Source organism: Triturus cristatus, chromosome 6 (genome assembly GCF_964204655.1).
Source record: "Triturus cristatus chromosome 6, aTriCri1.1, whole genome shotgun sequence".
Taxonomy (NCBI): Eukaryota; Metazoa; Chordata; class Amphibia; order Caudata; family Salamandridae; genus Triturus; species Triturus cristatus.
In genome coordinates, this window is record NC_140589.1 from 1,899,206,084 (window position 1) to 1,899,278,172 (window position 72,089).

Genomic DNA, 72,089 nt, shown 5'->3' on the forward strand with positions numbered 1-72,089 from the left:
GGGCCTCAGCTTTATTGGGAACTCAGGGTAGCCTAGGAAAAGTCTGGAAATCCACCTCTGGCGATGAAAAGACTTCAGCATCCAGCGGGAGCTTCAGCAATGCAGAATGGTCAGTTGCTTCTTTGGTGCCTGCCAAGCAGGGGAGTCACTCCTTGACCCCAAGGGAGATTTCTTCAGTCTTCTAGGCAGGATAGAACTTCGAAGGTCCAGGATATATGTTGCAGAGTTTCGTCCAGGGTAATCTAAAGTCACAAGGACTGGGTTCCCATTCTTATACTCAGTTTGGGGGTTGGACATACTCTAGGGACCCACCAATGGGAGGGTTTGGAAAGAGGGGTGGTTACACCCATTTCCTTTGTCCAGTTTCACGCCAGAGCAGGGGGAGGTAGCCCCTGCAACCGGTTTGAACTGGACTATGCACAGGGACTCCAAGTGTGCCACCAGTGCAGGACTTTAAAGCACCAGAGAGTGCTCCCGCCCAGCCCCAATACACATCTGCCTGTCTGGGGAGGTGGTTATACCTCCCTGGGACAGGAAACCTATTGTCCAGGTCTCCCCTTCTGGAGTTTCGGTCAGAAGCAGGAGGCCAGACCCGTGTCTGTGGCAGAGGCATCCATTTTGTGATGCCAGGACTGTAGAAAGTCCTACCGGGTTAGACCGGTGTGAACATGTCTCTCCCTCTAGAAGGGTGGAATGCTACCCCCACTGCCAGAACTGGTGGGGGGTAGTATTCCAAAGTGTTTGACACCAAACACGACATGTTTCCATGCTGCCTTCCCAAAGTTAGCATTTACCACGAGGTTATAATGCACTTAAGAGTATATGGTCAGGCTGCACCACAAACAGCATGAGAGGAGATACTCCGAACGCTGCAGAGGGGCTTTGCTCATGCAGGAGGTCAGGAAGAGGCTCGGTCTCCTCTTCCATCCCAGCATGTGTTGCCAAGAGCATGCCCACTTGGGACCTCTCCAAGTGGGGCTTCAAGCGGTTGACATGCAGGACCCTCAAGGGGTTCCTGGGAGACCGCAAGTCCACCAAGTCCACTTATCTTGGAGCGCACAGGGCTCTACTGGGGCCATGACCCATACCTTCTGTCCAGGCTGAAGCTCAACCAGAGTGGCATTCGTGTCGTACCACCGCTTCACCTCCTCCTTGCTGGCTTCCAGATTCACCTCAGCAAGTTGTCTGAAACGCCTAGTCTGGTTCCTAAAGGCCAGCATGTAGCTATATACATCCTGGGGAGGTTTCCTGGGAGATTGCTCCCAGCTTTCTTTGACCAGACTTAGAGGTTCTCTCATGGGGTGTCCATAGAGAAGCTCAAAGGGACTGAACCCTAGAGATTTCTGTGGCACCTCACGATAAGCAAAGAGCAGGCATGGTAAGAGGACGTCCCACTTACGCCTCATGGATTCCTCAAGACCCATTAGCATGCCTTTAAGGGTTCGGTTGAATCTCACAACCAACCCGTTTCCTTGGGGGTGGTAAGGAGTGGTGACCTTATAGGTTACACTGCACTCCTGCCACAGGGACTTTATATACTTGGAAATGAAGTTAGTTCCCTGGTCAGATACTACCTCGCGAGGGAATCTCACTCCGGAGAAAATTCCCATCAGTGCTCGTCCCACCACGGGGGCGTCACTGTCCTCAGAGGTATGGCTTCCGGGTACCGGGTGGCATGGTCCACCAAGACCAGGATGAACCTGTTGCCCATGGCTGTCTTGGGGTCCAGTGGCCCCACAATGTCAATACCCACCAGTTCAAAGGGGGTGCAGACTACAGGGAAGGGCTAGAGAGGAGCCTTGCGCTTCCTCCCACTCTTACAACTTGCCTGGCAAGTCTGACATGTCCTGCAGTGAGTGTTATGTTATGTTATGTTACATACATTTGTAATGCGCACTGCTGCCCCAGCAAAGGGGCGTCCAGGCGCACGGCAGGTAAAAATGCAACACCACAAACAACACAACAGAAAAGAGGGAAGAGAATTTATTAAAACAAAAAGGTTTTTAAGGCCTTGCGAAAAGCTAAAAGATCATCCAGCAGGCGCAACTCTACGGGAAGGGAGTTCCAGAGCTCGGCTGCTCTGACCCGGAAAGAACGGCCACCAGCCCGACACAGCCTGTATCGAGGAATCACGGTGAGTGCCTGACCCAAGGATCTCAGGGGCCGAGTAGGCACATACCAGGACAAAAGATCCGCAAGAATAGAAGGGCCTACCCCTCAAAATCTTGAACGCCATGCACAGCACTTTAAACTGAATTCTGGCCCGGATAGGCAGCCAGTGCAGTGATCTCAATGTGCTGGAGGCAGAACAAGAACGGGGTAGGCCAACAATAGCTCTCGCTGCAGAGTTCTGAACACGTTGGAGGCGGGTGACCTCAGCCACATTGGACCCTACCAGAAGAGAGCTGGCATAATCCAGGCGAGATAACACTGTCGCCTGGACAATCAGCTGCCTGGTGCGATGGTCAAAGAACTTCAAAACAGGGCGAAGCGACCGTAAAATACCAAAGCAACAGGCCGCGATTTTCTTCGTGTGGCCAACGTAGCTGAGGGAGGGGTCCATCCATACTCCTAAGTTCTTTAATTCCGTAACCGGAAGGGGGGCCGGCCCCAGCTCCACAGGCCACCACCTGTCCCCCCATACCTCCGATCCCTTCCCTACGATCATGATCTCTGTTTTCTTGGCGTTGAGCTGGAGACAGTTGTTCCTCATCCAGCTCGCCACCGCCCTAAGTCCACTCTGAAACCTGGGGGCATCCCGGTCGGCATCCCCGCTGATCGTAACCGCTAGCTGAGTGTCGTCAGCATATGAGACCATAGTCATGCCCCATTGCTTGACGACCTCAGCCAGCGGTCTCACGTAGAGATTAAACAGCGTGGGGCTCAGCGAGGATCCTTGCGGCACCCCCTGCTTCAAAGGATGGAATTGGGACTGGAACGGTGGAACGGCAACGCTAAAGAAACGATCGTCTAGGAAAGACCGGAACCACTGGAGGGCAGGTCCACCCAGCCCAATCTCCTCCAGGCGATGCAACAGGATAGGATGCGAAACAGTATCAAACGCGGCGCTCAAGTCCAATAAGACGAGCGCTGCTGTCTGTCCCGCATCCATCACCGTGCGAAGATGTTCAGCCATGGAGAGGAGGGCGGTCTCCGTGCTGTGTCCAGCACGGAACCCATTCTGGGTGGGATCCAAGATGTTAGCATGGATAAGGTGGGCAGAAAGAACTTTGTTGACATGGGCCTCCAACACTTTAGTCGGCCACGGAAGTAAGGAGATGGGCCTATAGTTTTCAGGTTTCTCTGGATCCAGGGACGGCTTCTTCAGGATGGGAGAAACCACTGCCCGCTTCCAGCTAGCGGGTACCATGCTTGACTCCAAGGAGATGTTAATCAGGGAGTGAACCACGGCCCGTCCCACAAACGACGGCTCTCTAAAAAGAGTCGCAGTAAGGGGATCAGCGGGGGACCCTGATTTGACCTGCAGAGCCAGGAGGTCAAACCCCTCTGATGTCAGCGGGGGCAGCACGTGCAAAGTGGTACCACCATAGATGTTGATCGGAGGCTCTGCCGGAGGCCCTAAACAGGGGAACGTCCGATAAATGTTTTCGACCTTTTCCAGGAAAAATCGAGCAAGAGCCTCACAGTGAGAGGTGGAACCAGTCGTCGTGCTGCAGGCACGCTTTGCCAAAAGGTCCTTCATCACTTTAAAGATGGTTTTAGAGGGGTTGGAGCTGTTGCCAAATTCAGTAGCATAGTAAGCTGCCCGAGCTTGGCAGACAGCCCGATGGTAAGCTTTGACGGAGGCGAGATAAAAAGCTTTCTTCCCGCTATCGTACGCCTTCCGCCAAGCCCTCTCTGCTCGCCTACACCCACCCTTGAGAGTACGTAAGGCACCATCGTACCACGGACTGGAGTCCCTGGAGCTGACTTTACAAGCGGCAATAGGGATAAGGGCGTCAAGCGCCTTGGAGATCCAGGAGCAGAACTTCTCGTAACCTGAATCAACCAGCATCGCAGGTTCTAAAGGCTCCTCGGCGAGGACACGATGTAGGTCCTCCAGCCGTAATTTACTCCATTGCCGCCTTGTAACCAGCTTTGCCGGGGGGACAATAACCATTCCTGGCAAAGGGGTACAGATGGTGACCAAAGAGTGGTCCGTCCAGCCAAGAGGTGTAACGGCGGAGACAACCGCGTCTGCCAAATTAGTGAAAAAAGGATCTAGAGTGTGGCCGCCTGAATGGGTAGACTGACGAACCATTTGCACCAGTTGAAGGGCCTCCAGGTCGGCCAGAGTACCGCTAACCGAGGGGGAGGTGAGGTTCTCAAGATGTAAGTTGAGGTCACCCAAAATCGAGAAATTAGAACAACCTACCACCAAGGAACTAACCACGTCGGGGAAGGCCGCTCTAAACGCCACATCACTCCCAGGGGGGCGATAAACCACCATCCCCGAGAGTGTAAAATGTGGGGTGACCGAGATCTTAAACACCGCACTTTCACAACCCGGAATGGTCAGACCAGACCAGCTGCCAGTGAGGCCAGGTCGCAAGGCCAGCGCAATACCCCCTCCCCTAGTAGATCGGTTAAGGGTGAAAACCGAAAAATCAGAGGGAAATGCCAGGTTGATAATGGCCACATCGTCATCCTTCAACCACGTCTCGGTGATGGCTACGATGTCCGGAGCCTCTTCCTGTATCAGGTCAAACACGGCCTGATAATGCAGCACCAGAGACCTGGCATTCAGGCTGAAGATGCGAAGGGAATGCTTGGCACGGATCTTACTGGGGGCAACCGTAGAATATTCATGTGCGCTCAGGGTAGGGGAATCTAAAGACCACCTACCACACGCACAATGAAAGGGGCCTACTAGCGGGTGTCTGAACTTCTGCGCATTTGGGGCCAATAAAAATGGGTGGCAAGCCTTTCAAAGGTCTTGTCCCGCCCCAAATGTCCTGCCAATGGAACATCATGAGCCAGCCCCAGTAGGAAGGCTCTGAAGCGCTGGGGTACCACCAGCACACGGGCTGACCCAGGCTCAGCAACCTTAGGCTCTGTATACAGGAGATCATTCTCCCAGTAGATCCAATGTGACCCAGACTGATCACCTGCTGCCTGGTCTGCAGCTTGCTGGCGCAGACCCACAAGAGAAGGGCATTCTTTCTGCTCCTGGCAGAATTCCTCCCTGGAGGTGCCTCCTTCTTGCTGCCAATGGGTCAGCTCAGGCAGGTACCCCAGTTCAGCTACCTGTTCCCCTGTAGGCTCCAGGGCATCCCCATCAGGGTCTGCTCCCTCCTGGACCGTGGGAACTTCAGGGCCCAGTTTCCCGCATCCCCCGCCTCTACTCTTGACGGCAGGTACCTGGGCCTCCCTCTCAGGCTCCAGGTCCTCTTGAGCACCTTTACTCACTGCCATTGACCGGGTGATCACACACGCCCAGTCGGGCAAACCCAACATTTCTAAATGAGCACTCCGCTCCACCTTCACCCAAGGTGAGCTCTCCAAGTCATTCCCTAACAAACAGTCAACAGGCATGGTGGGCCTCACAGCTACCTGAAGAGTACCAGAGACCCCCCCACTCAAAGGGAACCTGAGCCACCTTGCAGTGACTCGCTGTCTTGCCAGCGGCAATAACTGGGTAGAATGCTCCAGGGACAACCTGCTCTTGAGACACCAGGTGACACTTGACAGCTGTCACACTGTCTCCTGTATCTCTAAGAGCCTCCACTCTATGGCCATTGATGGTCACCCACTGCCTGTATTTTTTAGTGTTATCAGGCAGCTGGGTCCTGGGGACCACCTCAAAGTCTACTAATGAGACAAGGGACATCTCTGCGGGACCCCACCCACCTTGGGCACCCATCTCCTCACCTAGCCATCTGCCGGGGGGCTGCACCAGTGGGTGCTGGTTTTCCAAACAGGCGACACTTGGGATCACTGGCACAATGACCCAGTTCTCCACATTTGTAGCATTTGGGGGACCCTCTTTGAACAGGTGGACCTGTCGGGGCCCCTGACAGTTTCTGGGGTGGAGGCTGAGAACCTTTCTCTTGGTTCCCTTGGGGATTACTTTGGGGCATCCTATGGAACTCCCTCTGTTTACCCTTGTCCCCCCACTCTTCTGCTGGGGACCCTGCCCACTCTTGGCTGAGTTTCCCACGTGACCCTTGTGGACCCTGGTACTGACCCAGCAGTCCGCCTCCTCAGCAAGCTTCCTAGGATTACTCAGCCTACTATCAATCAGGTGCTGGCATAGCTCAGGAAAACAGTTATTTGACAAGTGCTCCAATGCAATTAAATCAAGAAGTCCCTGAAAATCATCAACTTTGCTACCCTTCACCCAACCATCCAATGCTCTGCAGAAAAAAGTGACATATTCAACATAGGTACTGTTTGCTATCCTTTTGCAACCCCTGAACCTCTGTCTGTACATCTCAGGGGTCAAACCATATCTAGACATCAATGCATCTTTCATGTGGGGACAGGAATTATAGGCATCAGAAGGCAAGTCTAGCAGTGTGTCCCGCCCCTCACTAAGGAACCGCCCCCACAACCCCGCTCACCAATCCTTCTCAGGGACCCGGTGGGAAGACATGGCTACCTCATAGGCCTTGAACCACTGCCCAATATCATCATTTTTCAAAAATTCCTTCACCACATCCTTAGGGATGTATACTCTAGATTCAACAGGCATTGGCGGTGTGCTGTCACCAGAGGGAGCAATATCTAAGCTCCAACTCCCTCAAAACCTTTTCATGTTCAAACTGTAGCTTCTTCTCTTCTAGGGCTAACTTTCTACTTTGCATTTCAAATTATAACTGCCCACTTAACTTGAGCTTGGTCAGCTCCATTTCGTGCACCCTACACTCTTTTCTATCTGCCAACTCCTCTGGAGATAGACTTTGAACAGAAACACTGCTACCGGCAGGGGAAGGGGTTCTCCTTCCTCTTGGACCCACTGGCCCTTCCAGCTGCTTCTCTGCATTATCATCATCAGTGGCATTTCTTGCTTCTACCCAGGCCCTCAGCGCCTTGTAGAACTCTGGCTTACATTTACATCAAGTAGTGGAAACATTGCATTTCTTGCAGAAGAACTTTAGCTGTTTTACAGGGTAGCTGTCCAGTTTCTCCTCTTCCCACTCCCACTCATTCTCAACACAGATTATGGATGCTGCTTTCTCCACCATGGTTAAGCTTGGCAGTACTCAAAAATAGAAAGTCCCAATATTGGTTGCGTTATGGTCTGCACTCACTAAGTAGTGTTCACCAATCACTGTACATGAGCCACAAATGCAAGTCCGTAATCCTCACCGCTGACCACCAATGTTAGACTTGGGGGTCTGTAGTTGGCACAGGTATGCACTTGTGACAAATAGGGACCCTCGCCTCTAGTCAGGGTAAGGGGGTACACTCCTAAAATAACCCCTGCTCACCCCCTTGGTAGCTTGGCACGAGCAGACAGGCTTACCTCAGAGGCAGTGTGTAAAGCATTTGTGAACACATACACTAACCAAGTGACAACACTACAGATGGACACCACACAGGTTTTATATCAAAAATAAGTATACTTTATATAGATTTACCACAAGACACTTAAACGACAAAAAATACACAATACTGCTACTTTAGATGGTAGAATTTTGCTTAGTTCTCTTTAGTTCTTAAATGCGACACTTTAAGTCAATGTACCTTTTAGATGCGACACGCAGGGCAACGAAAGTGTTGCAACAATATTGATGCGTTGAAGATTTTGGTGCAAAGAAATAAAGACGTGAAGATCTTCCAGATGCGGCACGCTTCTCCGATGTTGCGAGAAGACTCGATTCGATGCTTCAGCTGCAGCGGCGACACACTTTACGCGATGCGACGACAGCGGCCTTGGCAGCGACACTCTTCTTGGACGCTTCCGCTCGATGCGATGCTGCAGCGGCGACACCCCTTAACGCGATGCGACAACAACAGCTCCTATGGCAGCACGCTTCTCCGTGGATGCGAGGCACTTTTCATGATGCGGTGCAATGCGACAACTACGATGGCTGCGATGGCGACATGCTTCTTCCTCGATGCGAGACTCTTCTCTTGATGCGGTGCAATGCGCCAGCTACGATTGCTGCGATGGCGACGAGCTTCTTCGGCGTTGCGAGACACTTCCAGGATGATGCGAGACGATTCCGCTCGGTGCAACAGCTTCAGCGGCGACACACATTACACGATGCGACGACAACAGCTCCGACGGCGGCACGCTTCTCCTTCTTGAGTCGCAATTCCAGCTCCTTGCGACACGCAGTCCCTCAGAAGGCCCAAAAACAGCAGCAGGCACTTCCAAAGAACTCTGGGGAGCTGGGGGTGAAGTCTGTTGTTCCTGAGACTTCAGCAGGAGACAAGCTCTTTTCCAAGCCCTTGGAGATCCTTCACAAGTTGATCAAAAGTACACACACAGTTCCTTTCTCCTCCCTTTGGCAGTAGGCAACCCCTGCAGGCCAATCCCCCAGTTTCAGGGATAGTCTCTCCTCAGTTTCTTCTTGGTTCCTCACCTCAGCAGAGTTTCTTCTTGTTTCCTAAAGTGATCTAAATTCTTGGGATCAGGGTCCCAATACTTATACCCCAAAATCCTCTGTCCTCTGAGGGCAGGGGGGCCTTTGCCTTGTTCAAACCGGTTCTTGTCAGTCATGGAGCACTTTGTTTACCTGACTCCTTCTTTCCTTTTAGAGTGCAGGGCAGAGAGATCAGACGCACCGCAGGAGGTGGAGCCAGCATTTTGGAGGGAAGGCACAGCACTATTCAGGGAACCAGGTGCAACTCCTCCCACCCATCTAGATGCAGATCTCTCAATTCACCACTGGGACACCTCACCCTGTCTCCTGGAATTCCCCCGCCCTTTCACTCAAACTCCAGACAAGGAATACACAGCCAAGCAGAGGCAGGTTTGAATGGTTAGACAAGAAAATGCCTACTTTCTAAAAGTGGCATTTTCAAACACAGAATGGTAAAAACAACTTCACGAAAAGATGTATTTTATCATTCTGAGATCAGGCATACTAAATTCGAATTTCTACCATGTTCCCTGAGTCAGTTAGGATTATAAAATGTAATAACCAAACTGCCCATTCTGGCCCATGGAGAACAAGTAGCCTTGCATTAGTGAAAAACGAAAATGGCTGTAATTCACTATTAGAACATGCCACACACACCAGGGCATGTCCTACCTTATCCTTACAATGAACCCTGCCCTTGGGCCTACCATAGGGGTGTCTGATATGAAGAAAAGTGCACTTGCCCAGTCAGCATGACAGTACCAAACTGCACGCAGGCTCTGCAATGGCAGACCTTAGACACACTTTTACAGGCTGCTTCTGTGGGTGGCACAACCAGTGCTGCAAACCCACCAGCAGCATTTGGATTTACAAGCACTGGGCACTCCTGGTGCACTGTACTAGGGTCTGACAGGTAAACCAAACCAACCAATCATGGAATTACAAATCATACATCAATTTACAATAGGGAGCACTGGCACTGTGGCACTGGACGGCAGTGGCACAGTGCCCTGAGCAACTACCACCAGTAAAAAAACATGAGACAACAGCGAAAAATGGAAGGGAGACCCACGCCAAGGTGCCATGTCTAACAGGTAGGGTCAGGGAAATTGTTACCCCTAGGCCCACCCTCACCTGCTGCCCCACCCACACTGCCTACCCCATCAGAACCACTAGGTCCTGGGAGATCATCCAGCTTCAGTATCTTTATGAGATGCTGGGTGGTTGGGCTTTTGCCTGTCTTCAGCTTCCTAATGACACATAAGGCCCTAAGCTGAGCAAAGGAGAGATCCCCATATCTATAGGGAAGGAGTTCACTGGTTCCTGGTAGGGACCCACTGGTTCCTGGCTGGTTAGACATTACTAATGTGGTGTGGTGTATTGCACTACCTACACTAGTGTGGCCTACTAAACTCTCTTGAGTTGTAGAAAGGGTGTGCTATCCCTTAACACACAACTCTAAGTTCAGTAGAACTTACTGTAGCTAAACTTGATATTATATGTACCTAAGGTACCTTTAGCGGTTTTTAGTTGATCAATTCAATTGAGATTATCTGGTAAAACAATAGCAAGCTGGAATCCCACATTCTGCACACCAATGTGAGAAGGTGGCCTGAAAATATGCTGTCCACTAGTTCTAGTGGGCACCTTGTATCAGTCCAAACAACCCCTTATGGTGATAGGTTAAAGACAACCTTAATTGAAAGCTATCCTAGTGGTAGCTATGGAGAGCAGCCTTCAGGCTAAGTCTTGAAGGAATGTTAAGCAGCTTGTTTTACCAGTCTATAATCTCTTGAATGATCAAATGAAAAGACAACCACACCAGGTATATATTCAAAATATATGTATTTAGGATAAAACACACCCTTCTAGTCTCTTTATGAGACTGAAGTTCGAAGTACTTAGTTTACAAGTCAGCAAGTATCAGTAATAGCACAAATACACGTTTGGGCCCTAGGGGAGTACCAAACCATATACCAAAAAAGTGGTATAAGAGCCACGACTGGAATAGACACTAGGCCTATAGCCTCAAGAATTGCTGGGACCCCAAGGAACCACCCAAGGTAGTGACACAGGGGACCCACGGGGACTGTATGCAGTGTGTAAACACAACTGCGGGTTCCCGTTATCTTCTATGGGCAATGTCGCGGTTGGAAATTTAATGATTAGGGATACTTAGAATCGAGTCAGGACCAAACCCTTTTGGACTTAAGAAGTTCTAGGGCTAGCACCCACGGGAGCACCGGAGTACTCGAGTTACCTCACCCGGGGAAGCCGGGTGCATAGGTGTCTTTTGGTGTCGGGTCGTGTCGTCGATTTCAATGGGAGCCTGCAAAGAACTGCTGCTGCCGTGAAGAGAAGTGTCCGCAGAGATCCAAGCCTGGATCTGGGATGGAAGGAACCTGAAAGCAGAGGGGACAGAGTCTGGGTCACCAATGCCCACAGATGTCGGGTGCTTCAGGTGAGTTGATAGGTGTCTTGACTCTTCAGCCACAAAGTCCAGGAGGCATCGACGAAGTCCACGAGCCAGATTTGAGCTGTGCCATGAAGTCTGTCGAGTTCTGCGGTATCGGCGACCAGAATGGACCCAACAAGCCTTGGCAACGGCAAGTCACTGGAATTCAGAGAAAGGACTGCAGTACAGACCAGCAAGGACTCACCCTGCGAGGAAAAGTCAGGGCACAACTGAAGTAACCAGGAATGCCCAATCAGAAAAGAAGTTGCCTTCATGGGGACCTGCTAGCCAACGGGCTAGTGATCGCGAAGGAGCCTCGAGCGGTCGCACTTGAAGCTGGCCCACGGGTCACTCGTGGAGTGGAGGCCAACAATCTCCGGTGTAAGAGGTGATCAAGGCTGGGGCTACTCGGAGCCCAAAGCACAACTTCGAGGAGGACCACGAAGATAGTGTTGCTGCAAAAGTTCACGGTGTCCAGGGGTCACAGTTCCACGTCACCCACGATAGCCACGGGCCTCAGCTGTGCTGTGGACTCAGGGTAGCCTCGGGGAAGTCTGGAAATCCACCTCTGGTGATGCAAAGACTTCGGCGTCCGGCAGGAGCTTCAGTGATCCAGACCGGTCAGTTGCTTCTTTGGTGCCTGCCAAGCAGGGTAGTCACTCCTTGACTCCAAGAGAGATTTCTTCAGTCTTCTAGTCAGGATAGAACATCGAAGGTCCAGGATATCTGTAGCAGAGTTTCGTCCAGGGTAATCTAAAGTCCTAGGGACTGGATTCCTATACTTATAGTAAGTTTAGGTGATGGACTATCTCTAAGGCCCCACCTATGGGTGGGCCTGGTAAGAGGGGTGGTTACACCCATTTCCTTTGTCCAGTTTTGCGTCAGAGCAGCGGCAGGTAGCCCCTGCAACCGGTTTGAACTGGAGTATGCACAGGGACACCAAGTGTGCGCCCAGTGCAGGACTTCAAAGCACCAGAGAGTGCTCCCGCCCAGCCCCAATACACATCAGCCTGTCTGGGGAGGTGGGGACACCTCCCCTCGACAGGAAACCTATTTGCCAGGCCTCCCCTGCCGGAGTATCCGTCAGCAGCAGGAGGCCAGACCCGTGTTTGTGGCAGAGGCATCCATTTTGTGATGCCAGGGCTCAGGAAAGTCCTGCCGGGTTTGACCAGTGTGAACATGTCTCTCCCTCTAGAAGGGTGGAATGCTACCCCCGTCGCCAGAACTGGCCAGGGGGGTGGGGCGGTAGTATTCCAAAGCGTTTGACACCAAACATGACATGTTTTGATGCAGTCATTCCAAAGTTAGCATTTACTGCGAGGTTCTAATGCACTTAAGAGTATATGGTATGGCTGTAGGCTGGCTACTAATGTCAATCAAAAACCCACGGACAGGAATTCCCTTCTTCACTATCGCTCGTTCCATGCTAGAGCCTTGAGGGATAATCTCCCGGTAGGCCAGTTTTTGCGGTATCGCCGCAATTGCTCCACAACTGGCAAGTTTATTGAGCAATCGGAAGAACTGGTGACTACGTTGAAATAAAGGGAATATCCAATCAAAATCATTAAGCAAGCACGTAAGCGTGCCTTAAATACACCACGCGATGCCTTGTTACAGAGGAATGAAAGGCAGAAAAATGAATGCCTCCCTGTAGTGACAACGTTTGACCCCCTTTCCATGAAAGTGAGACAGATAGTAAGGAAACATTGGTCCCTTCTTGATACAGCCATGAATAAAATGCCACACCCACGGTTTGCTTTCAAAAGAACGCCTAACTTACAGGACAAACTTGTCCATACACGCACCCTGATAACAACATAGTCATCCAATCTTCCATCTGGTCATTTTCCGTGTGGTGGCTGCTCAGTGTGTGCCCTTACACAGGCGACTAGAAGCGTAATGTTGCAAGATGGTAAAACATGGTTTTTGAACAAGTTTAGTAATTGCAACACAACCAACGTCATTTATAGGTTGACGTGTAGTTGTGGGTTGCATTATATTGGTCTTACTTCACAGAAGGTGAAAGTACGTATACAAGAGCATTTAAGCACTCTGAATGCAAAAACATTGACAACACGACTGGTGCAACATTTTAATGAGAAACAACCTGACCCCAGGGATTTGAGATGAACTGTTTTTGAGAGAGTGCTGGGTGAGACACATAATATTGAATGTATTTTGGTAAGGAGAGAAGCAAAATGGATTTTTTCTAAAAAGGCAGATCAGTTGGGACTAAATGACTTTATCGAATGAATTAGGGTGAGTAGATGCTGAAATTCATTTGTATATTCCTTGACTGTGCATATTTCGATATCTTTAAGGCCCCTGTTCTGATCCATCAGGTCCTGATAATAAGTGATATAGTGATATTAGGCACTGCCAGCTGGTAAACATGGGGGTTGTTTGTATTTGAGTCACCCTAATGATTCATTAAGATGAATGTATAAGTGTATGAAGTGGCTCGAGAAGCACACTGGAATATTTTGGATTTCCAGCTTCAAAAATGATGATTAAGAAAAATGAGATTTATTATTAAAACGGAAGATATATTGAGTAGCCCCTTCTCTCCTCTTTTTAATCTTTGATTTCTAATTTTTAATCTTAAAGGAAAGGTGATTGTGTTAACAACCCCCGTTTTTCTATGTACAGTGGTTGAAATGAGCGTGATGCTTTTTGTTTAAAGATGTAGGTTGTATAATCAAAGTTTTGGGTTTTGTGAACCGAAAGTTTGTTTTTATCGTCCGGAAGTTCCCCATACTTGCACTTTGCGTGTAAATAAATGGCATGCAACTCGTTACTAAAGGTAATTCTCGAGCTGGTTCTTCTCCATGCTAAGATGGGTGCCGTTTTTAAAAAGGAAATGCCCATTGACGTTACAGGGAGCCTGTGTGTAATGAGGGCGGGGCCAGTGATGCATTTATGCCGCGCGGGGCTGTGCACCCAGTAACTGAGCTTCAAACACGCCGCGGGACTCGGCAGGGGTAAGATGTATGCTTGCGGGTAAACTGTTAGCTTTCTTCCCCACAGAAATGTTGGTTTGGAGATGAAGAAATGTGCGGAATAGATTTAAGCTAAACGTCTGTACTTGGACTTTCTCCTTCTTTTAAAAAAATGCAGAACGCGTTAAGTTCTTCGGCGCGAGTTTGTATCGCGCCCCGCCCGTTGTGAACTTTCTTGGGTGGTGCAGTATTTGATGCTATGATCGTGTTGAAGAACATACGCTGAATTAGTTTGCGCTTTGAGAATTGGGCTCACAGGAAGTTTTGGGGGCCATGAGTGCAAAAGGCTGATCAGTATGAAAATGGGAGGAGGTTGTCAGAGTCATATTACGATAGGAAGACGCCATTGCTATCGAGGATAAAAGGGAACCAATATATGGTGTAATGTTGTGCTTCATATCCTTGTAGGGAACTAGACATTGGGCAGGTACCCCATGGACACATGATCGGAAGACGCGTGTACCGATTTGAGAGGGCTGCAGGTACGAGGAGACTCCGCAACTAATTGGTAAAGATGGGCTTTATATATTCTGTTCAGAGCAAGCTTTTTGTTAGAGTATGTCTTCATACAAGATAGTTGGCTTTTACATATGGCTTTCTTTGTGTTCTTTGTCATACCATCATAGGTTTTAGGTGAATCTCACGTGAAATTGATATTTGGAACCCCTTCTGCCCTGAAGAAGTTGCATGATGGTTTAGCAACGAAACATGTTGGCTTTAAATAATTGATTATGGTTTGAATTAAACCATTTATAATTGGGGAAGCTTACAGCACCTAATAAAGCTAAGTTGAGCCAGTAAGCGTCACCGGTTTTTAATGGTGAGGATTACTTTTTTATACTCTCACAGGGGTCCAATGGGCACTTATAAGAACACTAGGCACTGATAGTTTACTTACACTTGAGCTTTACTATCTCTTTTTTACTTCACTGGGTTTGAGATTCCTTTGAAAAGAATATACACATATCCCTGTTTTCTACATGGAGAGAGAGTAGCCTCTGATGATAAGCGGGTATGCTGGCGAGCACTAGCCAGAAACCCCTCTTGGTGTTACTACCGTGAGGTGCTTTCTCTCCTTTCCCACACTTTTACTGGTTGTTCCTGGGTGGGATTAGTTATGATGGTTTGAGGATATTCTTAAAATTGATACACCAGGGCATTTCGAGTAGTGGTAGTGAACACACTCTAGGGGATTAAAAAGGATTGGAAACCCCTTTAATGTCCCAGTCCTAGTATTCGGTGTATTGTGGGTCAGGCTAGTTGTTGTTTATAATGTATTGAGTGGGAGCGGCCTGGCCCTCCTTTTTCCCCCTACAGCTCCTATTGCGTAATTGTAGCAACAAATGTGAGCCTTGTGAGGTGTCTCAATGTAAATCCCTCACCGTTGTTGCCCGATGCTGAAAATGTGGAAGTAAAAGAAGATGTGGATCATGATTGTTTGGAGGTGCTTGACTATTGCACCAAGCCGCGTCCCGACATAAAAGATGTGCCTCTGAAAGAAAGTGACTATGTGATGTTTGTGGATGGGTCATGTTTGCGAACAGATGAAGGGATTTTGAGTGCAGCGTACACAGTGTGTACTGTGGCAGCTGTATTGGAAGCGTCTTGTTTGAAGGGAGTGAGATCAGCTCAAGTTGCTGAACTGTTTGCGTTAACAAGAGCGTGCAAACTGGAAAATAATCTGAGAGTCACTGTGATTACCGATAGTCAGTATGGCTTTGGAGTGGTACATGACTTTGGGCAAATATGGTCCCAAAGGGAGTTCTTGACATTGAGTGGGACTTCTTTAAGGAATGCTGAAGTGGTTGGGAAGTTGCTTGAGGCGATACAGCTGCCTAAGCAATTAGCAGTGGTAAAGTGTGCTGCACACTCGAAGACTGCTGACTATGTGTCGGCAGGGAACGAGTTCGCAAATGACATGGCACAATACTGTGCACGCAATCAGAATTCGGTAAACAGAAACAGGGAAATGGAAATGAACTCATGTCCCTTACTTTTTACTAACACCGTAAATACATGGGAAGAAGTGAGACAGTTGCAGGATGGGGCAGGAGATGAGGAAAAGAAACAGTGGATAAAATCAGGATGCACACCCCGAGAGTCGGACAGAATTTGGGTTTATCGGGATGGAAGACCAGTCATGCCCGATAGCATGGTCTCTACCATGGCATGGATGTACCATGGACAAGCACATGTAGGAAGGGATGCTATGATCAGACTTTTCAAACAGACATGGTATAATGCCAAGTTTCGGCTTGTAGTGGGGAGCCTTTGTCAAAGATATCTCACATGTCAGCAATACAATAGAGGAAGAAAGACGGTGGTGAGTTTGGGAACAATAGGACGGGAAGGAGGTTCTTTAACCAGAATGCAGATTGATTTCATTGAAATGCCATGTAATAGGCTAAGATATGTCTTAGTGGTGATTTGTCTGTTTTCACGATGGGTAGAGGCGTACCCAACCAGAAGGAGTGATGGGGTTACAGTAGCCAAACTCCTATTGAGAGAGTTCATTCCTAGATTCGGTTTCCCAGTTACGATCGAGTCAGATAGAGGAAAGCATTTCAAGAATGAAATCATAAAATTGATTTGTGAAGCATTGAATGTGCAACAGAAACTGCATTGTACCTACTGTCCAGAGGCATCTGGAGTGGTGGAACAAATGAATGGCACCATTAAAAACAGATTAGGAAAAATGTGTTTGACCACAGGGTTGAAATGGCCTGATGTCTTGCATCTAGTTCTCATGACTAGTAGATCTATCCCTGATAGTAATACTGGACTGAGTCCTCATGAGATTATTATGGGTAGGGCGATGAGACATGTTTTCATTCCTGTCAACAAACTACTGCCTATAACTGATGACTTTGTGTTGGACTATTGCAAGGGGTTGGCTGATTCCGTTCATTCTGTGTTTCATCAGGTTGGATCGGATGCCACCACCCTTGAAAAGAAGCCAGCTCATGATTTAAGTCCAGGAGACTGTGTAAGGATCAAAGTGCATAGAAGAAGAAATTGTCTGGTCCCACATTGGGGAAAACCGCGTCAAGTGATTTTGACCACAACGACAGCTGTGAAATGTGCCAGGGTAAAGAATAGGATTCATGCGGGTCATACTCTGCGAATCCCTAGTCCAGTGAGTAAACCTGAAAAAGAACATTTTGGAGAATCCGATACCAGTTCCGAGTCGGACTCAGAAGAAACCAGAACAAGACCAACTCCGAGAAGGGAAGAGTTGGAACCAAGTCAAGTTACAGAACCAGAGAATTTGCCATTAAGAAGGCGATTGGAGATTTCTGATACTAGCTCAGAGTCAGATCCTGAACAAGAGAAAATACCAAAAATTGTGAAGGAGAATATCGGAGAGACTGTAAAGGAAATTCTTGAGAAAGATGCTCCAAATGCAAGTACAAGAGAAATTCCACCGGAGGTCACAGAAGCAGAAGGTGAGGAAGTAGATACAGAGAGTGAGGGTAAGATTGTTGCGGAAGACCCCTGAGGAGGTGTAGGGAAACCACACATCCAGGTAGAAGAATGGACAGTTAGTCAGCAGGAAGATTGCGTGGAAGAAACACGAGGAGGGACAAAATTAGATAGGGAACAGAAAGTTGCGGAAGAAAAATCTACAGAAGGTAAAAGTCAAGGTGAGACCGAATCCAAAGACAGTGGAGGAGAAGTACAAGAAGGACGAGTCCTCAGAAAGAGAGCTTGGAAAACCGAAAGAGGTGAAAAGGGAAGTAAGTTGAAAAGGCCAGCAAAGGAGGACATTTGGCCAAATAAAGTAAAAAGACAGAGGTATCGTTTGACACGAGTGAGGTCATCTAGAGCAGAACAAGTGAATGAGGCGTCTAGCCAAGAAAACTCAAAGGACACTGATCAGACACACTTGGACAAGGGAAAAAGAATTAAGAAACCCAACCAGAGGTATAAGTCACCAGAATGGATATATGTGGCACTTCCTGAAGTACAAGAGGAAGCAGACAGCCAAGAAAGTCTAGGGGTGACTGTATCGGAGGTGGCTGGGGAGGAAGAAGATTCGGAAATCCTGAGAGTTATCTTGTCTGATATCGGAGAAGAGACGGATGTTCAGGAAATTCTGAACCAACACTGTGAAAAAAAAGTAAAAGACGATCAAATGCCAGACTGAAGTGACAAGAAGAAGTCGCAGAGAGATTGAGTTACCGGACAAGACACATTACCGAAAAGAACCAAGTAGGCGCTTAGAGCCTTGGGTTTAGACAAAAGTTAGTTGTGAGTAGGAGAGGCTAAGTCAAAAGACACTGATCATTTCCGAAATGGCAAACACAGAAGGCAGAAAATATACATGTGTGTTCCTTTGAAGATGGTGCAAAGTGTGTTGTTGTTGTACAGGATTGCTAATGCTTCTATGGAGTGTATTAGCTTTAATAGTTTCATTTAAAGTAACGTTCAAAATGATAGAGGGTCATATTGAGAATAAGACGAATGTAGAAAGGATTCATGATACACATGCAACTAGATTGATAGACAGAACTGACTTACATAAGGATAGGTCTATAACAGATTTTTCTAACAACGTTTTCTTGAAGTTATTGTATAAAAATGTAAAAACCTTGGATGTTAGAGATTGTTATGTTTGCATGCAATTGTCAGCATCAGTGTCAGAAGGTGTTACATATCACCACCTTCCTGTGACCTATGGAATAACCTGTAGTGTGTTAGCAAGTTTGTTTTATAAAACAGGGAAATTAGAGTACTACTTCTCCGATGTAGATCACGTTTTCTCACAAGTACCTGTAGTTCCTGAATTGATAAGGATAAAACCTGGTAAAGTTTTAGGTGAATATTTTTTAGAAACTAGAGAATTGACTTTAGAGGCAGTGTTTAAGAATAATCTTACTTGTAGTCTAAAGAAGGAAGAAAAGACCTTCTTGGACATGGTGGAAGAGAGGAGAACTAAGATGCAAAGAAAGAGGGAAAAGGAGAGAAGACGGTTTGGTATGTAGAAAGAGAAAAACATTTGAAGGGAGAAACCAGTCCGGCTATGGCTTTAGATTGGTCTCAGAAAGGAAAATTGTGTATTAGAAGAAATGAAACTGTGTATAATAACTATTTTATAGGTGCGAGTGAATGCCATGATACAAATAGAATCATGGGAGGATGGGGATTTAAAGGAGGAAACGATCCGGTATTCCCTGGATTATATTTTATCTGTGGGAACAAAGCTTATTATCGGTTACTGGACCATTGGTATGGCACATGTTACCTAGGCCTGGTCTTCCCAAAGATATTTCATGCGGGAAGGGGAAAGGATGGTGCGCATGAGATAGGTAGACAACTAACACGTAGAAGGAGGGAAAGTTGGTCAGAAATTGTAGGGGATATTTTTGGAGACCTGATACCAGCCGTTGGAATATCTCTGAATGCACATAAAATCTGAAAATTGTCTACGGTAGTGGATCGTATATCGACAAGCACTGCTGGAGGGTTTTTACTAGTAAATACCAAAATGGTAGCCATGAGAGCCATGGTAATGCAAAATCGACTTGCCCTTGATAATATTTTGGCCAAAGAGGGAGGAGTTTGTGGAATACTGACAGTGCAACATTGTTGTACTTATATTCCTGACGAGAGTCAAGATTTGAAGACATATATTAAGAATCTAACAGACTTGCATGAGGAGATTGTTTCATTGGAGGTTGAAAGTGTTTGGGAGAAGATTGGTAAAGGGCTCTCTACTATTAAAAACTTCTTAATTAAATTAGGCAGTACATTTGTAGGCAAGATTCTAATTCCAGTGACTTGTGTGGTAATATTAGTATTAATACTGAGATTAGGGTGTGTATGTATAAAACGAAGAAAATTACAAAATAAAATAAAAAGAGAAGTAACCAGAAAAAGAGAGAAAGAAAGAAAGGATAGAGAAATGGGAGATATAGAACTGGAAGAATGGAAAGAAAGTATGTATAAGAAGGCAAAGGAGGATGAGATGGGGGAAACAGTGATGTAACGTAACATGTTGTAAGGGAACTGAGACATCATTTCCATAAAAATTGAAATTGAAATTTAGGGGGATTTGTGGTGATATTAAAAATCACCAAAGGGGGGATTGGTGGAGCAGGTAAAACAAAATGTTGCATACCTTCTCTATTTTGCATGATAAAATACTAATTACGTAACTTTCTAACTATTAACATGTATTAATTGTTTGCCGTGGTCTAATTAATCAACCTCCCACCTTAATAAACACGAATTTCAGGCGGGACTAAATGCAAATTGCATGGCAAATAATCCTAATGAATAACTGTGGTACGCATATTAACGGTAGATTGTGTTGATATAGAAAATTGCATGGTTTATATTGCTTTTGTGATGTTTTGCGTTCCTGCTGCGACGAAATGGTAAGTATTATTGCTTTAAATGTTGCTATAAGTTTGGAAAATACTAATATATAAAGGGATTAGTGTGGGTTTAAACATTAGAATCTTCATTTCCGTATATTAATTATTCTTTATGTTTGTTTCGCTTAGGTTGGCATTCGGGCCTACTAGGCCGCAATATCCAAAATGGAGTTCGGAAGTGGCCACCGTTGTGTGAGCGCGATGTCTACTGCGCAGACTCAGATGTCACTGAAGATCTCCAGGCGTCCTTTGACCGAGTCACAGTCACAGTGTTCCTCGTCAAGGATAGGAACGTGGAGGACTGCCAAAGCCCGACTAGTGTGACTGACAGAGAAGACAAAGGACACCTGTCTCTAACAGCCGAAATATTGATACTTCGGACCCTTTCGCATGAGAACTGTCCCAACCATGGGATGACATCTTCAGTAGAGCATGAGAAACAAGGAACTGTGTGAATACGGTCTGAAATTGCAAATTTTGATGGCTTGGCCAATCAGAGCCATTTCCAATATAGCAAATGTAGCATGTTACCCAAAATTCATTATAAAAGGGGGTTACTAGAAGGGGTGGGTGGTTGCGTTCCAGGAGTGTGATCCGAATCCCGTTGACCGATTTGCTTGCACGAGTGCCGGGTCCCCGGAGAGCTTTGGGACTGCGTCGTGCTGAGCGAAAGAACTTTTTCCCGGACTGATTGGAGTTGTAGCCTGCATTCGATTGGAGGGTTACATCGGAAAAGATCTAATTTTTGCAGGGCTAATAGGTTGTGGGAGGATGGTCGCCTAAATCAGAGATTAGGTAAATATAATTGTCATACTGATTTATGCCAATGTTATGAAGATTTTGATTGATTATAATGACGATCATGCCAATGAAGGTGAATTGATTAGATAAACTAAACATTTATTAATAGAGAACGAGTTTGTGATTCTTTAAAGGGTATTAATTAAGGATTCTGAGACTTTAAATGTGTTTTAGCTGGTTCTAAATCACCATCAACCAGTCCAACTTATTGGTCCATCGACCAAGTGGTGGAGTGCCTTGATGCTAAGGTTAGGATTCTATAAGTGCAGATGTATAATATGTAAATAGTGTAAATATTTCTTTCTATAGGTAATAAGGTACCCCCACATGTCCAGCGCTTCTCTTCCTCCTGTGTCCAGATTCGAGTGAGACGTATGAGTGTTGGTGTTATGGGCCTCACCAATGGATGCGTGCGTGAATGAGTTAATGTGTCCAGATTCGAGTGAGACGTATGAGTGTTGGTGTTATGGGCCCCACCAATGGATGCGTGCGTGAATGAGTTAATGTGATGACGGGTCTGTGACGCAGGGAGGATATGTAAATGTACCCTTTCCCGCTGGAGCAGAAGCTAAGACTTCCGACCAGTAACAAGTGGCCTGTCTGGCGTCCATGTGTCAGGTTGGTTTGCGTCCTTCCATTTCTGGAGTGCAGCAGCAGTTTTACGATCTTTTTAGAGTTTCTTGTTGCTCAGATGGGTCTAATTTCTAATATTTACATGTTTCAATCGTCTTCATTGCTTGGTTTTTCTCGCAAGAAAGTGTCACTCGTAGTCATTGAAATGTCACTCACAATTGCACTGAAATTATGAAAATGTCACACACAGCAAATCTGAACCCTTGGAAGCTGTGCTTTACAGTCAGTAATCACAGCGCCAATGCTTGTTTGTGTCGTGACTTGGGCACAGGGCACTAGGACCCTGGACACCACTTCCGGTCAAGGGGTGGGGGGACGGACACAAAGAAAAGATCGGGGATGAGGCAGGACGTACAGGCATGTACTGCAGACAATAAAGGTACCTGATTACAGAAACAGACTCCTGTCGTGCTTCACGATATAGACACGACAACTTGTATCCTCTTCTCACAGCCAGGAGTATTGCACTGTCCGTGGCAGAGCTGCAGCTGTGAGAGGGTAAAATATCCGCATCGGGAGCGCTCTCTGGGGTCTGTTTTCAGCTTTTCTTGTCTCTGTTCCCCCCGAGCAGCCGCCGAACATATCTCTGTTTCTCTTATAGAAATGACCCGGGGTCACTCACGCCTGTCAATCAGAGAGTGCGGGGGGCTGGGGGCGTGTTAGGAGATCTGCCTTAATGTATACATTGTATCTTTAATGATATCTTAACGCTTATTCCTGAATTGTTTTTTAATAACGACAAACTTTTTTGTAGGCTCCGCCCCTTATCCCTCCGTCCTGAAACCTCTTACCACCGTGTCGGGTGGGGGTGATTGGAAGGTGTGCTAAGGCTGCCCCCGTCTGACCCCTCCCCATGCCAAACTTCTGACGTCACTGGTAATGGCAGGATGGGGCGACCACATAAACCCTGGATGCCAGCCAGGGAGTTACTTTCATCCCGAAGTGCTGTGCGCGCGCCGTGTGATCTGCTGCAGGTGAGTTGTCAGTGTGGGGGGACTGGAGCCGGGGAAGGCACAGAGTGAGAGATGTTTTGTTCCCCCCTTCTGTCTGCGATGTAATTGTGGCGTAAGGGCCTGAGTAGCAGACTCTGGAGCTGGGAGACCAGGTTGGAGTTTCGGCGTCTGTTCCATCTCCTGTGATTCTGGGCGAATCGCTTACCCTCCCCTAACAAAAATAAATGTACCCTTGTGTAATGTAACTGGTGCTCGTGGCGGCTGGTATTAAGGGGCGTTGCCTTACCTTCGGAGAAAACGAATGGGTTTCCGGCAGGGGTGGGTTTGTTGCCGGAAGAAGGCGCCCGCAGCCCTGGTTTCCAAGGACACGACACAGGTGCAGGGGAGCCTTTTCCCTTATCTGAACCCCAGGACTCGGCAGACCTGCTGTTAAAGGTCGGATCCTGAGTCCGGAGCCCCTCACTGCACACGAGAGCCCCTCACTGCACACGATCTGTTAAGGAGCCCTTCACTGCACACGAGAGCCCCTCACTGCACACGATCTGTTAAGGAGCCCTTCATTGCACACGAGAGCCCCTCACTGCACAAGATCTGTTCAGGAGCCCCTCACTGCACACGAGAGCCCCTCACTGCACACGATCTGTTCAGGAGCCCCTCACTGCACACGATCTATTCAGGATCCCCTCACTGCACACAAGAGCCCCTCACTGCACACGAGAGCCCCTCACTGCACACGCTCTACTCCAGAGTCGGAGCCCCTCCTGGTGCTATGACGCACTCTCTCACTGCACGTACTGCCTGCTTCTAAGCCGCACACTGTACTCCTGCGGCTCTCACTGCACACATCCTCATCGTGTAATCCCGAGAACCTCACTGCACACACAGTCTACTGCGGATCCTCTCACTGGACACATAATCCGGAGCCTCTCGCAGACCCCAGTGCACTGGCTGATCTGAAGCCTTTCACTGCACACACCGTCTGCCGAGTCCCGAGCCTCCCACTGTATCCACCTGCTGCTACTCCTTCCTCCAGGCCTCACTGCATACCTGTTTTACTCCCCAAGTCCCTCACTGCACACAGCGTCTACTCCCGGTCTGCTCCCTGCACATACCTACCATCTGGACTTCTACCTACCAAAGCGCACCTCTGCCCCTCTCCCTGCCCATACAAACTGTGGCCCCACCCTGCCAGTGCCACAGCCACTTCAGCATGAACTGGCATCCCTCCCTGCTCACCCCGTCATAACTCCCTGCGCATGCGGTGCCTCTCCCTTCAAACGCCAGCATCAGCCAGTGGCGTGTAAAGGAAGGGAGAGGCACCGACCTGTACGGAGGGCTCAGCCCCACATGGCCCGCACTGGTGATAGGGTCACTGGGGGTGCCCCTGTTGGCAAAGCTCCGGGACCGTTCCTGCAGCTCCTTAGACTGGTTGGGCCGTGCACTTCCTGCAGTCACATATCCGCTAGAACCAAGCTGCTTCCCGAAAAGCATTTGAGATTCAGGCAATAGTCAGAATGCGATCTGTGATTATGTCTAGATTGGAGTGTCCTGCTCAGGAAAGCATGACTTGTCTAGCTGTCCTGGGAAGGGTAGGAGACAGATCCTTTTTAGGTCTCGCCTTGCTATCGCGTAAGCGATCGCAAAGCGAGACTATTGTAAGGGGGCTTTTCAAAGTGCTCCCAAAAGCGGATTGCATGGCTAGCACGCGCACAATCACGCGCATCGTGCTGCCATGCAATCCGCTTAAGTGAAGCGCTTCAGCCCACTGGCGACGGGCATGCGATTACGCGCACAATGACGAGCAGAGGCGCCATATGGCTTTCCTCTCTCGTCATGGTGCGCGCACATCGCACACCACTCGCCAGCCAGCCTGCATTTTTTGCGCCTCAATGCTCAATGCTCCTCCCCCCTCCCCCACCACAGAGCGCATCTCGCGGCCCCTTCCTGTATGCGAGGCTCGCTGGGGCCGCGCTTGTTGTAGTTTAGCCTATGTAAAAAATGTACATATACTTTTTTACCCCACACTAGATAATTATAAAACTATAATATTAAAGTTATTTACTTTGCTTAAAAAAAACACTGCAACTGGGACTATAGTCGAAAGACAACATTAAAAGAGGTGCCGGGGCTCTTATAAGGCAGCAACTTTACAAAGCGTGTGTTCTGTTTAATCTGCTTAATCCAAAGATTCCGAACGTTAATACAAATGGGGAGGGGATAGTGTGTAAAGGCCAAACATGTGTTTCGGATTATGCAGCATCTTTACACAGTACATTATTTTTTATTGAGTGAAACTCAGAGCGAACTTTGTTTTTCTCCTAACTTTAGTGGTGCCCTTTGTTGCTTTAACAACCCCAGCGTCCTGCTGTCCTTGATTTGCATGCCACAGATGCTGCAGACGAATAGATTACAATCTTTCTCGTTCAGCTACTTCGCCCTTCATTAGCCTGTCCTGCTTTCCTTTCTCAAGTGTAGGGATTTACACATAAAGTCACACTCCAGTTGACTTTCAGGCTGCCTTTTTTCCCCAAACAATTTGTGTTTAGTTGCAAACACGTAGCTCCAGCCTTCCTTTTAAGACCGAAAGTGCCGGTGTTTGAAATAGGCAGCAGCTTTACATTTTATATGTATTTTACTACAAACATGCATGTAACTCTACATTTGTTGTTTGTTTCTTAAATAAAAAGTGTTTTTGTGTGCTTCTTACTTCGTGTTTTTTTTACTAACTTTAGTGGGATGGCATGTAGTTTAAAGGCCAAAACTGGAGGTACTAGTTTGTATAAAATTTGCATTGCGTAGTTGTACTTAATAGCCTCTGAGTGTTGACGAAGCATGGAATATTTAGACATGCAATGAATAACTATTAGTTAATGTAGAGCTACGCTACAAATTCTTTCTGCAGAGCTCGAAACACATACCTACCGCCGCACTTCTAGTGCTTAATTTGCAACAGAGTAAGTGCCGGTGTTTTTATCTGGCAGCAGCTTTAGACTGCGTTTTTCTTTTTATAATTTACATTACCTAAAACATATAAACTACAATTACAATGTGTTTAGCTACAGCTGCTTTCCTACTGCTTAATTTGTGACGCTAGAGGCACCGTGGCTCTGATCAAGCCGCAGCTTTACAAGGTACATTTGTTTATTACGGTTATACGCTGCTCCTCTCGTCCTACTAAACGATACTCTTTTCATTCTCCTTCCTATTGCCTCCCGCTGCTCTTCTCAATCGCCTTCCTTGTAACTCACGCTGCTCTCATCATCCTCCTCCTAATGCCTCACGCTTCTCTTCTCATTCGCCTTCCATGTAACTCACGCTGCTCTCATCATCCTCCTCCTAATGCCTCACGCTGCTCTTCTCATTCGCCTTCCATGTTACTCACGCTGCTCTCATCATCCTCCTCCTAATGCCTCACGCTGCTCTTCTCATTCGCCTTCCATGTAACTCTCGCTGCTCTCATCATCCTCCTCCTAATGCCTCACGCTGCTCTTCTCATTCGCCTTGTATGTAACTCTCGCTGCTCTCATCATCCTCCTTCCTAATGCCTCACGCTGCTCTTCTCATTCGCCTTCCATGTAACGCACGCTGCTCTCATCATCCTCCTCCTATTGCCTCACGCTGCTCTTCTCATTCGCCTTCCATGTAACTCACGCCGCTCTCATCATCCTCCTCCTAATGCCTCACGCTGCTCTTCTCATTCGCCTTCCTTGTAACTCACGCTGCTCTCATCATCCTCCTCCTAATGCCTCACGCTGCTCTTCTCATTCGCCTTCCTTGTAACTCACGCTGCTCTCATCATCCTCCTCCTATTGCCTCACGCTGCTCTTCTAATTTGCCTTCCTTGTAACTCACGCTGCTCTCATCATCCTCCTCCTAATGCCTCACGCTGCTCTTCTCATTCGCCTTCCTTGTAACTCACGCTGCTCTCATCATCCTCCTCCTAGTGCCTCGCGCTGCTCTTCTAATTTGCCTTCCATGTAACTCGCGCTGCTCTCATCATCCTCCTTCCTTATCACTCACACACATTTACTCATTCGCCCTCCTACTGCATCACACTGCTCTTCTCATCGCCCTTCCTACTCACTCGCGCTGCTTTTCTAATCCTCACTCTCCTTTCTTTACCTCACGCTCCTGTGGCACTCTCCTTCCTAGGACCTCATGCTGCTCTTGTTGCTATCCTTCCTTTTTCATCAAACTGATCTCAACCTCCTCAGTCTCCTTCATTATACCACATGCTCCTCCACACCCTACAATTCCAATACAATCCTCATCATTCCAAAACACAGCAGCTAATACAACCATAATACATAAGTAAAACACATTGCCAATTAAAACGCAAAAAACAGAAATACAACAAAATGCGAGACCTATTGCATTTCCAATGCTTGTTTACTAAGGGACGGGTCTTCAGATTTCAGTCCCACTTAGATCAAAGCCTCCTCTCTGAAAGTGTGTACGGTTTTCATTTGGATGACTCAATCTGTGACACTGTGATACATAACGGCAAGATTGGGGTGGGTGGGGGCGGGGGGGTCACACTTAGACCTATCCTGTAGAAGTCTTGCCAACATTACACAGGCAGTCCTAGAAGCGTTATTAGGGAATGAAGTGCCCTTTGGAGCCTGTGGAAAACTCAATAATCCTGAATCCTTCCTGCACCAGAGACTTCTATCGAAGCATCCTACAGAAATAGTCTGCGGCAGCTTGAAAGGAACACCCTGTAGTTGGCATGTTGTGATTTCTGATCTAATGCACACAGCATAAGAACAATTTCACTTGTTCTGCTGCATCTCCAGAGAGGTTTGTAACATTAGCTCTTTCTGAGTTTCTTAGCTTCTATAGGACTTTCTACATTTAGTGTATTCACTTGCTTTACACAGGGTTACTTTCAGGGGGATTTGCCATGTTCTATATTCTTTGCACTCAGGCATCCAGCGAGGCTAACATCTACACATCTGTCGCCTAGTTACATGGAGGGAGCGTTTTTAACATGGATGTAACAACGGGTTGGGAGCAATGACCCGGGTTTTGATTGTTTTTGTTTTTTTTAGCTTAAAGGCAGACCTAGAGGTTTGCGATCTCGGACCTCCATTCCCCCTTTGAATAATTTCCTCACCACCGATGGTTTTACCAGCCACATAGCGCCCACAAGTGGACAACGGGCAGGCTAATCATAATAAATACAATTAATGGGCCTATATAGATCCCTTGATCTGTACTCTTCAACGCCTGCGCTGCTCACGGATACTGTACACTTTTAGAGCCCTGTTCACCGTATACCTCTACACATCATTAGTATGACTTCTTGCAGCGACGGTGTTTGTGTTTATTATTAAGCTGCTAACGACCCCCCTACCCATGAGAGGTGGTTGTTTCTCCTCACCTCCATCACACAGCTTATCAACCATAATTGTGGTAGAGATGGTCACTCCCTATATCGCCTTTCACATAGGTCTGAATCAGGTGACTACTGCCCGTGCAGTGCTGACCCTTCGTATCTATGACCAAGGTGGGACTTTCCCTGGTTGGAAGGTAACCAACCCCATACCACGATTGGAGGGACCTTACGCAAATACCGAACATGACTGCTACTCCCCACCCCCCCCCCACCATGGGTGAGTACCTCCAATAATATATATCTGCATGCGTCATCCAATGTAATTCCTATACTCAACTGTTGCTTTTCTCTCTCTTACTAACAGTGCCCGCCTGTGCCCCACTGTGAGTACTCATTTTTCTTCTCTTTTTCACTCCAGTCTTGAGCCACTTCAATCTGCTGGTGTTTTCCACTGAGCACATTGGCAGTCCGATGGCACGACTCGGGTATTTTTCAAATAAGCGCTAACTGAGCTATTCACCCCCTCCCCCCCCCCCCCCCCGATTCTGTTTTGGCAGTTCAAGTCATTTTCCCTTATCACTTAATTCCAGGTGTTCCATATCATAAGGTCCTGATGAGACCCCCTCATTTCTCGTGGGGTCGAAACGTCAACACTCTACAAACGACCCACCTTCACATACCCGTAGCATTGTTCTAGAGGACTGATTGATAAACCTAACATATTGTATTGTGCTTGTTTTTTGTACATAGAAACCTTCTTACCACTCAGTCACACCCTTTTCCCTTTATAAGGTTCTATTTCACTTGGGGAAAACGCGCACTTATATGTGTACATTTTTTGTGAAAAATATTATCACTCAGTAAAATTGTCAGTTTTGATAACTGCATCTGGTGTGTGATCCTGATTCTCCTTCTGACATTCACCGCCCGCACAAATATTTGCCATTGGTCGTCCTACCTATGAAGTATCCAGACACATAGGCCACAGGATCTGTTGTTCAGTTTTACAATACTGATACCCTGGTTCCTTGTGAGAAGGGTAACCCTTGTTTCAGATACATTTGACCCATCTAAAGTATCAATTGCTTGTATTACTACTTCCAAAGTTAGCGGTTCACATATGAATTGCCTCTAGCTGTCTGGATGCCATACCACTGCGATGTCTGCGAGATATGAAGATTTTGCATCGGGGTCATAGGAGGTACGAGAAGCGTAAAATTCCTGGTAATATGACCAGAATCTAGCCATAATGCACTCACCATCCGTGACAGTCTCCCTGTCCTTAGTTCGGAGCTCCACCACATAGTTAAGTGACCAATTGGGGTGCAGTATACGTGCCACAGTGCAACCTGGTCTCTCTCCTTCTCCATATCGATGCACTTGATAGTGTTTGCCCATGTATGCGATTTCTCTCTCTGCTAAGTTCCAGTATTTGGCCGGGAGCACCACCCATTTATGCAACTGGTGATCCCCGTCGGCTATTGCCTTAAGCTCCAGGTCCCGTATTTCCCCCTCAACTCAGCTGAGTTGTGTGCGGATATCCCTTAGGATACCCACATGCTTGGAAATACATTACACCCCCTTACCCCGGACATATGCCCTGAAGGCCTCCCACATGGTGGCCTGTGTGGACACAGTTCCAGCGTTAATCTCAAAGTATTCAAAAATGGAGCTTTGCAGTTCAATATGGAACACCTGGTCCAAGAGCGCATCGCCATGGAATCGCCAGCTGTATTCAAAGCAACAGCCATGTGGGATCCGGAGTTTCAAAAGGACAGAGTTGTGGTCCGAGAGTGTCCGTGGGAGCACGGTGATCTCAGACACCCACATGTGGGAAGTGGCCGACAGGAACCACTAATCTAACCGTATCCAAACCGTGCGGGGCGCCCAGTAAAATGTGAAGCTGGGAGTAGTAGAGTGATGGGTCCGCCATTTGTCATATAGTGCATAAGTATCAAAGCTATGCCTAAATACCTCCCTAGCCCAAGGTTTATCTGTTGATTGTGTGCTAATGGAATCAGTTCGCAGGTGGTGTGGCATATTAATGTCCCGTCTATTATTAGATACTTCACTTCGAAACCATCCAGTCGGGTATAGAGGTCTCTGGAAAAAATCGAGGTCATCAGCGTTTGGAGCATAAATGTTTACGAACAAAATGCTTTTGTCCCCGAGTGTTCCATGCAATAACAAATATCAGCCTCCTGGTTCTGAGTAGTGGGAATGACCAAGGAATGGTATTGTTCTGTGGATTAGAATACAGGTACCTCAGGAGTATGAGCTATAACATGAAAAATAGCGGTGTGTGCCCCAATTCTTGGCGAAGGTGTGCTCAGAGAGCTGGAGAAGATGTGTCTCCTGGAGAAATGCACTTTTAATGGAGTGTCTATTAAGCTAGGACAGTACTTGCTTCCCTTTCACTGGTTATTGATGCCACGTGTGTTCCATGAGATGACTGATAAGTCAATTGTTTTAGCCATACTATAAAGCAAATTTTTAGAGATGTATCTCAGGCCTTAAGCCCGAGCAGTATGTGGCGATGAGGGCATTGTGTATAAAAACGTGATGTGCATCGTCAGTTAACCTGTCAACCCCAAAGAAGTTACCCTCTAACAGTTTTCCCCCACACCCACAGCAGATTTAAGAACATCCAATGAATCCCATTTAACCGGTTAAAAAAGAAAACATAACCCCCGAGTAGTAAGAGTTGGTAAACACCATGAAGGCGTGGTGACAACACGGACATCGGCAGTCCCAAAAAGAACAGTTATGTACACTAGTGTAGTCGCCGTTGTAGGGTACGTTAACTTTGGCTGGGTGCAATATCGTGAGCTACAGTGTCCGTCACACGTGTCCATATCTTCAACATTCCCAGTTTCTCAATATAGTCAGGCCGTTTCACGTAGCTTCATCTCAAGAGGTCGATGGAGGGCTCTCACATCTCCCGGGTTCGTCACAGCCACTGGTCGCGGGGTATCTAGCACGGATAGATTGACAGAAAGACTCTGCAGCAGCTGGGGCATCAAGGATCTTAACACGCCCCTCGTGTTCAACCCTTTAAGCGAGCCGGTTAGAGCATGGAATAACGAACCCCTTGCTTAGGAAGTGCATATTTCACATTGTTGTATTTCCTCCTAGTTTCTTGTACAGTTGGGGTGAAATCTGGGAACATAGAGATGTTTTGAGCCCTGCTACTGCAAGGGCCCCTTTTCCCGGGCCATCCGGAGTGCGATATCTCTGTGTCCATAATTAAGGAGGTGGGCTATAAGATATCTAGGAGGTGCTCCTTCAGGGGGTGCTGTCCCAAGGAGCGATGCACCCGCTCTACCACAAAGGTTGCCGAGAAGCTAGAGCACTTGAAGAGGGTAGTTGGGAGTCACTCCACAAAGTCTTCTGGTCTTCCCATGTTGGTAGTTTCCGCTATACCAGAGATGTGGATATTGTTTCATCTGGAGCGGCCCTCCAAATATTTATTTTCTGATTGCTACCTGTTTCAGGGTCCGCTCCATTTTATCTAGGCGTTTCTGTAGCATTGTGGTGTTAATCTTCCAGGCTGGAGATTCTTTCCTTTGTGCCATTGATATGGGCCCCCTATCAGTCCATCCGCTCACCCATCTTTTCCATGCAGCCCGCCAGTGTGTCAAACCATGCTTCAATGGCACCAAAGCCAGCCCTTAGTTCAGTCATTACTGCGGATATGTCACACGGGGGCCTCTGCAGTGTCACGGTTATGAGCCTCTTCAGAATCTGACTGGCAACACAGGGTTCTGGCAGTGCCCGCGTGGTCAAAAGTGAGCCGTGTCTGTGTAGCCAATTCTGGTGTCCCAACGAAGCAACGCCCTCATTGTACAGGCAATGGCACATGAGTAGTGGCAGGTTTTACTCTCCTCTCCTGCCCCACCTGCTCAAAGAAAAGGATTGGGTGACCAGGCTGCGAGCCTAGCCCCCGACGTTCAATGGCGTGCACCTCTGATGAGCAGCTATCCTGCCTGGGGGTTCAACTGTCTTGTACCCCCAGTTGGGGCGGTGTTAATGGAGAGTGGGCGGTAGGTAGATGCAGCGTGTATTGCACTTGGTCGTATGTTGGAGACAGCAGGGGGCAGCAGAAAGTTCACTCGCATCCAGTGCTGCAGCACTGTTGCCGAGGCGATGAGGTCCTTTTAGCACCGGGTGGGCAGCAGCGGGTAGTGGTGGTCTGCCACAATCTCATCCCTGCCACACTCACTCCAATTTTGTACGTCTTGCTCTGTCCACAAAGCTGTCTCTCTGGTGCCTGGTGTGTCTGCAGAGAGTGGGTCTTGGCTTCAAATTCTGGCTGGTGTTGGGCAGCCTGCCACTCCAACATAGGGCCTGGACGCATCCGGCTGCATCTCCCCGGTAGGCTGCGGATGTCTCCCACCTCGCGGGCCTCGAGAAGGCAGTTCTTGTGGCCTGAGGGAGGGGCTGCCTGTCCGCGCAGCTTGATTTAGAGACTAAGGATGGAGGGTTCCAGCGAGTTACGAGGTTGGGTGACGTCTGACTCAGACCTACCGCCGCGGAGCCTCCGAGGCTGTGTTGGCTGCGCGGGGCCTGCCTTTACCCTATCCTTCAAATGCAGGCATTAGTCCTTCGACCGGGCACAATTTCCACAGTCCTCTGGTCCCTGGCTTCCCAGCTAGTTGTGCATGCTGATATGTAAGGGCTTCTGAAGCAGCAAGCGGCTAGTAGGTAAATGCAGAGCCAGAGCCTCACAAGTGTGTGGCCACCTTGGTAGCGGTCGTGGCCACGCCCCCAAGTAGACAACGTTCTTAATTCAGAAAGGGGTCGTTGTGTAGATCACTCAAAGCTTTCCCAAATAAACTAGTTGTTGAATTAACCCCTGTGCTGTGTGCTTATGACGGAGTGGTTCCATCATGCTGCGGCTGTTGGCGGCCGCTCCGCCCACGCGGCGCTAATTCCCCGCCTGTGCGGGCGATTAGCGCCGTGGGCGGAGTCATGACGGAACCACTCCGTCATGAGCACAGCTCAACCGTGACTCATGACGGAGTGGTTCCGTCATGAGCACGGCGCCACCACAGTGCCCCCAAACCCCCCCCAGCGCCGCGGCGGAATTCCCGCCACGGCGAAGGGGTTAAAAACATATTGAAAATAAGTATAAAAAAAAAATATAAACAATTGATGACAATGTTTTCATCTGTTATTTTTTCAGCACAATGGCCGATTTACAAAAGCAATATAATATCAAATCTGTCAGACCCTACTTTTTGCAGGGATATATAGGGTTTCTAGGTTTTCCAAAAACACAAGATACCCAGAACCAACAACACAGCTGCAGCTTATAATGATTTTTCATTGTGTACTAACAATGCAGCAATTCATATGGCAACATCGAATCAAAGAAAATGGGTTTGAAGGAAAGCTTGTTTTTTCTGAAATGTGCTCAAGTTGTTGAGTTTACGAATAGTGGTTATTAACAGACCATTGATTCTGGGGTAGCAAAATTATCATGTGGTTCAGGAGCAAAATGTGTTCTCCAATTGGTGATAACTTCCACTAGTCTATGTTCGCACACAACTTCTGAATCAAACACTTGTGTGACTGGGCCTAGTACACTCGAGATACAATATCCCAAAACGACAAGTAACGATATTCCATTTCACAAATCAAAACTGAGCTTTTTTTTTTGCTAAGTGTGTACCTGCAGAATTTGGGCCCTTGCTCACTTGGCACCCATCCACTAACTTCTGAATGTAGACACCCTGGGGAGTTCAGGGAGGTGTGATTTGCATTGATCCCATGATGCTTTTGTACCACAAAGGCCTTGCAAACCTCAAACATTGGCTGCAAACATCCATTCTCCTCAGATGTCTGTGAGAGAAATGATCAGGAGCTGCGGAGACCCACAAGCTTCTACCACTTATTGTTCCCACACATCTCCTGATAAAAACAGTACCCCACTTGCTTGGATGGAGCTAGCACCCGCAACTAAAAATGCCTCTAAAAGCAATCTGAAGAAATCACTTTTTGCCTTTTAAAATCTATGCTTTTTTGTGGTGTGTAGCAGCGGAATTTGGGCCCTAGCTCAGATGCCACCCAGGGAAACACATCAAATGCAGACATTCATGAAACGTAGATAACCTGGGGAGTTCAGGTTGGTGTGACGTGTGGATCCCACAGTTTGCTTTACCCTGAAAGGCCTTACAAACCTCACACCGGTCTGAACTGCTGGGAGCTCAAGCTGTGTTAAATTCTACCAATGACCCTCCCTCCCCAAAAACTGATATTTTTTTTATTTCTATATTTCCAAATTGGAGATCTACATCAAAAGAATATATAAGGAACTACTATTCCTTGAAAATAGGTTTTTCTAAACATGCCCCAATGACTATCATATTTAGTGCAGAGTCTAAGAGCAAAGTGTGTATCAAAGGGCAGGAAACGCACATCTGAATAATCTTGTGGCCATGGATAAAAAAACACAAGTTAACACAATAATATTAATGAGTGCCATCTGCACAGATGAATTTGCTCCCAAACTAAATGGATGCCTTTTGATTTTTTGCAGCGAGACTTAGTGTGACTAGTCAACATGTAAAGCTCACAGGATGCAGTGCACTTACATAGAGGAGTTTATCGAAAGCATTAACAAGCGGTATACTTTGTTAAACAAACATTTCCAGAAGTGGTTCAGAAATTCTATCCTGTGCTGGTGTCTTAGGACAAGACACGATATCTGTGAGCGGCTGGGTGCTAGAGAGAAGAAAGAAAGAGAGGGAGAACGGGAGAGAGGGAGAGAAAAAGAGCGAGAGAGAGAAAAGAAGAACATGGTATTTGTTATTCATCAAGAGAGTGTTTAAAATTGTCTGCTTTGCCTGTGGGCTGGAAACATATGTAGGGTTATTTATCTAAGTGAAGAGCATAAACCAGCGCGGGCGGACAAGGAAAACTATTTTAAAGAGTGAAAACTGCTAAAACACCACTTGACCTTTCAGGGTCGAAAGCTCTTTGCATGTTTGTGTGTTGAAAGGCAGCTGCTCCATTTGCCTCCAACTAAATGAGGGTGATGTTGCAAAGGACTGTGGGTAGTCAGATTAATCTGACATTATAAAAGGAGGCCTAAACCTGCACCTAAATAATCCTAAAGACCCTACAATTCAAGCCCTATTCACCCTCATGGAAGCGAACAATCTTATCCAACACTACAACAAACAAACGCACAATAAGGGCTCGAGACTTGACGCCGTCATCTCTAAACACAACACTCTAGCCCTCCACTCTATCCAACCATCCTACTGGACTGATCATCATCTAATTCTATTCAATCTCAGTACCAACCAACCAAAGGCCCCCCCAATCTAGCCGTCCCAAGCACTAGGTGAGGAACATGCGTCGAATTCCTCATACTGAATTAGAACAAGCATTTGCAATGCAATAGGTCTCGCATTAATTACGTTTGAGCTATTGGCATTGCTAAATATTGCAACACCAATTGCAACAAAAGTCTACAAATTGTAGGCCAAAAAATTTGTGTTTTTTATTGTAGCAGTGGTAGCATGCTGCGCTTTAGATGAATATGTTTAAAAGTAAAGTGCGCCATACTGCGATTGCTACAATAGTTAATTGTGGATGCGTTAACAATTGATGTGTGCACTGATGGCTGGTGGCGTGTCTGCCTGTAGAAATTGTGCACTGATGGCTGGTGGTGTGTGTGCCTGGTGGAAGTGTGCATTGCCGGCTGGTGGTGTGTGCCTGGTGGAAGCGTGCATTGACGGCTGGTGGTGTGTGCCCAGTGGAAGCGTGCACTGACAGCTGGGGGTGTTTGTGCCTGGTGAAAGCATGCACTGATGGCTGGTGGTGTTTGTGCCCGGTGAAAGCGTGCACTGACGACTGATGGTGTCTGTGTTTGGTGAAAGTGTGCACTGATGGTGTGGTTGTGTGTGTGTGGTTGTGTGTGTGTGTGTGGTTGTGTTTGTGTGTGGTTGGGTGTGGTTGTGTGTGGTTTGGTTGTGTGTGTGTGTGTGGCGTGGCACCGGTACAAACAAAGGGGTGGAATAATTGTGCGCAAAGAACTGTAAAACCTAAAGACAGTTCGTGTTTCTTCGAACGCCATTACAAAAAAAAACCACAAGCTTAAAGAACTGTAAAAGCTTAAGACACTTCGGATGTATTGCAAGTATGTGTTAAGTACGTGGAATGCTCCGTAAGCAGGGCTGATTCATTTGCTATGTAACAGATGCATCTACATCCAGGATTTTATTTGTTTGCATCGAACACCGCAAGAATAAACTACATAAAAATGAGAACTTTTAATTACTGTAGTTTCTTGGTATTAAACCAGCAGTGACGACCTCATTGCCTTTGACCCACTGGAAGCACAATAGCTGCTTGACGTTACCCTGGTATTTTAACTGCCCTTCTCGTAATTTGCTCACATGAAGGGTTAAGGGTATACAAGACGAGAGAGGGGGGAGGAGTTGCAGCAACAACAGCCAATGTGGGCCAAGACAAGGGAGGAGGGAGGAAGCAGCGGGCGACGAACTGCTGAAATGATCTCTTGGAGAGTGACTGGCCAAAATTAAACAAAACAAGCAGAGACTTAAAACCAGTTTCAATTTTACAATGAAATTATTATAAGTGGCCAAAACCCACAATGCAGTATTTGTTCCACGCAGACACTGCAACTTGGAGTGTGACGTAGTATTGGGGGATGGCAGTGTTTATGGTAGTTTTCTTGTGCCATCCTGAGGCCCACGCAGTACCAATAATTATGTTTAGTACTGTTTCAACCCGCCTCAACAAGTCTGACTGCTGCTGGGCATCTCTGCCAACAATATTATAATTTATATTATTTGTATGAAAGGCTGTGTGACCGCGTAGCGGTAATGGGAAGTAGACTAAACAAAACATGAACACGGCGCCCAAAGTAAATAAAATAACAAGGGGAAAGGACTGCAAAGGAGAGCGCGTGCTGCTTTTAATATAGAAAGTATTTTAGATTTGGTAGATGGGAATAAGTGCCGTGCAGTAATGGGAGTTAGGAATGCTGCCATATAAAAGTAATGTGTGCATACTCCAGGGTGGGAGGTGGTGTTGGGGGAAGGCACGGGGAGATTAAGTGAATTGGAAGCAGCACCCTGGTGAGGAAAGAGTGCAAAGACAAACATGCTTGAGAGCAGTGCTTAGGTAATTTACTTAGCTGTAGCATGTAGGTAGGTGACGCCCTTTACAAAATGAACTGGACACCCCTGCAGCTATTTCACGATGAGATGGCCACTGCGGGGCAGAAGGGGGTGTTAGGGGAAGGCAGAGAGAGATGAAATAAAGTGTAAGCAGCGTCAGGTGTTGCGGTGAGGAGAGGTAAGAAATAAAAACAAATATGCTGAAGATCTGTGCCCTTATTTAATGAGTAAGTCCCTTTCTTGTATCATGTAGGTGCCATCCTTTACACAGACAACTAGACGCGCCTGCTGCCATCTCACGATTACATGCACACTTCTGGGCTGGAAGTGTTGTTGGGTGAATGCACAGGGAGATAATTAAGTGAAAGCAACCCCCCTTAAAGGACCATGCTTTAAAATGAAGCGCAGTGTACCGCGCTGATCCTTTAGAAAACTAAAAAGAAAATGCAGAGTCCGAGATGACTGTGAAGAAGGAGCACCTAGATACAATAAATAAAATTAAAAAAACGTTTTAATTGGGGAAATGTGGCTGGGGAAGCCTGTAGCTGTTCCCCAACACCAACTATCGGTAAATGCGGTCAGGGAAGTCCGTAGCTAGTGTGCTTGCAACAACATCTACGAAAATGTAATTTACAAACCAGCCCGGCGGAGCATGGCACGCGCGCGCTTGGCGGGGGAGCGGACCCTTTGAAGTGCGATGCCAAACGGATTGCATGGCGGCACAATGCGCATGATTGTGCGCGTGCTCGCCATGCAATCCGCTTTTTGGAGCACTTTTAAATCCCCCTTACAATAGTCTCGCTTTGCGATCGCTTACGCAATAGCAAGGCGAGACCTAAAAATTGATCAGTTCCCAAATCACACCTTCACCCATCTTCTCTTCTGCCAAAGACCTTACCGACTACTACAACGATATGGAAAAACTTGTCGAGGCATTCGCCCCCCTAAAACTCAAACCAAGAAGCATCCCCTCCAGATCTTGGTTCAACACAGACCTTAACAAGGAGAGACGACAACTCCAATTAGTCAAAAGAAATTGGAGACAGCAGCCCTCGCTAAACAATCACTTGATCCTACGGGCTGAATGCCTAAAAAAAATATCTTCAGTAGGGGTGGGTGGACACGGCGGAGATATACTATGCGGAATTCTGCAGAGTTGAATAAAAACTCCATGGAATTCTGCTCCGCCGTAGGTCTCAGAGGCCCTGCTACATGAATTAAAGAAGGCTTTCATGCCTCTGTTTTCCTGCCTTTACTCTGTCCCTCTTGCTGCTCCAGATGTGTGATCTGCTCCCGCTGTGGCAGCCAGTGGACGGCGCTTGCTGTTCTTTCCCTACCATAACCTGTTCCTCAGAGGTCACCTGTCCCTCGCAGTGCAACAATGAGTGAGGGAGGGACTGGCCTTGTGCAGCCGGTCCTCCGACCACCAGCTCCGTCCGGTCTCCCTGCAACGACAGCTCGTTTCGATGCCTCCCTCAGCAGGCCTGGGTGAAACAAGCGCAATGCCCCATCAAAACAAACACAAACCACAAGCACACTCTGTGAAAAAAGACCAAAACCAGCCCAGCCCTGCACAAAATGAATGTAGATTACAAAATTAAACATGGACATATGCAAATGACTCACTGTGACAAACCATGTTTGTAACTTCTAACAAATTTAATGCCTGGGAAAAGGCCGTAGTGTGATGTTTTGGGCTGGCGCCAGTGAACTTCCTCCGTTATGCAGGAGGCAGAGTTTTTCCCGGAACTCCACATTTCAAGTAGAGCGCAGAGTAAAAAAAACTTTGCGCGCTCTGTCAGTGGACTGGAGTTCACCACCTATCCCTAACCTTCAGAGAAGAAGCCTTGTTTTTCTGAGACCAACTTGACCGGTCTAGAAATAGACCCAAAGACCTCTTCAACATCAAAGAACAAATCTCCTCTCTGTCCCAACACTCAACTAATGACTTCTACGCGCTGCAAAGAATTCCTAAAATATTTCTCTAATAAAATCTCTAACATTTAACACTCCCTTGAGCCTCCCAACACTTTACCCTGCACCAAGGATGCCCCATTCACACAAAGGGCCTAACCAAAGCCCTACATTCAAAGTGCAGCTGTCCCCCTCTCAGCAGCACAGTCCACCAACGCCAATCCCTTGCAATTGGAAAATGACGCATCCTGGACCAAATTCAACCTTATCCCGGAAGAAGAAACCCCAAGTAACTCGCTAGTATAAAGCCAAACTCGCACATCTCGTACCGCTTCCCTGCGACTCTGGTTTAACCCCTTCTGTGCCCATGACATGCAGGACTCGTCATAGAGCACAGTCGCGCTGTGCCCATGACGACTCCAGCACGTCATGAGGCATTCCCCGGGGAATCCCTCTGCTGTGGGAACCAGAGGGATTCCCTTTTACTGAAAATAGCCTCGGGAGCTGGGGAAGAGCTTCCCCAGCTCCCGAGGCCCCCCCCCCCTGCTTTCAGTGTAATTACCGGCGCGCACGTCGCGCCGACGTCATTACACTGAAAAAGAAACTGAAATGAGCCAAGAGGCTCATTTCAGTTTCACTTTGTACGTGCTCAGGGGGCTATCTCATCCCCCTGAGCACGTAGAAAGACGGGAGAGGTATCGTTGGAAAAGGGAGAAAACGTAGTGCGCCTCAACAGGCAAGGGTCCTAAACGTAGTGCGCCTCACTATGTTTTGGGCCCTTGCCCGTGGCGGGTCCTTAGGCCTCCCACACGAGTGAGGCACCGTTTTTATCAGGAGACCCGGGGGAATGCTGGGTGGTAGGAAATTTGTGTCAGCCCGGTAATGCCACAACTTTCCCACACAAAAATGTGTGAAAAAGGTGAATTTTTCAGCTAAATTTGAGGTTTGTAGGGCATTCTGGGTAAGGAAACTTTGGGGGATCCACGCAAGCCATACCTCCCTGGAATCCCCCCGGGGTCTAGTTTTCAGAAATGTGTGGGTTTGGTAGGTTTCCCTAGGTGCTGAGAGAGCTAGGGTTCAAAAACTAAAGCTAGGCACTTTGCCAAAAAAGGTTCATTTTTCACTGCGAAATTGAGGTGTGACCACGTTGCGTTTTGCACCGTTTCCTGTCGCGGGCACTAGGCCGACCCACACAAGTGAGGTACCATTTTTATCGGAAGACTTTGGGGAACACGGGGTGGGTGGAAATTTGTGGATCCACGCAGATTCCAGAACTTTCCACCACAGAAATGTGGGGAAAATGTGTTATTTTTGGCAATTGTTTAGGTTTGCAAGGGATTCTGGGTAACAGAACCTGGTCGGAGGCAGTCAAGTCACCCCATCCTGAGTTCCCCTGGGTGTCTAGTTTTCAAAAATGTATAGGTTTGCTAGGTTTCCCTAGGTTCCGGCAGAGCTATGGTTCAAAAACTACAGCTAGGCACTTTGCCTAAAAAGGGTCATTTTTCGCTACAAAATTGAGGTGTGTTCACGTTGCGTTTTGCGCCGTTTCCTGTCGGGGGCACTAGGCTGACCCACAAAAGTGAGGTACCATTTTTCTTGGAAGACTTTGGGGAACGCGGGGTGGGTGGAAATTTGTGGATCCACGCAGATTCCAGAACTTTCCACCAGAGAAATGTGGGGAAAATGTGTTTTTTTTTGGCAATTGTTTTGGTTTGCAAGGGATTCTGGGTAACAGAACCTGGTTCCCCCGGGTGTCTAGTTTTCAAAAATGTATAGGTTTGCTAGGTTTCCCTAGATGCCGGCAGAGCTATGGTTCAAAAACTACAGCTAGGCACTTTGCTAAAAAAGGTAATTTTGCATTGTGAAAATGTGTGTGTTCACGTTGGGTTTTGAGCCATTTCCTGTCGTGGGCACTGTGCCTACCCCTACAAGTGAGGTACCATTTTTATCGGGAGACTTAGGGTAATTCAGATTTGTAAAGGAACTGTTATTACCTATTGCCTTTCGATAAATTTCTGCCTTCCAAATGAAAGACATTGTGTAGAAAAGAAGTCATTCTAAAAAATGACTGATAATTCTCATGCTAGTATCAGTATCCCAATTTCGGAAATGTGCAAATATCTACTGTTTCTAAACTCTATATTTTGTTCCCATTTCAGAAATACATAGGTGTCTTTCATACCGATTTTTCCATGTACACATTTTTAAAGAATTATTACTATATACCTGGTACATAATAAAAAACCATTGCAAGTTGCTGCTCAGTTTTTGGCTCTGGGTTCGTCGGGTTCTTGATGAACCTTCAAGTCCTATATATCCCCACAACCAGTAATGTCCAGCGGATGTAACGGTATATTGCTTTCAAAGAGCTGTCAAAATTAGGAGAAGTTACAGGTGAAAACATTGACACAAAAGGCGCTTTTTTTCAACAAATATTCAATTTATCCTATATTTAACTGTTAGTTTCTATAAAGAAACCTTGATGGATCTACACAAATGACCCCTTGCTGAATTCAGATTTTGTCTACTTCTCTAAAATGTATAGCTTTCCAGGATCCATTATTGCTTTTGTACCCATTTCTACCATTAACTGGAAGGAGGTTGAAAACACAAAAAATAGCAAAATTAGGCTATGTCCCAGAAAAATGCCAAAACTGTGTAAACATTTTTTGGGTTTCTGACAAAAGTCTGGTATCCCCTAAAAGCTGGGAAAATGGTGATTTAAGCCCCACAAACCCTTTTTTTTAATAACATTTGCAGGGAAAAACCCAGATGCTTTCATTTGCAGCCCGTTTTTCCAATTTTCCCCCCAAAAAACTAAATTTTGCTGTATTTTGGCTCATTTCTGTGACCCCTCCAGGGGAATCCCCAAACCCTGAGTACCTTCAGAATCCCCATGATGTTGGAAGAAAAGGACGCAAATTTGGCGTGGATACCTTATGTGGTCAAAAAGTTACAGGGGCCTCAGCGCGCACTACCCCAAATAGCCAAAAAAGGGTGTTGCAGAGGAGGGGGAAAAGGCCTGGCAGCGAAGGGGTTAAAAAACTCTGCTATATCATCTCTCCTATTCGGACTAAAATCATTAAGTCTCCCAATCGAGCAGCTCCATGCCGCCCCTCCCCCCCCCCCAACTCAGCCAAGTCCCCCCTCATCAAAAAAACAGAGGTGGACCAAACCGACCTTAATAACTACAGACCTATAGCTAACCTCCCTCTCCTCGCCAAAGTCATTGAAAAATGTGGACTTGCACAACTCAATAGCCACATAGAAAAATACAATCTGCACGACAGCTTGCAATCGGGAGTCAGGAAAGGCTGCAGTACAGAGACTGCGATAATGAACATCATAGGCAACCTACACAGATACCTAAATGATGGCCATGCCTGCCTTCTAGTCCTCCTGGACATATTGGCTGCCTTTGACACTGTCCGCCATGACACCCTCATAAACATCCTCGCACAGCGTGCAGGCATCAATGATAAGATCCTTAAATGGTTCACATGTTTTCTTGAGGCAGCGCTTACAGGTAATCAAACTTAACAACTTGAATTCAAAGAAACACCAGTCCCACAAGGACTATATATTATATTATATTATATTCCTGGCTGACAACCAACCACCTTAAACTCCTCCACAACAAAACCAAACTCCTTTTCATCCAACCCAAATAAAACTCCTTTCCCGTAGATCTCTGGCCCAACAATTTCACCGCATTAAACTGAAAACGATCACACTCCAATTCTATTAAATCCCTGGGGATTACACTTGAGCGTCATCTGAGCATGAAGGGGCATACAAACGCCTCGCCACAAAGTACCTCTTGGATGCTAAAATCCTTATAAAAAGTCAAACCCTTCATCCCCTCAGTAGACCTAAAAACTGTGGTGCAATCCTTCGTCCTCTCCAAGTTAGACTACGGCAGCGCAACGATCATGGGCACCCCAAAAACAGACCTTGTACCCCTGAAAGTCACACTCCACGCATAGGCCAGACTTCTGTCCAGGGAGAGTCGCTTCGACCACATCACTCCTGCTCTCAGGAATCGTAACTGGCTACGAACTAAGGCAAGAGCTAAATTCAAAGCTGTGTGCATAACCCAGAAAGCGCTCTACACTGAAAACCCAATCTGCTTCACCCCTAAATTAACAAAAGCTGTCCAAAAGAGACCCCTCCGAAGCTCTGTCTACTCCTGATTCTCAGGAAACGCCCCCAGAATTTGGAACACACATCCTCAAGATTTACGGGACAATCAGTCATTCCCTCACGTGAAGAAGAAACAAACTGCTACTCTTCGACAAATACCTAAACTCCCCCCTTAAAGCATCAGTCTAAACTGTTTGCCTCCATCCCCCACCTTCTAAACAAATCTGAGAATTACCAACTTCGAGTAGGACAAAGCCCCGCTCTCCCCACCTTCACTACGCCATACCTTAGTTAAATCAGACCTTATATTGGTCATCTACACTACAGTTCGTCGTCTATAACGAAGATTAAAGTCCTCTATTTATTATTATGTAATCTTGTCTACTACTCATGTAACCTTCGTTTTCGCTGCTGGTCTAATTCTGTCTAGCGATTTACATATATATATACCATACTTACCTCCAAGAAGTGTCATGAACGTACCCTTATGTCTACTGTGCACGCCCTTTACATATTGTCACTGTCTTTATCCACGCCTAATACAGCTGATGTCATGGATTCTATGCAAATTCTATGAAGCCCTCTAATGCCTTCATCTCAAGTCAGAATGTGACCTTACAGCTAGAGCGGTCGACCTCGAAGCTGGGGAACCGTGTTGGAGTCTCGGCAACAACGCTCAACATCCTGTGACTCTGGGCAAATCACTTAATCTCCCTGTGACAAAAAAAATGAATGTGTCCATCTGTAACAAAACTGGTGCTCATGTAAAGCGCTATGACACCTGATATCTTCGGGTCGAGTTCAAGCTATATTTTTAAAATAGCATTAAAAAAAACTCTACAAAATAATTTTCAAAAAAGTTGACGCAAACACTCCACAGAACCAAGGCGTCAACGCGTCCCACCCCCAGGGAAGTCAGAGTCCACCATTGGCTGTGCATCTCAACTCCACTCCACCAAGCGCTCAGTGCCGCAGCCTGCATCCTCTGAGCGCTGCAAAACCCCACCTTCTAGCACTACATTGAGACTGTATCTCCTCACTCACTCACACTCTCTCTCTCTCTCTCTCTCCGCAGGGGCTGGGAGGGGGCCCTTCTTGGGGTCGACTGAAACTAGTGAGAAGTGAGATTGGGTGTTCTAAAGTTGTGCTAGTTAGCAGTTGTTAAAACAAAGCAATTTAATTAACAGGTATGCTGCTGGTTTTATAAATTAAATTTTATTTTTTTCTTAGTGCTTCTTCTGTGTTCCTATGTTGATAAGAGTAGTCCTTCTGCGCAGCAGTGTTGATGTAAAATTGTAGTCATTCTTCTATTTGTGCAAAATGTCCTGGTTTTTGGTTCTCAAGATCTGGTCACCCTACCCACAGGCCTTCTCTGGTGGGCGAGCACCAGTCCTCGAGCTGGCACAGCCCAGGCACTGAGGCATCGCTGCCCATGCGGGGGGCATGGATTCTCCTTTCATACCTCCTGCACCCCGCATGGCCTTTTCTCCAACTCCCTCCTCCCTCCCCTCTGTAGAAGAGGGAGGCCTGTCCCACGTCTGTGGTTAAATACCCCCTCCTCCCCCGAGCCACAATCCTGTGCCTAACTTTATGACTGGGCTGAACCCAGTGTCCTTCTGCCCGTCCCTTCCCCGCCTTCACTCCCCTTACTCCCGCCCGGTCCAGGACGGTTCTGCTCGGGGGTGGTGTGGGGGGTGAGGTCCAGTAAGGTGCCCGGTCCAGCCACATCCCCCCCCCCCTCCCTTCGGGAGGGGCGCCGAACCAAGGGGAATAGCAGTTGGCCATTAACATCAATTATCCGTCGGGTGGGGGTGACTAGAGGGTGTTTGGATGACGTATTTCTGACGTCACTGGTAATGGCGGGACGACCACATAAGTCCTGAATGCCAGACTCTGGCAGGTGTTATTTTCAGCCTGGAGTGCTGTGAGTTGTGGGGGTGGCAGACAAAGACACTCGAATTATTTTCACCCTGAAGTTCTGTAGTTGTACTTCATGCAGTTTCCGCTGCATGTTCCAAGCCAAAGTGTGATGTTTTAAGTAATAGACGTGGGCAGTGGGTACATAAAGACTGTTATAATTGTAGTTAAACAGACAGTCTTTACTAAGGCAAGTCTGCAACTCTGCTCATTCGTCTGTGCACTTAATATTCCTGTGCTCTCCACCCCCAACCCCTCCCACGATAGTGCTTGTGTGGGCCCTGCCACCCCCTCCGATATCGATAAATGCTTTTTAGTTGGTATTTTTTATGTGCACTTTAGGGCAAAAAATATTTCCAGGATCATTCACAGGATGTTGAACCGACTGCGGAGGCTCAAACACGAATCCCCAGCTCCGAAGTCTGCAGCTGTGACTGCTAAACCACGTCCTCTCGCTCTGGGGATGCCTGCTGGAGTCTCTTTGTTCGGCTCAAGCCACGCATTAGCAGCAGCTCGCTCTTGGGCCTGTTGTTTCATTCCGTAGTGCTTTGCAAAAGCACCAGCTACGTTACACATTTCAGTTTCATATTTTTGGTACACACAGGAGATTACTTGGCAGCTCAGGACATTCCTTGTCTTTAACAGGGCTGCCAATTAATCTCCTCATGTCTACAAAAAATATGAATATGTCATTGGGAAATTACTGGTGCTCGCTGTTTAGAGGAAATGTTCGGATTCCTTGCCAGGCTCTGTTTTTATCAGAGGGTGATGTCCGCAGCAAGTTGGTTGTTAAAATGTGTTAAAGATCAAACTGGAGCCATAGTTTAAAGATCTTCAAAGGGACTGGGGTGCTTGTTTCAACATGTAGGGGGTTGATGGGGCAAGGGAAAGTGGAGAAGACTATTGGTAATAACCCATCAGGGTTATTGGCTACGCTTATCCCTATTCTATTTTTTGTTACATTTACTATTGCGAATCTGTTATGGAGCGCATATCATCAAGACCGAGCACTATATAAATTAGAATACAAATACAGTGATTGTGTTATAGTTACATTTTATAAAAAGATTTACTGTCCCACTTTCACATAAAATAAATGTTGTCTGCTATAGATTCTTTTTCTTGTGTGCGTTTGCTTGAAGGAAGGGTGGGTGTAGTTTCTCTTGCCTGAAAGTTGCGTGAATTCAGAGGAGGCCGCATGCTGTCACTGCTGCCTCGGCCTGGCGTGTAAAGATGGACTCATCTCCGTGGTGCTTCCTTTTTGGTTTAAAGCTATAATGGAGTATAATTAACTACGTATCTCTGGAATCGCCAGGGTTCATCTCTGCAGTTTTTTTCCGGCTTTTATTCTCTGCGCTATTTCTTGGCCAGAGGCAACAATTGTCTCGTTTTTTATTAACCTAGTTGTGGCAGGGAGACATAGTATGCACGCTGTCAACATGTGGACAGGCTACTCTGTGTTTCTTCCCATCTAAATGCTGTTATGTTTGACTTGGTGTACGTTGTGGGAATCCTGGCACGCATCTGATGCCTTGGGCAATATTTGATTAAAAATCAAGTATTAAAAGAACTGGGGTGAGGATATCTTGTTGGAGATTGAGCGTCTGCTGTTGCGCATTCCTGCAGCGTCACTCAGATCTATGTTTAAATGGAGCTTCCAGTAATGGGCTCCCTGTCTGTCTCCTGTTGCGCTGCTGGTAGCCTCCCCGTACCATTCATATGGGGTCAGAGGGCCATCTGTTCATTGTCGTGAGACTCCGGCTTCCGTGGCAGGAATTCCAAGGCACGTCACTCATTCTGCCAGACTGAGATGCTGCTTGTTGACATCCTTCGCCAGCGTTGCCCTCCCTCGAGGGCCTTCACTGACCTTCCACATGATACATTCAAAACATGTGCAGAAACACAAACCTGCACCCAGGTAATTTTTGGATTACTCTTTGAATAAACCAGTACATTTCAAAGTATTTTTAGTGTGTGTTTTTATTTGTTTCACATACACTGGTAGCTCCTCCCAGTGTTGGTAAACACTGAAAAAACAAGACACACACCACTGTGAGGACTAGCGTGCTATGAGGACCGATTTCCCCATAGCGTTTGCATTTGTGGGTGTGCTAATTACAGCACCCTCTTAACACATTTGTGCAATCAGCCTCTTACTAGCAGGAAAACCGTGTTGCAAATAAATAGGAGCAACTATGAAAAGAATCCTTATTCTTGAAGACCTGCAGATTTATTAATTTATTTACTTGGGTGTATAGACCACTTGGCACATCTGCAATTGCCCCTGCTTACATCAATAACTGACCAGGTAAACATCCATTTGCTTTACCCCGAGACCTGAAGCTTCCTCTCTGAGTCAATCAGCTGTCATTATAAGGAATTCCTATCTGTGTTCCTTTTAAACAACACTTCTGTGGTATGGTTTTGTTAATATGAGGCATTCATCTATTTGGGTGCTGTACACGCCTGTACCATGCAGAAGGCGGAAACTACTTATTGTGGTAAAGGAATTTGTAACCGAATATACCAGAACACATTTGCTGACATATTTAGAAATGTGTGAATACTTTATAAACTACCCCCTGGTTTACGTTATAAGGATATTGCAAGATAAAGTTATGGACCTCCCAGTGACTTGCAATATACTGTTTAACATAAATAAACTATCCCTACCATATGTGTAGTTCTTGGTCAGGCACTCCATCTTCTTTCCTTCAGTGCTCTTTTAAACTTTCGTGGCACCTTTTTAATGTAAAATGTGAGATCTTCAGTATTAACAATCAGTTGTTTTTCACTTGTAGCCAACATGTTATGTAGCTTAAGTATCAAAACCGTGTATATGATGTCTGGTAACACCTTGATATATTCATGTTGTCGTATAGCAACTCAAGCAGTGCAGCGAGTAAAGGTGTTTCAATAAGTGCATCCTTATCAGCTATTGGAGAAGAATTTCCAGGGGAAAACGATCTGAAGAAAGAGAGCGGGATATGTCAAGTCTCACTTTATTTAGGCGGCAGCGACATTTCTGTCCAGCGACCCGCCTTTCATATTCTGTACAGTATGTTGCTGGGGGCACTGTGACTTCTCAGCTGGAATCTAATACATTATTACAGTAGAGTAGATCTGTTGTCTTCTTATTGCAGTTGGCCACAATTCGACAGTAATAACTTATTACAGTCGAGTTGTGACATGGTGTCTGCTGCCAGAGCCAACAGCCAGGGTGAAAGGCAGGTCAAAGAGCACCATTGCAGGTGCAGTTTAAACAAGTTAAAGGAAAACTGCCTTTTTAGGTCGAGCTTGGGCAGCGCATGCGCTGCTCTGCGAGACATGCTGTATTCGAGAATAGACGTGAAGCCCTGCCCACTGTCTGCCCATATTTGTCATTGGCTTGTGTCAATGTTCCTCGTAAGTGCTGATTTCTGATTCGTTAACAGGCTTGTTTGTCCCTTCTTAGTACTGCCTTGTCTTCGTTTGTAACCTTTCATGGGGATTTATCCTTTTACTTCTGTTGTTACATGGTATGCCTTATTTAGTCTGTAAACACTACTTTCTTTAATGAGTTTCTCACACTGCAGGCACGACATGCTTTCCTGCAACATTCAGCGCACCATGTGCTCTTTCACTTTCCAAGCAGCCCGGGATAATGGCGGCCGCTTCTTTGAAATTGAATAGGTCTCGCATTTATAAGAGTCTGAGCTATTGGCATTTTAAAGGACAATGCCTTTTATTTGTGTTAATTATCAAAACAGATAAATAAAAGGCACACTCCTTTACAATGCTAATAGCTTAAACGCTGGCAAATGCGTTACCTATTGCATTGGGTTGTATTTTGTTGACCGCCATTATGCATTTTCATCACATTCCAATACAACTCATTGTTTTTATATTTAAAAACCATGTATTTGTGGGGGGAGACCCCCCACCTTACCTTAAATTTGTGCTATTGATATGCGATATAAATGTATAATCGCGGTAAAAAAAATGTGAGGCAAATGCATGCGATGTATTTACCTCGTTGTAAAGGCTGTTTCCCATTGCATTGCAAATGCTTGTTTAATTTGAGCAGCACCGCCACTTCAGGTGGGATAACGGCAGAGTTGTGCAAACCCGGTGAGCGCTATGCATTCAGCTTCAAGGCAGAGCGTGAGTAAATATTGAATGAGTCTCAGCCAGAGAGCTACAGCAGGGAAGGAACCTTGTGAGTAAACATTGAATGAGTCTCGGCCAGAGAGCAACAGCAGGGGAGCAACCTTGTGAGTAAATATTGAATGAGTCTCGGCCAGAGAGTTACGGCAGGGATGGACCATGCTACAACTCCCCAGTGAGCCAGTGGCGGGTCAAAGACATCTAGACATCAACTGCTCCTGCAGGACTGATGAACAGCAGATGAGTAACTGTGTGCGCTCTGTCTGCCTGCACTTACTTACCACTGGGCTCGTCTGGCTGCAGTTTGGGGGCCAGGGCTCCAGGCACATGGTCCCCTCTCCATTCCCAGCCCATCAAAGTCTGGGCTGTGCTCGCATCCCCCTCCCCTGAGCCGCGCAGAAAAAAACCTCAGCACAACATCTGTGCTTGAATTTACAGACCGTTTTCCGCATGCTCTTACGCTTTTAAAAATGTTCCATTACCTCGTGTTGTGTGATTACACCCTTACTCATTCCTTAATCTGTCCCTCCGAGAATAAAAAACAAACATGACCTCTTTAATTCTCAGTCATATGATGAACGTACATTCTCCCACAAGCATAAACATTCTCATGAAATCTTTATTTTACGGCACGGACTTCTGTTGATTTGGCTAATGTGATGCTGAGTTTATTCACTTATCTATATATCGTATAATGTGCATAGAATGTAATTCTCTTTTGTAAAATAAGTGTTATTCTCAAACAGTTGAATTCCTCTTTTAGACTTTGAATTGACACGTTTCCCGAGCTCCAAGACTGAGGAATTCAGAATAGTGGTAAACGTGTGTTATTTATAAGTTATCCCGTTCATACATCCAAATATCACTCTAGTGTTGTAATATTACATCCAATAAATACTGCATCCTGCGGTATCACATTTTTTGTACGAAGGAAGCATTTCTCCTCTGCTTTAAAGATTTTTGGGAGTTCCCCCTAGGGTTGTTGGAGAGAGGCGTTGGCTGCACTCTTGTGGCGCAGACGCTAGCTTCCTGTGCGGTCTCCCCGTTACTGAATGTTGATACCGGAATGAATATAACCAGTTGTATCACCAAGCCCAGGGGATAGTACTCCACCTGACATGAGTAAGACATTTAAAGGGGGAGTAGTTTTTCTCCTCAATGAGGTCCTGACGAAAGCCATCAAACCGGCAAGGGCGCATGCAGGTTGAAACATGTTGGCAAAGTGATGTGAAGGACATATTGCACGTCCCATATTTCACATCCACCGTTTTTAATCTTACCCTATAATTTTTTAGAATAAATTGCACCACATGATAAAAAGGTAATTTTAAATTTTCTATTCTGCACAAACTAGATCCTAACCGGTTTTTGAGGATCTTCTCCTGGTGAAGGCCAACAAAAGACCCAGTGATGATGCTATCAGCCAAGATTACGCCAATGGCAACAGACATACCAATGACGGATAATGGCTGTTGAGGGTCTTCTACATATTTGTGCCAGATCCTTCGAAGCCTCTTGGCTCCACTCCTTTTTGATTTAGTGATATATATCTGGAAGCTGAGTTTGGCCCCCAGAACGCTTCTACTCCCCCCTCCCCCCCCTGCTTTGATATATAAGCAGTATTATCACAGCCAAATTTGCATGACCTATGAAATGAGGATCTTAGTCGGCCCCACTGGTGTGCGAACCATTTGACCTCTGAAGTGTGCTCGGTTCTCTGAAGTGGGCTCTTATACCTTACTGGTTTGTTAAAAACTCAACTTTGTAAAATGAACCTTCTGTAGAGTTGTCATACGCTAAATCCCTTTCAGTTCCAGGAGTCAGGTACTTTTCTATTAGTGGCGAGCCGTGTGTGACACTTGAGGAGGAAGGAATAACCAGCACTCTTGGCAGGCAGCTTGCCTTCTCAAAATGCTTGTATTTTTAATAAGACAATAATCTAGTCATTCAATACATATCAATAACACATGCTTTCCTAGTTAGAGCATTTTTTTAAATGTTTTTTTTTTATAAAAGTGAGTTTAATTTTAGATATGATTATTAGCATCAAAAAGATGCCTGCTCTTCTTGTGGAAGCATAGTGATAATGCTTTCTAATTGTTTATAAATTAGGCTCATCCAACGAAGGTTGACGAGGGCCAGACTACACACCCATTCTGGTTCCCATTTTCATTAGGGCATGTAAATAAGATTCAGGTGGATATTGTGAAAACCTGACATGGCTCCACCCTCAAAGGCTTTATTGACCAGGTAGGTTTACATGATAACCTAATGTCATTGAGAATGCGATTCACCAGCGCTGGGTTTTTCTTTTACAATGTCCTTCCTTTGAAGCAATCCCCACTGCCCTTTCTCCCCGGAGCATTTTCTTTGTCTCCTTCACCTAAAGCACTCTGCTTGCCTAGCCTTTCCCTCCTCTCGGACACTTGCCTTTGCCCCCACTCCTAGGCCCATCAAGGCGCTCTATGCATCTCTATCACCAAGGGTGACCAACTGGCATTGGTGTAAATTTCGGACGATGAGAGTAAAAATTCAGGACACTGCTTTGCTACCTCCTAATGGGTTCACGCAGAGATACATCACTTTGTTTTTTTCCGCAGTTGTATGTGCTCACTGTATCCCTGCCTCCCTGCAATATGCTTGCTCTCACCAGTCCTCTTCGCTTCCACTCTGTCCATTGCATTCACCCCCAGTCTCTGTGCCTTGACAGGTGTTCATCCTCCTCTTCTTACCTTATGCCTGGTTGATACCCCGTGCTCCAATGTGTGTCCGCCCCCAAATGCACCCCCCTTGGTTTATGTATCGCTGCCTTCATAACCTGTAATTCCTGTGTCTGCTTCAGCTCACATTGTCTCACTGTAGACCTGCTCATGGCGTCTCTGCTTCCCATGCCTATGCATCCAGTGCTCCCCAGTCTGTCTCCGTGCTCATCCTATGAGTACAACCTCCGGCTATGTTTCATTGGTCTGTGCACAAACCTACTAGTTACAACCTGGAATTTTCTCTTTATTCTGCTTGTTGTGGGCCCCTAGGCATAATCGCATCACATTCATAGCAGCCATCCAACGGGGTGTTAAAAACCAGGTAAAATTAGCACAATCATACTGCTTAACGTTATTAAATACCCACAAATAAAATAATCAGTTGACTCTTATTCTCTTGGGTTCAAAATGTCCATACCCAGCACTTCCATTTATGTAATTAAGCATTCTTGTTGTGTCCTTAAAAACTGCATAGTATTCATTTGCTAAATCAAATCCAGGATTGGTTGATACTGTATCCCAGTAAGCCCTGTACACCAGAAACACAATCGATATGCTTGCTTATAAATTAATTGTATAACCCACAATTGCCATCAGATCCATCCACTACTAAACGCATAAGTAAAAAATATTTATATTTACACTAATAGCTCCAACTCTAACAAATGCGAGACCTATTGCGTTGCAAATGCTTGTTCTTTCTTGATGTTGTGCAGCATTGGGAAAGCCTATATGTCTAAAAGGTGAGACTTCTTGACTTTGCCAATGTGTGTTTATTGTGGTTGTGAACCTCCTTTTTCTTGTGTAGCTCTGGTCTGAGCCTCTGATCTCTGGAGTTACACTATGTGAAAGATGCTCAGATTATTGTCTGGGTCCTATCACGGGCTCTCTGATAGTATAAAGGACTCCCTTGCAGCAATTGATTATACTCCCTGCCGTTATTGTGATGCTCTTTGTTGTGTGGGCCATTCACTGCAAAAGGCTCTGTTAAACCTGACAGCCTTAGGGTGGTCTTTCCCCAACTTTTTACCTTCCTCCCTCCATTTTCTGTGCTTGTTTTTGCTGGCTTTAGGACTCTGCAACCGTTACCACTGCTAATCAGTGCTAAAGTGTTTGTGCTCTCTCCCCTGAACATGGTAACATGGGCTCATAGGGCTCCTACTCAGTTGGCATATTCAGTTTGCTTTAAGTCCCTAGTAAAGTGCACTACATGTGCCCAGGGCCTGCAAATTATTGGCTACTAGTGGGCTGCAGCACTGACCGTGCCACCCACTTATGCAGCCTGAAACTATGTCTCCGGCCTGCCACTGCAGTGCCTATGGGTGAAGTTTACTGCCATATCGAGTTGGCATTTAAAGCTACTTGCCAAGCCTAAAACTTCCCTTTTATTACATATGTCACCCCTAAGGAAGGCCCTTGGTAACCCAAAGGGCAGGACGCTATGTGAGTAAAAGGCTTCTATGTTTTACATGTCCTGGTAGTGACAAACAGTTAAATTTACTTTTTCACTGCTGTAAGGCCTATTCCTCTAGTTGGCTAGAACCGGGAAATCCATAGAATACCTTTAAGCTGTAATTCCTGATTGGAAAGGAGTAGCCTTTTCATGTTTCATATCTTTGCAATGGTAATGATATATCCTCTTTACTGGTAAAGTCGGATCTAACATTACTATTTCTGAAAAGCTGCTTTTAGAAAGTTGACTTTTCTCTGCTTGTACTGCTCTTTGTGCCTTACAGCCTGTCTCTAATACACGTCTGGGCTAGGTGACCGACCCCTTTGTGTATTCCTTCTAGAGAGCTACAGACACTGCAAGGGTTGGGTGTGGTTTAGCACTTATCTGCATCCCGATGGGTCTTTCAGGGCAGATGGGAGGAAGGGGCCTACTCTTACCCCTCACAGGGTAATAGACTGACCCCATACAAAGGAATAATAACTCCCTTTGGTAGTCTGGAGTGAGTGCTGGGATTGGAAGAGATACTGGTGCCCTTCAAAACCACTCTTTGAAGTTTCCCTCACATCAAAGGCACATTTGGACCTAAATGCTGAGTCTCTGGCCCCATCAAATCCGACACTTATAGATCTTCACAGAACCGCTGTCAAAAAAACTGTGGTGCTGCTGTACAAAAGACTCAACTGTAGTCTTGGTTACTCCTTGAGTCCACACTCCGATTAGGAGGGCATCAAGAAGGATCGTATGCCCTTGCTCTGCCTATTGCTTCTTTACATTGAACGTGTAATCTAGAATTTCTTCAGCGCACTTGTCTATGTGGTCAATTAAATGTCTCATTAAATGCCAATAGATTTTTGTGAAGGACCCACCATTTAAGCTTATCCCGTGTTTTTTTTAATTTTTTCCCCAACAGGTGCAATAAATGCAGTAATGAACAAAAAAGATGAAGGCATTAATCACTTGTGTAGAAAGTGATGTAAAAACAATACACCTTGAAATTTCTTCCCTTGAAGGCTAATGCCTCGCCAAAGTCTTTTTCTACAGCAGAAAACCCAAACTGCCCAATGTGGTCTGAACTTGGCTCTTAGCGATCACCTGATATACATTGATGAAATAACACACTGACTTACAGAAGCAAGTCTGATAAGGTTCTCATTACAAAGGAAGAGCTAACCTGGATCAGAAAGAACACACAGAAGAGAAACCGTATGAATATCTAGAAAGTGACAACACATTTATTAGGGAGAGAAAGAGCAAGTGCATTAACAAAAAATCATACTGGAGAAGAACCATATTGATTGACTGGCTGTGGAAAAGTTTCCTTTGCAATGAAAGACCTAATGCAGCATCAGAGTGTCTACGTAGAGGAGAAACCATATAAATGTACAGAATGTAATAAAGTGTTCCATAGGAAGAAGAATCTAAGGCAGCATCAACAAACCCATACCGGGAAGAAGCTGTATCAATGTACAGAATGTGACAAAGCATTTGTAGCAAATGGACAGCTAACACTACATCACAAAATTCACACCGGGGAGGAACCATACCCATGTACAGAATGTGACAAAGCATTTATAAGAAATGTAGCACTAAAGCAACATCATAAAATCCACACTGTGGAGAAACCATACCAATATACAGAATGTGACAAGGCATTCATTAGAAAATCCCATCTAATGGAACATCATGCAATCCACACTGGGGAGAAACCATATCATTGTACAGAATGTGAAAAAACAAGTATAACAAATGTAGATCTAAAGCTGCATCATAAAATTCACACTGGGGAGAAACCATATAAATGTACAGAATGTGATAAAGCATTTAAATCAAATGGAGACCTGAATCAACATCTCAAAATCCACACTGGGGAGAAACCATATAAATGTACAGAATGTGACAAAGCATTTATAAGAAATGGAAAGTTAAAACGACATCACAAAATCCACACTGGGGAGAAACCATATAAATGTACAGAATGTGACCAATCATTTATAACAAATGGAGACCTAAAGCTACATCATAAAATCCACACTGGGGAGAAACCATATAAATGTACAGAATGTGACAAAGCATTTATAAGAAATGAAGCACTAAAGCGACATCATAAAATCCACACTGGGGAGAAACCATACCAATGTACAGAATGTGACAAGGCATTCATTAGAAAGTCACAGCTAATGGAACATCAGAAAGTCCACACTGGGGAGAAACCATATCAATGTACAGAATGTGACAAAGCATTTATAACAAATAGACAGCTGAAGCGACATCAAAATATCCACTCTGGGGAGAAACCATATCATTGTACAGAATGTGACCAATCATTTATAACAAATGGAGACCTAAAGCTACATCATAAAATCCACACTGGGGAGAAACAATATAAATGTACAGAATGTGACAAAGCATTTATAAGAAATGGAGCACTAAAGCGACATCATAAAATCCACACTGGGGAGAAACCATACCAATGTACAGAATGTGAAAAAGCATTTATAACAAATGTACAGCTGAAGCAACATCAAAAGGTCCACACTGGGGAGAAACCATATCAATGTACAGAATGTGACAAAGCATTTATAACAAATGGAGAGCTAACGCGACATCAGAAAATCCACACTGGGGAGAAACCATATCAATGTACAGAATGTGACAAAGCATTTATAAGAAATGGAGAGCTGAAGCAACATCAAAAGGTCCACACTGGGGAGAAACCATATCAATGTACAGAATGTGACAAAGCATGTATAACAAATGGAGAGCTAACGTGACATCAGAAAATCCACACTGGGGAGAAACCATATCAATGCACAGAATGTGAAAAAGAATTTACAACAAAGGGAGAGCTAACGCGACATCAGAAAATCTACACTGGGGAGAAATAATATCAATGTACAGAATGTGGCAAAGCATTTATCAAATATAGACAGCTAAAGGAACATCAGAGTTCACACTGGGGGAAACCGTACGAATGCACTGAATGTGACAAAGCATTTATAACCAATGGAGAGCTGAAGCAACATTTAGAAAATCCCCACTGCAGAGAGACCATTCAACTGCACTGAATGTGAGAAGTCATTTATTAGAAAGTCGCATCTTATGCAACATCAGATAATCCACGTAGGAGAGAAACCTTATGAATGTACATAATGCAACAAGACATTTATTACTAGGCAAAGATAAATACTACATCAGAAATTCCACACTGGTGAGAAACTATATGGCTATACTGAATGTGTCTTAGCAGTTATTACAAAGCAAAGTTTAAAAATACATCAGAATGTTCACACATGAAAAACCATATTATTGTACAAAATGTGACAACACCTTTATTCCAAATGGAGGGTGACCATTCGACTGCACCGCATATGACAAGGTATTTATTATAAAGGGAGAGGTAAAGCAATATCAGTGTCTACACTGGGGAGAAACCACATGAATGTGACAAGGGATTTATTACAAAGCAAAATGTAATACAAGATCAGGAAGTTCACGCAGGGGAGAAAATATATATATGTACTGAATACCACAAAGCATTCATAATAAATGGAAAACTGAAGCGACATCCGAAAATCTATATGGCAAGAAATCCAATGTATGTACAGAGTTTAATGAATCTTACACAGGAAGAATAAGCTAATGCCGTATAAACAAATCTACACTAGGGAGAAACCCTATTAATGAATAGAATGTGACAAGGGATCGATAACAAAATATATATCAGAATGTTCCCACAGGAGAGCAACTCTATAAATGTATTGAATGTGGCCATGCATTCGTAAATGGAGAGCTAACTCGACATCAAAATTCAACCCTGAAGACTGCACTGAATTTAGCAAGGCTTTTATTGGCAAGGGAGAGTTAAAACCGCATCAATAATGTCCCCACTGAGGAAAATCAATTTGAATGTACAGAATCCATCAATGGGTATTAAGCATGGCAAATCATCAATGAGGTTCTCAAGGCGATGGGTGAGGAGTTGTTGTCCAAAGGGGCCGATCAGTTGAACAGGGGCACCTGTTTTAGGATCTCTAGAATATTCCTGAGTAGGCCAACCTATTGTAATCTTACAATCTGCCCATAGATCTGCTGGCACAATTATGTCAAATAGTCTGTTCAAATCAATCCACAGCACTTTTGATAATTTGACAAACCTGTCTACCTGCCTAACCACTCCACCGGCTTCTCGCGAAGACGGGGGAAGTAATTTGTAAATGATAAAATGTCCTGTCTGGTCCAGGGAACATGCACGTAGCCTCCTCCTGGGATCTCTCTCATGGGACACTCAGTTACCACTTTCTCCTTTTCTCTTACTGGGAAAGCTGCAAACGTTTTGTCTGTTGCATCGTCTCGTTTCCGAAACCACCTGCTCTTCCATTTATATACATCGCCCCATCTTCTTAATAAAACAATTAGCGCTTTAATTTGAGTTAATCTTCCTGCAGTATTCAAATTCTCAATGTCTTTTTCAGCAAAGTCTACTCTGTATGGTTTCTGTAATTACTTTATTTTCTCAAAATCAATACCCTTTTCACTTGCCACTTCCAATTTTTCATGAAAATTGCTTGCTCTCCATGTTTATACGTTTACATAGAAACATTAGTTCTTCTTCCTGATATGCTTTTGACTTCTGTCCAGGAAACTTACCTGCATCTCCTCGTGGTGCTCTCCTCTGGGGTCTGTGTCTGCTGCTCGTCTCCCTCCTGCCGCCGCCATTCCAAAGCGGCCGCCGTTAGGAGGGGGACTTCATCCCCCAGCATCCTGTGCGGCGGAAGAGGAAGCCGCCTCTAACAATCTCGCGCCTGGAGGCGCATAAAAGCTCTGCTGGCGACTGGCCGAGTGGGCGACTTCTGTCCAGGAAACTTACCTGCATCTCCTCGTGGTGCTCTCCTCTGGGGTCTGTGTCTGCTGCTCGTCTCCCTCCTGCCGCCGCCATTCCAAAGCGGCCGCCGTTAGGAGGGGGACTTCATCCCCCAGCATCCTGTGCGGCGGAAGAGGAAGCCGCCTCTAACAATCTCGCGCCTGGAGGCGCATAAAAGATCTGCTGGGCGACCGCCTCGCGGGAACCGCGCGCGGGCCGCGCCCGGGCGAAGCCCGGGCCAAGGGCGGGCCCGTTTAAGCCCGTTAAAGACCGGGTAAGACTGGACTTGGCCACCCCATTGACATTTATATCTTGATGTGGTATTGCAGCTATTCTACCTAGACACATATAGCCCGAAATCCCTCTGGCAAATTGCCAACTGCTCAACTCAAACTGTGTGAAGGTCCTACATATTAGTACATGTCTGACAGGATGACGAGGGGTTCTAGGAGTAAAAACGCTCAGGGGGTAGCGCGTACATCTGGCCCGATTGACCAATATATAACTAGGGCAAATGAAGCCATTAATCAAGGTATGTCACTCTTGGAGCGAAGAGTTTCGCAAGATCTAGCACTAGCAAGACGCTCCTCGTTAGGCCCTATGGCTTTAGCTAAGACACCTATAAGCTCAAACACCATTAGGCCTCTCATTGAAGTCCAGGTCGAAACACACGGTGTACCTAATACGGTTGATCTGTCGGCTTCCTTAGCCTTCTCAGATATGCACTCAAGCAAAGATCTTGAGAGGACGCCTAACCTGTTTTCAAGTCCAAGGCAGGAGGGGCTCAGTCCAAATCACCCAAGGGGGGCAAGGGAGGGTGCCATCCCCAAACGGAAGAAGCCTAGGGATTCGAAAAAATGTAACTCCAAAGTCCCGAATAAAACTCTGATTACCCAGGCGTCAAGGAAAAACAAAAGCAATCCTGTCCAGAGTGCCCTATATAAAACAGCCATAGATACAGCAGTCCCTCTTACGATTCCACCGGCCCCTAGTGATCCAAGCAGTTTGGGCATGGGTTGCAAAGTTTGTGAGGCTAATAACCAACTTTTAAGTGTACTAGGTGAACTCTTTAGAGAATATGTGCAACCTATTGTACTTTCTCTTTCTAATATCGAAAAGCACCTACTCTCCATGAATTTATCTCTGAATGCACTCAAGAGCGATGGATCGGCCAACCATCAGGAGTTGCGGGCTACTCCCTCGACCTTGAGGATGGAGCGGGTAGTGGCGAGCGCTCCCCCGGTTGATTTAAATCCACCATCAAAATCTTTGCCAGCTGCATCTAGGAAAGCTGGTGAACCCTCCAAACCCCCTACCTCTGGTGTAATCTTGGAAAACACGCTACCTAAATGCCTGGGGTTAGTACACCAAAATACCTTAGCAAAAACACCGGGGCCAGTTCACCAAAATAATTTACCTAAACCCATGGGGACAGTAGATCAAAATGACAAATTCAGGGGTGAGTTTGGTCATCCTATACACTTACCTCCAGAAAGCGACCCATATGTTGTGATCATGACTGGTGTTCCTGAGCTAAGGCCACATAAAGAAGAACCAACGTGGTCCTTAAAAAATAAGGTACAGCATTGGCTCAATGTTAATAGACCACTCCCTCACTCTTGTAGTAGCAGGATCCTTATGGTGCGTAGGGTTCCTTGGATAGGTAGTGAGAAGAAAAAGATTCAGGGAGATTGTATTATTGTCAATTTTGATAATTCTCGAACGGCTGATTATATCTGCCGTCGTAATACATGGCCCAAAATTGACGGAATAAAGGTGAGGAGACTCTCTTCCTTTTATCCACCTATAAATTGTTGTGACGACACTCCCGATAGGGGCACGTCTGAAGTAAGACCTTGGAACAATAGAAGGGAGAGGGAGGCTTGGCCAGGCTATGAGGGTAGAGATACAGCTCGTTCTGAAGGTTGGAGTGGCATACCACTTGCTAACAGATTCAGCTGCTTAGAAGAAGTAGACTGACCATTATTGGGTTCTGGATCTGTCCCTGAGGACAATGAATGCACTAGCCCCAACCCAGTCCAACTCGTAGACTGCTTTCTACCCAAAAACTGCTTATCTCCTATCCAGCCTATATCCTCCCTTAACCCTACTCCTCAAGAAGCTCTGCAGACCCCCTCCCACTGCCTACGTTCTACCCTTGTATTAGGGTCTGGGAAGGCACCACTTGTGCCCTGCAACGAGCCTGTGAGCCATGATGTTTTTCTGCCGCGACCTGAATGCCCCAGTATTAAAAAAAAAAACACTCGCATTAAACAGGGCGATACTATAAAGATCCTAAGCTGGAATGTAGCTGGCATCCACAGGAAACTTCAACTGCCTGAGTGGAATGCCCTAGTAGAGGCACATATGATTTGCCTATTCCAAGAGACTTGGAGCCTGGAACCCGTGTATCGGGTAGGCTATATTACCCACTTTGTTCCTGCAGTACCTCCAAGAAATGGGTCAGGCCGTCCCTCGGGAGGCCTACTCATCTGGGTAAGCATTGCCTTAAATCTTCAGATTGAGTCAAAGCTAATCAATTCTCCAGATATCTTAAAAATCTCTTTGAGAGGCTCCCAAAGAGGACCCATCCTTGACTTATATAATGTATATGCCAGAGGTACTAAATATGGCTCTTCATCCCCGACAGTATCTATCCCCGAAATGGCACTGAATGAAAATTTAGCTGGATCCCAAGTTTTGGTTGCGGGTGATTTCAACTGCACCTATGAGCCCCTTATACAGGACGACATCTATGACCCAAGTGAGGATGATGATAGATGGGGTATCCCGATTTTAACCATCCCTCCGATTAAAAAATGGTCCAAAACTGCTATTCAGCTCAATGCCCTAACGCTGGAATTCGGGCTAAGAGCAGCTAATGGCCGCACGCGTTCTGATCCTTTGGGTGCGGCCACGTTTAACAGAGTCAACCATACCTCTAGGATCGATTACATCATGCTAGATTTCCTTCTCTGGAGTTTTGTTCAGGACATGGTAGTCCTGCCCACAGTTGAAAGCGATCATAACTCGCTTTCATTGTCCCTCAGGAATCCATGGCCTTACGAAAAGACCACAAAATCCCTTAACCCAGCCCACAAAATTTCTGTATCCTCGTGTGGGAAACGCCTAAAATGGAACATGGTTGCGAAGGATGAAGCTAAATTAAATACAATCAATACAGTACTCACAGACGCACAGTTGGAATTGGAACTGGATAGCTCAGACAAGGGTGAGCTAAATCCCGGTCGGGTTACCCCTATTTTTGAGGAGACCATCAAGTCTATTGGGAATGTATTCCTAAAAATGAATCAAGTGGGCAAAAATGCGGCAATTGGGCTTCCTAAGGGAAAGCATGATTGGTACACACCTGCTTGTAGGCACGCCAAATCGCTTTTGATTAAGGCCGTCAAAAGCAAAACACAAGGAGCTATTCAGGGAGCTAGGCTAAATTACAAGAAAACCCTGGCTAGTGCTAAAAAGGAGTGGGAAATCGAACATTGGCGCTCTCTAAAAGAGGCAAGTTTGGGGAAAGACTCAAGGCGTTTTTGGGACATAATTAGAGCCAAAAATAGACCTGACACTGACTTCATTACATGCAATATCACCAGCCAAGTTTGGGTCAACCACTTCTCTAAATTATATGCCAGTCAATCAGGTGCTACCTCTAATGCCCTCTCCATGGACATTTCTAATGAAAAACATATAAGGGAGGTGGCACCAGCAACTCCGGATTTGCCAACAAGGAGTGATGATCTAGCAACTGGAATGCTATGTACAGCTTTGCCATTAAACAACAGGGTGGCAGACTCCATTTTCTCGATTAAAGAAGTGGAGTATGCAATTACTACCATCAGGCCCCAAAAAGCAGCTGGCCCAGACGGCTTACCCGGGGATCTGCTGCGAGCAGACATCCCGAAATGGGGTAAATTTATTAACTGCCTGCTTAATGCTATTAGCGGGGGAGCGCCAATCCCGGCATCCTGGAAAGGGGCGGTTGTCGTCCCCATTTTTAAAAAGGGGGCCAGGGACGACCCATCAAATTACAGACCCATAAGCCTGCTAGATATAACGCAAAAGGTGGTCGGGAATGTGTTGTTGGTCAGATTATTACAATGGATCGACGAAAACGGCATCCTCTCCGACTACCAGGCAGGCTTCAGAGCAGGCACCGGCACAATCGAGCAAGCGTTCAGATTGTTGCTTGTGTATTGGAAGGTGGTGGTCTTGGGCAAAGGCAGTCTTTACCTCGCCTTTATCGACCTGAAGACTGCCTTTGACCTAGTACCTAGGGAGGCTCTTTGGAAAGTCCTTGCTGCCATGGGGGTGCCCAACTACTTACTCCTGCTATTGGTAAGGCTGCATGTAAACACTTTTGCCCAAGTTAGGTGGGGGAGAAATGGTGAGAAAACTAACAGAATTCCGGTAGAGAGAGGGGTACGCCAGGGATGTGTTCTAGCTCCCACCCTTTTCTCTTTATATATTAACGGTGTAGTTGAGCATCTATTGAAAGACCCCTCAGATGAACCATCCCTGGCGGGGGAACGTATCCCCACCCTCCTCTTCGCGGATGATACACTCTTGCTCTCCAAAACCCCAATGGGCCTCCAAAAACTCTTAAATAATTTCCAGCTCTTCTGTACAGAGCGGGGCCTGGTAATCAATAGAGACAAAACAAAGTATCTTGTGTTAAATCCCCCTAAAAAATCTATACGCCCCCCAAAATTGAATGACGAACCTCTGGGGAGGGTGGATGTGTTTGATTACTTAGGGATTCGTTTATCCCATAATATGCAGTGGGGCCCCCATTTATGCAAGATGCTGTTATCCCACAAAAGAGTTACAGGGGCTCTTGTGAAGGCGCAGCGCTCCTGTGCTATAAGACCGATAGCCCCCGTTATTGATATTTATGCAGCAAGAGGAGTTAGCTCTGCCCTTTATGGAGCCGAGCTTTGGGGCTCTTGTGATATTGGTGACTTATCAAGAGCAGAGAGGAAGTTCTTCAGGGTCATTATGTCACTTCCCCAAGGTACCCCCACGATTCCATTAATGCTCGATCTTGGTTGTCGCCCCATCGGTGATTTGGCGAAATTTCGCCCTCTATTGCTATGGGCTCGTTTGTGGCGGGTCCCGGAACTAGCCAAATATGCCAAAGGTCTCTCAGAAATCATGTCACTTCCAGGATGGCATAGGATAAAATGGTTGCGTGACATGAAAGCCCTTTTGTATAATCTGGGGCTTAATGCAGCATGGGAAAATAGATCTTCCCCTCCGAAAGCCACGCTTAAGCTCTTATATTGGAACTGGATTGCGACCCAACGGATCACGAACACGTCATTGGGGAGACTTACAGAGGACTTCCTGAATTTTAAGGATCATCCAATCCGGGAACTATATCTCGATATCATCGAGAGCCCTTTTGATAGAGCTTTGTATTTTAAGTTTAGGACCGGGACCCTCCTACTCTATAGTTTTACATCACGATGGAATTCCTTTCCTCAGACCTCTGATCTTTGTCCCTTTTGCACATCCAGACGTGAGTCTGTGGCTCACTTTTTATTTGAATGCCATGAGTACGCCCTCCCAAGGAAAAGATGGCTTAAGCAACTGTGCCGCTCCTTGGGAACTAGACACCATATTGTGGCACTCCGCATTTTAATGTCAGACGCTCGCCCATTGTACGTTTGTGCCCTTGCAAAATTCTTATCTTGGGCATGGCGTATTAGAAGTAAAAGGCTCAAGGAAGTTGTTTAATTCACTCTTAAACAATTATTTATGACCTGTTTTGCTCTCAATTGTAAAAATAGTTTTTTTCTTTTTTAATGAAATTAACTTATTCCATTTTTAACTGTTATGCTTTTATGATATGTTTTTATCGAAATAAAGCCTTTGACTGACTGACTGGCTTTTGACTTTTCTGTTGGAATAGTTCCTACTATTAATTCTTCCAAAGTTATTTTTAATTTTGCCACATCTAAAGGTCTGGGTTTGGTATCTTTTTGCTGTAAACTTCTTAACCATTCGCTTACTTCATCAGAAGTGGGACCTACAGGAATTGTTTCATTCCTCACTCATTCTAGACTCTTTGGTGATCCTGTTACTGATTCTGTCGTCATTAGTGTTTTATTCTCTGATTTACTGTCAATTTTTTAGGAGTACTTAATCCAGAAGTTCCTACCAATTGTCCCCATGGATTTTCTCCTGAATTCCTTTTTCCTGTTTCCGCTTGTTTATTACTGTTATAAGGGATCGTTCGACAATGCTCACTATCCTTTTGCTTATCGAAAACAGGCATCACTGGTCCTATTGTTACAGGAACAGTTACAGCTTTCATGTTTTTGGTCAATTCCCTAATCTTTTCAGTTAACTCCAGGGTAGTTCTGGCTAATCCAGCTGAGTTTTCATTTGTCATTCTACCGGGCTGTGTATTTTCTGATTCTCCAAAGGGATTATTTTTCCCTACCTCAGGTGGCGTTGGCTCAAATGTTATGTTTTGTGGTGCCTCTTTTACTGGCGCATTTGGTGTCAACAGCGTAGAATTTGGTTGATACGGGGGAGGATTTTTATAAAACATGTCCTCGAGTACATCATCCTCCGACTCATTCATACAGTACTTGTAGCCTTCTGATCCTGTATTGTTTCTTTTTTCTGTTCACTTTCCACTACTAGTCTCCTCAGCCTTTCTCATAGGGAACATCCCATCAGCCACATTCACACTCCACCATCTCCTCATTCTGTCATCATGATTTTCCTGTCCACACGGTCTACCAAACATGTATTTATACCTTCCGCCACTCCGTTCTCTTTCATACATCTCATCTTCCCATTCTATCAATGCGTCAAACTGAGAAGGTCTAGGTCTTGGTTCTAATCTCATCATCCTTTCTCTTAAATTCCTTAATACCGCTAAATTAAATGAACCATGTTCTGGAAAGACTAAAACTCCATCTTTTGTATATTTTGCCCAATTATCTAGCCAAATACATGTATGATACCCATATTTCGCAACCATGAAGGATGCGGGTGATTTCGGTGGAGGAAGCAACTGACCCTCTCTAGTCACAATCGGCTTATCCTTTTTAAATACATTCTTAATCTTCCAAACCAGGACTTTTTTTTCGTTCTCTGGTGGATCGTAATACATCATTTTCTTTATTTTGTATCGTTAGATTTCCTCTACGACTATTCTGTGGTCTTATCCAATCGTAGCGCGACTCATACTAACGCACCAATCCGGAGCATCTACATCACTCTGAAATTCTCCAATCCCTGCGTAGTCTTTCTGACGTCAGCTTGTCTCGCTACTCCTGCTGACCCCTCCTTTACAACATTTATCGGAAACATTTCTTTTATGTTCTCTTTCACTCAAAATCTGTTAGTAACAACTTAAAAACACCACCATTGTCCGCTTGGCTAACCAAAGAGATAGTTTTGACCTTTTTCACAAGTATTCCGTATTTCTCGACAACAGCGCTTACCTCTGCCCTACCACGGAATTATTCCATTCGCCGATAAAATAGCACTTCCCTCTACCTTACCCTTCTAACAAGCATTAGCTAACCGTTTATCTGGAGAGAAGACACATGTGGAGACTCCACTGCTCCTGAAAATTAAGGCCAGAGTTTCACGATCAAACCGAATGCTATTTCACTTACACACATTCATACGGAAAAATGTAGTTCTGTATTTCTCGAGAGCAGCTCTTATCTCTGCCCTTCCACAGAATTATTTTGTTTGTTGATAAAGTAGCACTTCCCTCTACTTTACCCTTCTTACAAGCTTAGGGGAGACCTATTACCTTTCCACTGATCAGCGTGATCAGAGCTCACAATTGACTCCTGTTCTTAAGACCGAAATTTCACAGGTGGCCTTCGCTACCCATACACCACTTTCACACAGAAATGTCCCCAATGATAACACATGACGATGTTACTAATTCGAACCCAGACAATGAGTCGTGCGACTCCTATCGTCGCAAGTTTTCCCCGTGTACCTACAGGGCATCCAACTTCCTACAGCCCAGAAGTCTTCAAAAACAACATAGAATGCAACTCAACTCAACATAGAATGTTAGCACATAAATCAATAATCATCCAAACATCCATCAATAACCAATAATTAGAAATCAAAAGCAATAAGCAATAATCCCCAAACCAATGCAATAAAACCATCAATCTGCTATCAGAAAAGCTGATCCAGCGGAAAGGGGCAAGGGTGGGCAAGCAATTTTACCGATCCTCCCTACGTCACAGATTCGTCAACCGCACTTATTCATTCGCACACGCATTCATTGGTGGGGCCCATAACACCAACACTCACACGTTTCTTACACTAAATTCACACGCATGAGGATGATGTATCCACTAGACATGTGGGGAGGTACCTTATTACCTATAGGGAAAGAAAATGTATTACAGAATATACATTTTTACATCAACACCTATAGGATCCTAACTTTAACACCAAGGCACTCCACCACTTGGTCGAATGGACCAATTAGTTCGACTGGTTGATGGTGATTTAGAATCAGTTAAAACACATTAAAGCTTCAGAATCCTTTTAGCAACCTACTTGAAGAACCACAAACTCCTTTTCTGTTAATCAGTATTTAGTTTATCTAATTTCTTGCTCGCAATTATATAATTAGCATTTTGGTCAATCAAGTTTGAATTTCAATCAACACAAATTGCATGACATTTTATATTTACCTATTCTTGCTATAGGGGTTTTTTTCTAATTCAATTGGCTCTGCCTAACCCAAATTCTTTGCTCAATCGTCCCAATCGAAAGCAGGACCCGATTCAATAAGTCCGAAAAGTTCTCTCGCTCAGCACAGCACAGTCACAAAGATATCCAAAGGACCAAGCAATCGTGCAAGCTAATTGATCACGCAAGTTCTGTACACTCTCCTACGGACATGGCTCTTTCAAACGACTAACGATGAGCACACCACAACTGTATCTCTCCCCTCATCAAGCTACCCCTCCCTATTCTACTACCCTTTTTATAATAAAATTCTGGGTAACATGAAACATGTATTGAACTAAGAAGAAATGTGATTGGTCCATTTTGCAAAAATTGTTATATGGTCTAGGTTTCTCACTGTCTTGGGTTCTCAGAGAACTTGCTTGGTCACATCCTCAGTCTATGTCATGCTCATGCAACATTGTTGATTATTGATTATAGGTGACTATTGTTTTCTCCGGGTAATTTCACTGACTGAAATCTGGCAGTCTTCCATGCTCCTATTCTTGACCAGGAACACTGTGCTCTGAACTGAGGATGCCTGGAGGTCTTCGGAGCCATCCGAGTCTGCGCAGAAGACATCGCTCTCACAAGGCGGTGGCCACTTCCGAATTCCATTTTGAATGTCATGGCTTGGTAGGCCCGAATGCCAACTTAAGCAAAACATACACAAAAGAATAATTAATATGTGGAAATGAAGATTCTAATGTTAAACCCACACTAATCCCTTTATGTATTAGTATTTTCCTGGCGTAAAGCGACATTTAAAGCAATAATACTCACCATTCGGCATCAACAGGAATGCAAACATCACTAAAGCAACATAAATCATGCAATATTCTATCACCACACATACTACTATTAATAGGCTTACCACAATTAGTTATTAGAGTTATTCTGCTATGCAAATAGCAATGAGTCCTGCATGTAATTTGTGTTTACCAAAAATGCACGTTGTTGGTTAATATATCACAGCACACAGTTAATTCAAATTAATATATAAATTGATTTCGTCATTAGTATTTTCATGCAAAATAGAGAAGGTAAACAAAATTTCGCTTTACCTGCTCCATCACCGGCATAGAGGGGATTGCTCCTGACTGGATCACATCCTTCCTACAAAACAGGAATAATGTCATCCACTCCCCCCTTTCTCATCCAAGCCTTACTTCACAAAAGCAGGGGTCCGTCAAGGCTCTATCATCTCACCCATGCTTTTCAGCATCCACATGAAGTCATAACCAGCACTGATCAATGAGTTTCACCTCACATGCTATAACTATGCAGATATCACACAAAAACTCCTTGAATTGGAAAGCCGAAGACATTGAAGCTCACAAATTTTCAGCTGCTTCAGAGCCATTGATCAATTTATGAAATGGCACCATCTCAAATTGAATGCTTCCAAAACAGAAATACTCACATGTGGCAATTAAAAATATGCTGACCTACTCGCCTCCTGCCCTGACAATTTGGGAACACAGCTTTAAGTATCTAAGGAAGTAAGAAACCTCAAAATTACCATTTACTCCAAGTTATCAATGAATACCCAAGTGGACAAACTAGCAATATCACGCTTCATTACTATAAAAACTCTGTAACACATCTTTCCCCAGTTGGGATTTCCACACAAGGTCCAGGCTACTATCTCTCTTATACTGTCTAAACAGGATTACTCCAATAGCCTCTAACACGGATCATTTTTAATAACAATGAAAAGATTACAACGGATTCAGAACTCTGCTGCTAGACTCCGCCTGCATGTAAAGCCACAAGCCCACATTTCCCCTGCCTTGAGGGCCCTAAATTGGTTGGATCCACATTCAAGCTGCTTTTTGTCACCCAGAAGGCGATACATGAAACAAGGCCGCTCTTCAGGAATACAATCATCAATACCATAGACCTCTTCAACGTCATGAAGCAGCAAGTCTCCTCTCTCCGTCAACACTCATTCAATGATTCTACCAAGTGCTGTGAACAATCTGCAACATTCTTCTCTTAAAACGCCAACCACAACCTTTTACAACTGAAAAATTATGCAATTTGGACTGAATTAGACTTTCCCTGAAGAAGAATTCAGAAAATGACTCTCCTGCATGAAGCTGACATTGCACATCTCCAACCACCTCCCTACTGCACTTGTCAAAAGTCTTAGCTACATCATCTCCCCCGTATGGACCAAAATCATCAACTCCACCCTATTGAGTTTCTCAATATCAGCCTCCCCTTAAACCTGGACAAATCACCCCATCATCAAAAAACCAGATGTCAACCTGAAAGACCTTAATATTTACAGACAGATAACTAACCTCCCTCTACTTGGCAAAGCCATCGAAAAATTTGTGTTTGCACAACTAAACGACCACATTGAAAAAATACAACTTTCCAGTCCAGATTCAGCAGAGGTTGAAGTACAGAGACTGCAATACTGAACATCACAGATGGCCTTCACAGATCTCTGGATGATGGACAGGCGTGCCTCCTAGTCCTCCTGGATCTCACGGTGGCCTTTAATACTGTCAACCATGGTATCCTCCTGAACACCCTCTCAGCGTGCAGGCATCACTGGAACTGTCCTTCGGTGGTTTGCTTCTTTCCTGAACCAGCGATCACAGCTAATCAAGCTAAACAGTTACACCTCCAAACAACACCACTCTCACATGAACTCCCCCAAGGATCAGTTCTGTCTTCTGCACTATTCAGTCTCTACATGGAACCCCTCATTATGGTCCTCAAATAAGCCAGAATTGGGTATCATCTGTATGCAAATGACGCCCAACTCTACATTACAATCTCTTCAATGAAAGACATCCATTGCTTAAACTTTACTCTCTCAATGGTTCAATCCTGACTAACCAGCAACCATCTCAAGCTCAACCCCAACAAAACAAAACTCCTCATCCAATGGAAAGACAAGTCCTTTCCCGCCGCTATTTAGCTCGACAACCTCACTGCATTAAACTGCAAACTATCAGTCTCTAACTCATCGTTGGGGATTACACTTGACACAAACTTGAACATGAAAGAGCATATTAATGCCTCAGGCTAAAGTGTGTTCTACATGCTGACACACCTTAAAGTCAAACGATTCATCCCATCAAGGACCTAAAGACAGTGGTGCAGTCGTTATTCCTCTCCAGGCTGGACTACGGTAACTCAACATCTCACAGGCACCACAAAAACACACTTCACCTCTATGACAGGTACACTCAACTGAGCAGCCAGGCTACTTTCGGGGGAGAGCTGCTTTGACTACATCACTTACACTCAAGAAACTCAACTGGCTACCAATAGAGTCAAGATGTATACTCAAAACTGTCTGCATAACACACAAAACTCTCTACAGGGAACAATGGCTCTACCACACAAACAAACTTTCCAAAGCTGGCCTAAAGAGACCTCTTCATAGCTCAAGCAGCCTACTCTTGATTCCACCCAAACTGAAGAATGAAAAATCTTGCACCGGCTCCTTCTCCCGGAAACGCTCCAAGACTATGGAACTCGCTGCCACAGGATCTATGTGACATTCAAACATTCCAACACTTCAAGAAGAATCTTAAATTTTTACTTCTCAACAAGTTCCTAAACCTCGCCCCCTGCCAAGCCACCGGACCCTCTAAATAAATCTGAACTTGACTACCTTCTACCTCAGGAAAAACTGTACCTCCACTCCCAACCTTCACTATACTCTACCAGAACTACCTCAGAACTGTTTTGTTCAACAGGCCTGTGAAGTTCCACTCATCAGGCGTTAAACTAATGCTTTCCAGTGTGGTGGTCCGCATCACCGTACTGAAATGCATTGTCATGCCTGATAGTGCCTACTCCGATTCCCAGCCAGAGAGCTGCCTAAGTACTACTGACTGGTAATTTGGTTTTAGCTGACAGTGCAGTGCTGCGGCAGGCTTTGTGGCTTGGGGGTTTGGTTCAGGCAACTCGCTCTGTCCAGTCAGGGTTGGCTACAATGTGCGTCAGTCATTGTGTGGCTAAAGTCAGTGACTAGACATCAAGTCTTGTGACTTAATTTGGCCAATCAACAGCCGAGGCCCAAGCTGTGCGCAGATTCAGTTTGCAAAGCCAGGAGCTTGCAGGTGCTGCTGAGCTGAGCTCACAGGGCCCGATTCACAGAACTAACTTAAGACAAAATCCTAAACTTACTACCATTTTGGTATTCACAGAAGTCACTTACTCATTTTGGTATTCACAGAAGGCACTTACTTACTCATTTTGGTATTAAGAGGTGTGGTGCAGCGGCCAGGGCAGCTAACTTTGGAGCACAGGATTAACGGTTCGATCCTGCCTCTGGCGGCAGCTCAGATCAGCACCATGTGACTCTGGCCAATAGCTCACTTAATTTCCATGACAGCCCCCAGCGGCTTGAGACCCATAAAGGTGAGTAGTTGGCACTTTACAAATACGGATTTACATACGGATTTTGAGTAACTTACTCATTTTGAGTAACTTACTCATTTTGGTATTCATAGAAGGCACTTACTCATTGATAAGTAAGTGCCTTCTGTGAATACCAAAATGAGTAAGTGCCTTCTGTGAATACCAAATTGGTAATAAGTTTAGGATTTTGTCTTAAGTTAGTTCTGTGAATCGGGCCCACTGAGCGGCCCCCATAAGATTATTAGGACCTGCGCAGCCATTGAGGGAGAGTCAGTGGTGCAGCCATGAATGCAGTCGGAGTGCGACCGCTGTCGCTACTCAGACCGGCGGACCGGACGCAACGGGCAGCACTTGCTGAGAGTCTCGAGTGAGTGTCACTGTGTCGATTGGGCTGCTGAGATCAGAAGCTGAGGCCAAGTATTCCAGTATTCTCAGATTTTGAAAGAGACAAGCTGCTGTCTCTGCTGCTTGTCGTGTTGCTTCTTTGAATTTCCTGCAGCGATAAGGA

The 72,089-nt window shown here is 45.7% G+C and overlaps 1 protein-coding gene across 2 annotated transcripts; it reads left to right on the plus strand.

The window, feature by feature from the left end:
* The first annotated feature begins 22,123 nt into the window (after positions 1-22,123).
* On the plus strand, positions 22,124-58,404 carry LOC146822364 (uncharacterized). 2 transcript variants are annotated; one of them, XM_085613453.1, is made up of 4 exons: positions 22,124-22,181; positions 22,557-22,776; positions 28,208-28,370; positions 54,494-58,404. In XM_085613453.1, the coding sequence occupies exon 4, from the start codon at positions 54,909-54,911 to the stop codon at positions 56,352-56,354; it is 1,446 nt and encodes a 481-aa protein (XP_085469579.1). In that variant the 5' UTR covers positions 22,124-22,181; positions 22,557-22,776; positions 28,208-28,370; positions 54,494-54,908; the 3' UTR covers positions 56,355-58,404. The 2 variants fall into 2 exon arrangements, with proteins under 2 accessions (XP_085469579.1, XP_085469578.1); XM_085613452.1 differs by lacking the exon at positions 28,208-28,370.
* The last annotated feature ends 13,685 nt before the right edge of the window (positions 58,405-72,089 follow it).

Bases quoted from the DNA above. Each gene is read 5' to 3' on its own strand.
- LOC146822364 (XM_085613453.1), top strand. From the start codon at position 54,909: ATGAAAGACCTAATGCAGCATCAGAGTGTCTACGTAGAGGAGAAACCA.